The 72,089-nt window shown below is 37.2% G+C and overlaps 1 protein-coding gene across 1 annotated transcript; it reads right to left on the reverse strand.

Moving 5' to 3' along the window:
• Nucleotides 1-17,667: 17,667 nt before the first annotated feature.
• LOC149912683 (uncharacterized) lies at nucleotides 17,668-21,318 on the reverse strand. Its single transcript, XM_090131567.1, has one exon. It carries the CDS (start codon nucleotides 20,930-20,932, stop codon nucleotides 17,903-17,905), a length of 3,030 nt encoding a protein of 1,009 aa, XP_089987693.1. The 5' UTR covers nucleotides 20,933-21,318; the 3' UTR covers nucleotides 17,668-17,902.
• Between the last annotated feature and the right edge of the window lie 50,771 nt (nucleotides 21,319-72,089).

Raw genomic sequence — 72,089 nt, forward strand, 5'->3', positions numbered from 1 at the left:
CACCTGTGAAAGAGATAAACCTTCCCAATGAAGCTCTCCGAGAGCAGAGAGAGAGATTTGTTCAAAGAAGCTAAAAAGCAGCTTTTGTCCGCATTCTCCACCAAGAATGTCAACAGTTTATGAGGAAGAGAAAGGAAGGGAGGGGAGGGCAGGGGAAGGTAGGGGAGGGGAGGGGAAAGCAGGACAAGGCAGAGGGGAAAAAATAGAGAGAAAAAGCCAGAGAAAGAGAGAGAAAGGGGGAGAAAGAGAAAAGAAAGAAAAATGCCTGAAGTTTAGTATTTGCCTCAGATCAACAAACTGAGCCTGATAATACAATGTCATCAGTAAAGACACTGTTCCTTTTCAGTCAAAGAGTACATAAAGCTGAAGTCAGAGGGCTAGATACTCTTCTGAAAGAGGCAGTCATGAAATTTGTCTTATGTCAATATATTTACAGAAAACAAACATATTATAACCTGTTTATAATCATTTAAAAAATGTGAAAGCCTTTTTCACAAGTATTCAAATTGGAAATATTTATATTCAGGTTTTTCCAACTACTGACCTGACGAATACTTGAATTTACCAAGAAAAAAAAAAAAAAAAAAAAAGCACCAATTAATTCAATTCATTTAAATGCAACAGGAAAACTTCCAGTTCTTTGCAATTCTTTATTTCCAAACACAGACAAAAATCAAAGCGGAAAAATATTGTTTATCAGCACTTCAGAAAATGTTCTGTTTCCAAATTAAAAAAAAAAAAAAAAAAAATCAGCTTTGAAATTTTTTTCAGAGCTTTCTTTTCAGTGAACACTCATTTTCACCAGAAAGTTCCCATTTAGAACCTCTGGTGAATATGGAATATTCATGCTTACTCTTAGTGAGAACTGGCCTACACCACAAAACCATTGGTTTGCCAAAGCTTATTTCCCCCCCAATCTCTGGCTTACAGCACCAACTGAACTGAACACTGCAAAACTGTACAAGGAGTAGGTTTTATGTCCAGACACTGCTGCTTCATTTTAACTGTGGCTCACTGAAAGTTCTGGATTCATATCTAATAGTTTGAAACAGAAAACCTTGTGTTGCATAACAATAAGTATGTTTTTTGTAGGTATCTAGGGATGACTAACTACTTCTGAAATAGGGCCATTAAAACAGCCTCTTTACATTCTCTGTATGAGCAGAAATAGTCCTTGCATTCTATACTACTGCAAAAGTAGTTGTAATATCCGGGCATATTTCACACTTGTTAATAGGATAGGATCAGTCTCCTTAAGAAGTTTAATAGGTTTTAGCCATCTGTGACACAATGTTCTTGAGCAAAAGGAAATGGAGAGAAGAGTACCACTGAAATTGAGTTACTACTGCATGCATTAAGCAGAAGCGATCAATAAATACACTGATACACAATAATTACTCCAGAAATTGATCATCATCCTTTATTACGTAGGTCATATACGGACAACATAAGGAAATAGAATACAGCATGTTATGAATTGAGAAGAAATGAGTAATTGCACAAGAGTTCACTTTCATACTTCAGTTACACTGCTAGTGTAATACATTATGAGACTTTTAAACCAATGTGGGGATGGACATCAGGAATATCAACTATGGAGGCAAAATATTGGTCCTTTTACTTCTTCTGTTGCCCCATTTTCTCTTGCAGTATTCAAATCTAATCTTGTATCCAAAAAGGACTCCATCTCTTCACAGCTTCGAAATCCGTCTCCATGTGCAACTCATCTAAATGAAATGATACATTGATTTATTTAATTCTGTTTTTCTTCAAGTTAAATTTCAACTGGCCACTAACTTTTATGCAGTTTTACACACATAGGTTAATTTTAGTGAATATAAAATTACACATAAAAAAATACATTTAGATTGTGGCCTTGAGGAAGGTAACCTGGCTCATGTTTCTTTACAAGTTTTTCATCCAAACATTCATTGACATCTTTCATGAAAAGCACTGCAGGAAACAGATCTCAGTTATAAGATCTAAGTCTTTCAAATCCTTATAAATGTCTCAGACCACTTCTCCTCCTACAGATTCTCTGATCTACTTCTCTAAAGTAAGATGCAATGAAAGCTAGGCACTGTGATTGGTATCAGGATATATTAGTATGCCTTGTAGTGAGTACAAGCATACTAGAATTGTGTAAATAACAACAGTAGATAAGTGTTTCATAACACTATAATGGTGTATCCAAATACAATTTTACACAAGAACATGAACAGTATGATCATTGAAAAGGCAAAAATATGGGTGAAGTTTCACACAAGAGGCAAAATTGCCCTCAGCTGCAAGAAAGAGGAAGCACAGTGAATTGCCAATAGACAGGGCACTCTCCCAAACACATAAGATACATGACTGGCCAACACAAAACAAAGTACAAAGCATCAGAAGCAGAGAATTACCTCCGTTTTGGTAGCAGGGTAGCAGCATAAAAATCTCAGGCATAAGAAACATACAAGGACAGTGAAAGTGCCAGTCCCACATCTTTCACAAAAAAAATTGCCAAGCTTGATGAACTTTACATATGCAACTCAGACCTAGTATGGACTGAAGCCATCAGTGCTAACTGTATCACAACAGTTCTGCAGTAGTGTATACTCATAGCTACCTTAGAATATGTTTTTATGCGTATGGAGACAGTGTATTTGTGTAAGAATTGAACAGTAGCACAAATTACATGCTTAATGAATTTATCTAGTAAAATTAATTTTAAAGTGTAACAGTGTCCTGATTTGTCTATCTTCTAAACTACCGTCAAAGTGATATATGCAGATATATTATTCATTTGCAGCACAGTGGGACCATTTTACTGTTAGTATAAACAGTAAAATATAAATAATATAAACACATTCACATGTAAACGATTATACTAAAGTGAGTAACCATGCAAGAAATTTATCTCCTTCTTCACTCTGCCTCTCAGTTCCACATTAATCATCACAATTCAATGTGCTGATACACAGGTTAGAAGATCATTTTGCAGGACTTCTTCTAATGTAGTTGTACCTTTTGTCCCTTGCATCTTTCCTTCTCCTCTCATTATCTACACACTGTATACAAAATATCAGCTGCATTTCAATTCACATTTACTGAATGTTATTGAGCTTCCTCTTTACTGAATTTGATTGAGTTCTTATTCCAGTTATTTTATCCTGCTAAACATTAATTCTCCCATCTCACTGAAAACAAATGTCAAAAAGTACTAATAAATGCAAGTAACATGAGCAAATTATTTGATTCTTCTCTTACTCAGGGTACACCTGACTGTTTAATTTTCACTTGATGGGGAAAGTATTTACTACTAAGAGGAAAACAGCCCTATGCTATTCTTCAGAGCTTATGCTAACAACATGGACTTTTTAGAATGTCACCCATCTGACGAGCAGCAGTGACCAAAAAAAAGCATACCTGTGGAGATCTAACAGCAAGCATGATTATGGGCTCAGAAGATGACAACACTCAGCAGGTTAATAATAGGCCAAAGTGTCCACCTTTTTACTTTGTCTTCCCATTTTTCTATTTATAATTTTCACTGCATTAATGTAGTGGAGAGAAACAGTAGTGGAAAGACAAAGATAAAACAACAAACCATGAAAGAGAAAAATTCTTCTTCATGTTGACATCTTCAAACCTTTATGAATTATTGTGTCATACATTTCTGCACATTCATTTGTTTATCAGCCTTCAAGTCTATTATTTTTAAATTAAGCAATTATAATATTTTAAGCAATTGTTCAAATAAACCCAAAGGACATTTAGAAATATAATTGCAACACCAACCTTCAGAAAACTAGGTGGTATTTGAACAAGACCATTAATAAAGATACTTAAAATGCTAGTAACAAATTTTCTTATAACATTTCCAAATGAAATGACCTCTGTAGACAGAATGTCCTTGTTAGAATAAAGACAATAAAAAATAAATACTTTAATACCGTTTCTTTGCCTTCCAGAGATGTTAGTGATGCTTCAGTGCCCAGCATTACTGGCTGCTGGACAATGGCTATATGTGCCTTTTTTCTTGAGAACTCTGAAAGACTTGGCAAAATTGCCTCAAACACTTTTAGTAATTACTGACACTTATTAAGTTAAACTGGAATAGCCACTGCATTGTTTTAACTCTTAATTTCCTTTCTGCATTTGTCTCAGAACTGTCTAAGCGTAAGCCTCTAAATGAATACTCTAGAGAGTTCTTTATCCCCTATTATTCATACGAGGTCTCTCTGAATTACTTTATTTTCACCTTCACAGATTTCTATACTGGTCTGCAAACACTTCTAATTAATTGCTCCTTTGTTTCAGTTATAGTTCCCAAGTGTGTAATAAGAATTTCACAGTGCAAGGAAGAAAATATGGTCTCTGTCTAGTGTCCAAAACAAGACAAGGAGAATAGGAAGATATAAATGGAAAAATGCTGAAAAGTCTGAGCAATGAGATTGTATTGGTTCAATCTATGCACAGAGTGAGAAAGACATTACTTTCTTGACTTGCATGAGGTCTCACACACCTAGTTGTAATTTGGAAAACAGAGTATAAAAAAAAGTATAATTCTGTTGCTTTACTTCTCTTTCAGAATAAGTACTGAAACGACTTTACAAGACAGAGTCCTTGGCATTTCCAGTCTTTGATGATTGCAAAGCAGTAGTTAGAAGTATCAGCTTTTCTGCTTCAGACAAGAGTCAGAAATCTTACAGACAGTTTTTACATGTAGGTATGACAAATCTGGATTAGGGAGACAAAAAAAGAGAGGCTATTTTGTCTCCTCTGTGTTTTCATATCAGTTAGCTATTTTAGTTTTGTGAAATAACAAAATAGGAAATCCAGAAAAGTTCTTCTGCCACTTAAATAGTGAAAATAGACATAAAATTAATTAAATAAATAAATAATAAAAATGTAAGGCATATTCTGCTACACACACACATAAAAAAGTGCAATTGTATTTCTCTGGTTCTGAATATTACTACTGTGTCATAAGTCTTTGCAAGCTGGCTGGTGAATTATCAAAGTTTGGAGCAAATATAAATGATGCTGCATAAATCTTCTTATCTGTTTAGTGGGCAGTTCTGTCAAGTACCCAAAGCTCTGCAGTTCTGTTCAGAAGGATACAAACTCGCAGCAGCCACATCCATAATTCCAAATTTCCTATTTCTTAATATGAAATATATTTATTAAAAGTTTTGTCTCAAGTAAACACCTTAGATAAAAACTAATCTTAAAAGATTTTTAAATGCATACTGGTAGCTTCTTTACTTTCTTAAGATTTGTATGACAATACCAGAAATTTAGTCCAATATTTGTGTATAATTCTTGTGGATGCATAAGGTATAAAACTATCATGTGTGCAAATAACATAAAACTATGTGTTTATACAACTCTTATGCTTTAACCATTCCCTCTCTCTCACCTAATACAGCTAAGGATAAAACAATAAACTGGAAACCAAAAGTTCAGACATACTATTCCCCTTATCACTTTATATCTTCAGCATCTTTTTGTTTCCAGTGCACCATTTTAAGGCTTAGTGAATGTTCTTTTCTATATATTTGCACAATGAATGGTACTTCCAGCACTATGTCAATAAAATAACACAGAGTAAATTAGCTTTGTGTCATTACAAAACTCACTATCTTATAAAGGGTTAACCTTTTCTACTGCTTCTGTATCAAGTGTTTTTCCATTTAGCATTTACTGATATGCTATGCAGTGACAATTCAAAGGGGTGGAAAATCAGGGTTCTTTCTGCAGACAACGTGCTTTAGTCCATTCATAGCTGATACTCCATCTGTTGTTATAGAAACCAGTTTCATTATTATGACTTCCTGGCTCTTCCAATCTCTCTCATCGAGCTAGCTATTTTAACTACAATCACTACCATGATGTCAAAAGGCTTAACAGTGAAAAGAAAAAAGAGGGGGAAAAAAAAAAAAACAAAAAAAAAAAAACCTTGATCAATCAAATCAGCACTAGTCTGAATACATTCATGTTTTGTCTCTTTCAGTGCATCCTTTCCTTTGCAAGTAGATTTCTTCCTCTTTGTGCCTGTTACATATTGAATTCAATGCTTTTTTTTTTTTCTTTTTTTCCTTTTTTATTGCAGAAAAGCTACAGTGGACAGATGGGGCTGGCATTTAGTCTGGAAGGTGGTAAGAATTGTGGCCATTTTAATCTGCTATGGACAGATCTCACTCTTGCTGATGGTGAAATCTATTAAATTGGGGATTTGTCTCCTAGGCAAAGTGGTAGAACCCTCATTGCCTAGGACTTGTGAAAGTAATTTGAACAAAATAGAGAAAAAATGTGCTGTAAGGAGAATGCTACAGTGGAAGAATGATAGACTAGACTGGCTAACTTGTTAGCTATCTCTAACTTTTATGGGTGTTATAAACAACAGAAAATTTCCCATATAGACAAGAAGTTGAAGTTTACTGTGAGGAAAGAGGGAAGAAGGAAAAGAGTTAGGGTTAGGGTCTCTGAAAAACTAATGAAATACACTTAGTAAGCTGTGCAATATCGAAGATAGAAAGAACACATCTCCCTAATTTCGTTATGTGATTGCCTTACATAATCTCACTAGAAATTTTACATGTTTCTAATAGTGCTCCTAAAATCACTTAGAGAAAACAGGCGCAAATTGTTAGGCGTTAAGCTGGACAAGTACAATGGAATCCTGCCAATTATTTATCAGTCTGCAGCTTGTCAAAAATAGATGGCTAAATGTCAGGGAGACTGGCATACTCAACAGTTGAGAAGGAATTGCCCTCGGTACTTCATCTTGGCTACTTCTGTGCAGCATAACTAATCACTTTAAAGTTCCTCAAAAATACAGTCTAATACTACAGGTGATTTCTGTTTAAATAGCTAAAATATGCCAAGTTTATTCACACAGCAAGCATAAATTCCCCTTCCAGGCATGGAATATGTGAATTAATAGTAACCAAAATAAGCAAATTTTGTATAAAAATTTCTTTGAATAATTTTTTTTTCTTCATTTTACTGGTTCCGAGAATATTTCTCTGCAGTTTCATTGGATTTCTTAAAGAACACTGAATGGATTTCTGCTTTTATTGTTCAACAAAGCAAAATGGCATTGGCCAATGTCCTCACCTCTGAATATATCAGTTATTGGATTCCTCCTAATATTTTTCTTTTTATCTTACACATTTCATCATACACATTTTGTATTTCACATTCTGTATGTTGCATTTCAAACCCACTTTGTGCCTTCTAATATATTTTTATAATACCCTGCAGTTAATATTACAAAAATTAAGCACAGTGCAGTCTAAAATCATCATTCAATTCATTAACTCAATTTATTTAACAAAACAGAAGAATTAAAAAGATATTTGGAGAATTTTAGTCATAAAAACAAAATGTGACATTTCTCACAATATGCCATGATTTACACTTAAAAAGCAGTTCTGCATTACAAAATAAACACTGATTTGCTATTCACTTCTCTAAATCACACATAAATAACTAACCTAAGTAACAACCAGCAAGAAATTTTGCTGCTTCTACTTTACAGAGTAGCCTATTCTTTTTCTTTTCTCCAGCATTTTTAAGTCAGGTTTCAGAGCCTTGTTCTTTAACACTTCACTTTTATAGTTCAGAGAAAAGGTATTGAAAGTATTCTTGAAAACTCTGCTAAATCACTGATTCTGCCTCACTTTTATTTATCAGCTTTTTCAAAGAGCAGCAAAAAAGGACAAGGATAAATTTCCTTGTTCTAGTTTTATGTACTGTGGGCATGTAATTTTAATGGTTCTCACTTTCATGTAGTATTTATTTGTTAACACTCATCATTTTGAAAAACTAATTTGTATTAAAAAATTATTTGCCAGAGTTGCCTTCTTCTAGAAAATTTGTTTGGCATGTATTGATAATCTTCTATTTTTTTTTTACCTTTTGGAAACATTGGAAGTTTTTCAGTGTGATTTGTCATGGAATACTATTTTAGTGATAAAGATGTTGTTCAAGTTTTGAATATGGCTTTATAGAACTTACCAATCTCTAGTAAGTACTAATATTCAAAGCCTGAATTTTTCTAGTTAATTATAAAACACAATTATATTGTTTCCCTGAAAGAGCATAATTCACTACACTGTCATGCATCTCAGATGCTGGTCAGCTACAGAAATTACCATCAGTGGCTCAAACTTGTCAGCTGCTTATGACTGAAATCTGGTTATTCCCTAATGAGCTTACTCTAAACATCTGCCTGCTCTCACCCAGAAATATCTGTGCAGCAGAAAAGAAAGAAATTTGACATTTCTCTAGGTTTCCAGTAGCAAAGGTGCAACAGCACTAGTAGCTATGGTAAGGCTGTTTAACATTTGAAATAATGCCCTTCTTTCACAGATGGCAAAAGCAGCCTAAAGCCAAATCATCTGTTAGCAATTGCTTTGCTTTTCCGAGGGAACAAACAGCATATTGTAGGATGGCAAGGAGGAAGAATCAGCATAGGGCAGATCAAATCCATCTGACTGCCACTGAAGCAAATCCAATAAAGGACTGCATTCAAATGGACAATCTTTGAAATCCTTAAAATTCCAGGGTTAAGGAAGCTGCGAGGTCCAGAATGACTAAACAGTTCTCTAGAATTCATCTTTCTCTATTTTAGCAAGCATAAGTTGGAAACACAACTCTAAAAACTCCTTTTTCTATACTGTAAATGCTCTTTCTAAGGCTTTTGATAACAGTTTAATACAATAGATATAAACTGCCCTTACACATGAACAGAAAGAAAACAGAGGTATGCACTTCCATAGAGAACTGAACTCTGATTTTGGAGAGATGTTCGTGCAAGTAAAAGGAAATTCATGTTTTTTAGTTTTGTTTGTTATGTTTTGAAAAGGAAATAAAAAGATCACATAAGCACTACGAGAGGACATTCTTGAAAGAAGAGTGAAACTTATGTGAAATACTTTTTCACATATCTACCTCTGAACACCTACAAATTACAATCTGCTTCTTTTTTATTTTTGCTTATATCTTGTTTAAGATGCACTAACCATCTGGACTCCAATGTGATGTTCTGAAATAATCTCTAAGCTGATATTTCTTGTTAGGAAGAATCACTAGATGTCTGTTTCCCCGCCTGACTTTACTGAGTCATTCTAACTTCTCTTGAATGTGGAAACAGCTGTTGCTTATGACATCAGTAATATTATGGTTTCCAAACAGCCTGTCATAAACTGCTTACAAAATCACAGAGTTTTTTTTAAACATCATTGAAGATTTTATAATGGCAACAGCCAGTGATGCAACTAGACTACTAGGCAAATGATCATACTCACTAACATACCAAAGCCTATATTTTGAAGTCTCATATGTGCCTCATAAAATATTTTTATGGACAGTGGCTTTAAGATCAGCCAAATTTAAGCAAAAATGGAGGTGCCAAAGAGTAGAATTTTCAGTATCTTGATTAACATTTGTTAGGATTTATAGCAAAGTAATCCTTTTATCTACTAAATTTAGTTAGTTTTTTGTTTTGTTTTGTTTTGTTTTTTAATATATCAGCTATGGCTTTCCAATATATAGTAATGCTGCTTTCCTAATGTAAGCTTGTACTTCTTTCCAAAGAAAGATCAAAATTGGTTCTGTCTCAGTCATGTGCAACGCTACATCATCTGGAAAAACAGTTACTTCAACTATTTTCCCACATTCCATCTCACCATTTTAATTTTCATGTTATAACATAAAATCATAGAATGGCCAGATGGAAAAGGACCTCAAGGATCATCTAGTTTCAACCCCCCCCCCCTTCCATGGGCAGGGTCACCAACTACTACATCAGGCTGCCCAGAGCCACATCCAGCAATAATACATGAGCTTTATTTTTTTTTTGCTTTTATGTATGGCATGATGCATGATTCACACGACACAGAAACTAACAAGTAGAATATCATAGGTCATTTAGAAAGTAATGCCTCCTATTTATTTCCATGGAAACTAGAACACATACAGAAAACACAGTAACACTACTGGATAGAGCAAATTCTCAGCTAGAAAACTATTTTTCAACACAGTCACCACCAATTAGCTCTGCATTTTCATCTGTGATGAATAAGAACCTGCATGCCATGCTTGTAAAAATCTGCACCAGTGAAGGTGACCCACTGTTTCACAGAGGCTATGACAGCATTGTTGCTAGGAAAATATTTCCCACATAGTCCATTTTCATCGTCCTGAACAGATGGAAGTCAGAAGGACTATATGGTGGTTGTGGTAGGATAGTCCTGTCAAGACTGGCAACATGCTCCACAGTCTTCAAATGGGGCTTGGCACTATATTGTTGCAAGAAAAGGTTGTCTTCTTATCTGATCACACTTTGGAAGTCCAAGTGTTCAACTTAATCAATTTCAAGATCTACAGGTGAGAGCTGATGTTTTCTCCAGGTTCCAGGAAATTCAGAAAGATTACCCCTTTCCTATCCCAAAAGACAGTGCATATCACTTTACCTGCTAAAGTTGCATCATAAACTTCTTCCTTGATGGGGAATTCACACATCATCTCTCCATGGATTGCTGTTCTGATTCTGACTCATAGTCGTGACACCACTCTGCATCACTGGCATTGATATGATCCAGGAAAATGTCATCTTCAGTCTCATATTGGCTCAATAGGTCCTGACAAACTTCCAGAAACTTTCTGTTTCTGTGAAGAGAGAATCATAGAATCACAAAATCTCCAAGATTGTAAAAGATCTCTGACATCATCCAGCCCAACCATCCACCTACGACTGATATTTCTCCACTAATCCATGTCCCTTAGTATGACATCTAAACATTTCATGAACACCTACAGGGACAGTGACTCAGCCACCAACCCAGGCAGCCCACTCCAGCACCTGACCACTCTTTCAGAGAGTAAGTCTTTCCTAATATCCAACCTGAATCTCCCCTGGTGCAGCTTGAGGCCATCCCCTCTAGTCCTATCTCTACTTACGTGCAAGGAGAGGCCAAACCCTACGTTGCCACAACCTCCAATCAGGCAGTTGCAGATAGCTATAAGGTCTCCCCCAAGCCTCCTCTTCTCCAGACTCAACAATCCCATCTCCCTCAGCTGCTCCTCATAAGACTCATGTTCCAGACCCTTCAGCAGTTTTGCTGCCTTTCCTTGGACCATGCTCTGGGGCCTCAGTGTCTTTCTTGTAGTGAGACACCCAAAAGTGAACATAATACTTGAAATGTGGCTGCAGTAGTGCTGTGTAGAGAGAGACGATCACCTCCCTACTCCTGCTTGCAATGCTATTTCTGATACAAGCCATAGGCCTTCTTGGCTACCTAGGCATACTGCTGGCTCATGTTCAGCCAAGCACTGACCAACAGATCAGATCTATTTCTTTCACAGAGTCTTCCAGTCACTCTGTTCCAAACCTCTAGTGTTGCATGGAGTTCTTGTGGCCAAAGTGCAGGACCTGGCACTTGGTCTTGTTGAATTTCATCCCACTGTCTCGGCCTAGCAATCAAGCCTGTCCAGATCTCTCTGTAGGGCCTTCTTACCTCCGGGCAGATTGCCATGTTCTCCACGCTTGGTGTCATCTGTGAACTTACTGAGAGTGCCCTCAATTCACTTGTCCAGATCATCAATAAAGATATTAAACAGGACAGGCTCCTGAGGAATACAACCCATGAATGATCAACAGTTGAACCCCTCACCCTTCAGCCAGTTCTATACCAAGCAAAGAATACACCCATCAATGCCATAGGCTGCCAGCTTCTCCAGGAGAATAATGTGGGAGACACCATCAAAGGCTTTGCCTAAGTCTAGGTAGATTATGTCAACAGCCTTTCCTTTATCCACCAGGTGGGTCATTCAATCATAGATGGATGTCAGGATGATTAAGCAGGACCTGCCTTTCATGAATCCGTGCTAGATGAGACTGATCCCCAGCTGTCCCACACATACTGTGTGATCTCACTCAAGATGACCTGTTCCTAGCACTAAAATCAGGCTGACAGGCCAGTAGTTCCCTGGATCCTCCTTCTGACCCTTCTTGTAGATGGGAGTTACTTTGGCAAGCCTCCAACCATAGAATCATAGAATCATAGAATCATAGAATCACAAGGCTGGAAAGGACCTACAAGATTATCTAGTCCAACTGTTCTCCTATCACCATTACTACCCACTAAGCTACTAAACCATATCTCGTAGCACCTCATCCAGATGCCTCTTGAACACTGCCAGGGACAGTGACTCCACCACCTCTCTGGGCAGGTCATTCCAGTGCCTGACCACCCTCTGAGAGAAAAAGTTTTTCCTTGTATCTAATCCAAATCTCCCCTGAAGCAACTTGTGGTCATTTCCTCAGGTTCTATTTGTTGCCTGCGAGAAGAGGCCAACCCCCTCCTCATCAAAACATCCCTTCAGGAAGTTGTAGAATGCAATGAGGTCTCCCCTGAGCCTCCTCTTCTCCAGCCTAAACAATTTCAGCTTCCTCAGCCATTCCTCATAAGGCTGGTGCTCTAGACCCATCTAGACCAGTTTTGATGACCTTCTTTGGACACGTTCCAGGGTCTCAGTGTCTTTCTTGTAGTGAGGGGTCCAAAACTGAACACAGTACTCAAGGTGCAGCCTCACCATTGCTGAGTACAGGGGGAGGATTAGCTGGCTATAATATTTTTAATGCAGGCCAGGATGCCGTTCAGTAACTGTCTAAGTGCCCTGAAGTCTCTTATGATACCCCTCAAACTTCTCTCAGCAATTTCACTGGTACCAACCTGAACTATTAGCAACAGATGGTAAATAGAGAGGTGAACCAGACCAGGAAGTCTTTCAGCAATGTCCCTGACCCAGGTTGCAAGTAGGCACCACATTCCCCACTTCCCTATGGTAGGATATCATTGACATAGGGGGCTCTACATTCCTCTCAGAAGGGAGTTGCCTATGACAATCACCCTTCTTTCTTTCTTGCCTTCTTGCCTTCAAGAGGCAGTCTTGAGAACCTAAGTACTGACATGAAAAGGAAAACAAAATGTACTGTTTTCCTGTTCTTTATTCCCACAAGACCTGGCCTCAACACTGTCTCCTGTTTCCCACTGAAATTCTTCCAGTTTATATTCTATACTATATGTATTCAGTTAAATCATGTAAATTACAAGAATAGATGTTCAGTAGTATTTTATTGTTAAGACACCTCCTATAGAGGCCAATAAAATACAACCTTTCCTTGACTGTGAATTTAAAACAGGGTGTATTTGCAGAAAATAAGCTTAGCTATCAACACATTCTGCTATCTCTGCCTTACATACAATTATAGCTTTTCAATAGCTAATCTGTTTCCCAAGTTATTTTAAATATGTGTCAAAAATGAGAAGACCCATTAAAAAGGAACAATGCAGGCAGAATCAAGATATTTCAGACTGAGATAGACCCCAAACACTCAAGCCTTCTGTATTTGAATTTAAAACAACATTATCCAATTTATCATGATCTTGTAATTTATCAAAATCACATGGGAGGTTACACAAAAGGCCATGTAAATATTTATTTGACCTATAAATAATTGTGTCACCCTCAAAGAGATGAAACTTTGCATTTCAGAAGGGTGGATCAATATCATAAATACGCAATGACAAAAGTAAGAAGCCAAGAGCTGAGGCTTCAAGGACTCTGATAGGGCAAAAAATGTTATTTGAACACAGTACTCTACACACATTAAGACCAAAATCTAGAAAAATATATATATTTTTAATTTTCTTCCCATCTTCTTTACACTCATCACAAAATAAGTTATTTGTAAACTGTATGATTTCTGTCCCTTTTTAATTAGACATGAAGGATGCTCACACTAGCCTATCCTGAGTCATAATACACAAATGCTTCTGATCTCTCTTGGCTTCCAATCGTGTAGAGGTCAAATTTAAGATCTCTATATTTATCTTAAAAGTTTTGAAGCAATAATGTCTTAAATAATTCCTAACTTTGCTGAGTGCTCTCGGTCCCACTGTCCATGTCTCCTACAAAGATGTTAACAGCACAGATCCCTGAGGAACACCCACTCATCACTGGTCTCCACTTGGATATTGAGTCAATGACTTTGACTCTCTGAGTGTGACAATCCAGCCTCTAGACTGAAGTCTATGTGTTGCTTTTGAATATCAGTAACAGAGCACTCTCAACAGGAAAACATAAGTTCAAGATGTCTCTCCTACAAGTGAGCAGAAGCATACTCATGTAAATAATCAATGGAAAGATCAGGCCCTTGCTATGACTGTTGTATTGTCTTTATGATTATATTTGGAATATTGAAACAATTCCACAAAAAAGTACCTAATATACAATATATAATGTAATACTTACGTGACTTTCAGAGGGGAAGCAGGGTAGAAGATTTCATCACAATAAAAGCAATACTAACAAGTCCTTAAGTAATTTTAATTTCTATTACTTAAACATTAAAAAATAATGAAAAAAAAAGAACCAGAAGACTCATACTTTTTCACAAGATAAGTAGTTGTCAGAAGGTATTTTGATCCTTTTGGTTCTTCCCTCTTCTAGATAGATGGCTGCCAAAGCTATAAAAATGTTGTCAGTCTCAGTGTGAAATATAATCTCCTTCTCCTGAAGTTGTTCCTTAGAAAGCATTTCATTATTAAAACTTTTCCCATCAAAACTCCCTTTCTAGAAGCCAGGGAACAGCATATAAGATATGAGCCTCCATTGTGGCTTGTTAGTCACTTCATATTTAATCTTTCATCCCAGAGTACTGAGACTACTTATCACTATTTTACAAAACTCCAATTGCAAAATGAAGTCATGAAAGTAAGACTGTGACCAGCGCCTCGGTTTGTTTTTTATTTTTACATCTCCATTACTATTTCTATTCATCTAATCTTAACTGGTATCTCTAGTTGTAAAATTATTAACAGTTACTGCAGGAAACAGATTATGACTCTAAATGTTATTAAAGTCCTTTTTCTGGGATCCCTACTAGTGGTATTGTCATTTACAGAGAAATGGGTACTAGCCTGCAAGTTATTATAAATTGCCAGATAAAATGTTCAGCATGAGATTATGGGATAGCAAGAGGAACTATTCTAGAATAAAAAAGCCCCAGAAAGCTGCAAGATGTCTGAAAAGCAGTGAAACATTCTGAAATGCCTATGGAAATACCAGTTCTCCAGGAACCTGGGAATTATGCATAGCCCCAGAATCAGTTGAAGTCTTAAAATTATTATGCTTATACCAGTAAATCATTTTAGGTGTCAGCTAGCTGAGTACTGTTGCAGATAAAACCACGAGAGCTAAAACTTGCTGAAGCATTAAAATGACAGAAGTGCCAGACTACTTAATTCTCCAAATACCTTGTAAAACTTTACTTAGCCTAAGAGGATTCATAATGCAATACGAAACTTTAAGTTTCAGGAAATCTCTTTGACTGCTTTTCTGAGGCAGCTATTCCTCAGCCACGCACATGAAAGAATCAGAAAATCATCCTTAGAATATGATCAAAAAGACAATTTTAGGTCTCAAGAATTTTGCAGTGTCAAGAAAACATCAGATGAAAAACACAAGAAAGTATGATGGGCATAGTCTTCTAGCCACAAACTAAAGTATCCACTAGTAATAACAAAAATGCAAACCCATTTACACATTCTTTACTCAATTCCTACATAAAGCCCATGATCTCTTGAGGTCCTGTCCAACCCCTGCAGTTCTGTGATTTCCATGCAACTTCATAAAAAATCCATGAAATTCCAAAATAAACCTTACATTTCTCTTAGGACAATGTATGCAGTAGAACAGAATATATTTTGTAACATTTAAAAGTACCATATGAGGAAAAGACTGTTTCTCTACATTCTACAGTGGAATGCACTGTTGAAAACCCGTACGTTAACAATGGCATTTAGCTCCACACATTAAAATATTGTAGAAGTGCTGGACACAAGCTATAAAGTCTCCTAAAAACACTCAGTTTGAGATCTAAAATCATGTTCTCCCTGCAGTTATGCTGCACCATGCACTGACACTCCTTTTGTCAGTGATACCTTGGATGTTCTCTGCATCAAACTGAACCATCATCTTCTACAGAAGCAAACACCAGAGTTAGTTACTGCATAAACTTATTGACTCAAATATTTTTTCTGTTCTAGTGTATCACAATGAACATGTTTATTTTATCATGTCCTGGGTTCTGCACAGGCTTGAAAAAAAAAAGAAGCAGGTAAAAACACTTGGGCATATGCATTCAAGGAACACTCAAGCATTACAAGGAAAATAATTGTATTACATTAACCCAGCACTGCACTATTCCTGATTGTTAAAACAGATTCCATGGAGAAACTATTTTCTTCAAAAAATAAAATAAAATAAAATAAAATAAAATAAAATAAAATAAAATAAAATAAAATAAATTAGGAAAGAACATTTTTATTTGTATGTAGGTAAAAGGGAGTGGCCTACTCTTCAGACATTATTCTTCCACATTTGTGAAATGACTGTTCAATTGCAGCTTCTATTCTGCACTCAGTGCCACACTCAAAACCAAAATTAGTATCTCATCTCTTTGCCATAATCATGCCCACAAAAACCTTCTGCCATTTTCAGAATGTCAGTCTAAAGAAGTTAGAAAAAGATGTTCCATAAATTAACAGGATTTTAAGAGAATCTCCATATTTGATCTTGTATTTCCTGCAAATCCTTCAAACTCTGTGTCTTTAACTTAAGTCCCTGGGAAAAACTATATATATATGTTTGCCAAATCTATTCAGTAACAGGACCATTTCCTTCATATTCAGTTAAATAGAAAGAACATTATTTTAATAAATATTTTAAAATTAAGGATTATTAATTGTTATTTACCCCTATTAGAAAATATCAGGATCTCAAATAAAAAACTGTAGACAAAATAATCACAAGCATTTCCATTTACATCACTTCTTGATACTGAAGGTAGAATGATATATTTTTAAACAAATGCTCAAAGTAAATACAGTTTGGGAACATAATTGCAATATGTAGTTCACTGATTTTGAAGAATGACAGCACCACTGTCATTAAAATAAAGGCCCTATATTGATTCTGTTAGCTCTTTCCCACTCTTTAAAGTTTTCATGACTCACAGCTTCATAATGTACTCAGGAGAGCAATTTGTCATCAACATCAGACCGCAAGCCATCTCAGAAAAGATTGTTCCTTCTATTAGCTATTTGCAGTTAATCCAGAATTTCAGTGCAAATTTCAGTTTTTAAAAGCAATAACAAAGAAGTTGTTACTACTCAGCACAGAAGTTGTCCATGTATGAAATGTAAATGTATTGGTTGGCATTCAAAACTGGCTGGAAAATTTTCAGTCACTCCCACATTATGACAAGACACTTTGGGAATGGGTCAACTGTTGAGCTGAAGGGGATAAACAGGGTTGTATTCAAGCCACATCATTCATCAAATTTCTAATTTGATTACATCTTTCTTACTTCTACTGAGGTTAGTAGCATTAATCAGCCTGGTAAAGTTAAGTATTTCCTTATCAAGGCAGAATCTAATCTTAAAGCATGTTCTGCTTCCTAGCTAGGTCTCAGCTACTCCATCACTGTGCTGTACATATATGTAGTAGTAGTCTCTCATTGCTCGTCCTCTGCCGACCGAGGGCGCCACTTGCCAGCGAAACCGACCCCAACCGGGCCGGGGCCAAATGCTCACACAGACCCCAGAGTGCGTGAGGCAAAATGGCGTTTATTAAAATGTGGTAGGCACTTAAATATTCTTGTCCCGCTTTGTCCACACCCCTTGCTTACCTGCTGTCCTATTGTGGGGCAGCGTTTGGCAAGCCCTGAGCATAGGAAACCTGACCCCATCACATACCGTTTCCTCGCCACGCCTACTACATTTCCCCCTCCCTATGCTCAGGAATATCCCGTAACAGCGCGATCGCAACGCGAGTACATCTCTCACAACTGTTCCTTCGTTTTGTGATACAGAATCCGTTGGTCCATAACTTGCCACATGATCCTTGTGAGGCAATTCTGGAAACACATGATTATGCACGGCAAAATGGCCGCAATACAAATTATTGCGAGCAATACTAGCGCAACTACCTTAATAATTTTCGCAACCCATCCTCCAAAGCTGCCAAACACACTTCTCAGCCAGTCCCCGATGGGGTCGTCCTCCACTTGGATCTTCTCCGTATGGTCTCGCAGGGCTTTCAGCGCTTTATGGATGGATACACTGTGGTCGCTAAGATTGAAGCAACACATTCCTTCTAGGTCTTCACATCCATGCCCCTGTGCCAGGAGCAAGAAGTCGATGGCTGCTCTGTTTTGCAGCACCGCATGCCGAATGCTGTTTGTGTCTTCTAGCATCGCATTCAATATTAATGTTGTTAAATTCGCCTGCTTAGCTGACCAACATGCTAGGCGTTCTATCTGAGCCAAGCTCTGTGCTGCAGCAACCCCAGGGGCGAAAAATGATGCGAATATCCGTGCTGTGGCACTCCATAACTCTACCTCATCGTTACAATTCTCCGGGAGAGGGCTCGAACGCTTTCGGCGACGATGGTGACCCGTGATGCTCGGGCCATACTGCATCCATGTCGTGAAATTCGGAGACAGTAATGTCAGTTCCCCTAGGTAACAGGGTCCCCCTAAGGCATTGTGCGGGATGCCCTGCCAGGCTCTATCCCCACAGATCAAGAAGATTCCAGGGGGCAACGCCTTAGCCGTTTTGTTATTCCATAGCACCTCGTTGACCCCTCGTTTGAAAGTGAACCCATACCCATAAAAGTCCCAAACTGCCGTACAATTAAATGAGGATCTACCGCTAGATTTAGAAAGGACCCCACCCTTTGACAAGCAGGTTGTATTGCGCCCTGTGAAGACCCGTGTTTCATTTTTGGTATACCCGCAATAACCCGAAGTAATGGAGAAAGCCTCCGTGTTCACAGGACTGACCACAGTCCAAGAGGTCTCGTTGTATGGCTTCAGCCGCGGATCTGTGCCTGCCCACTGGGCAATTAAGGCCTGCAGTTGAATCCGAGCAGACACACCCCGCAGGTAATCTCGCCCCAACAGGGTTCCCGGTACCTGCGCTACCAGCGGGGTCAGCAGGACGGGCTTCTCCAGGGAACCGTCTCTGTTGACCACGATTATCTCGATCTGCTTGGCTGACCTCCGTGTTGGAGCAGTTCCCCCCACTCCCGCTATAGTTTGAGTGGCCCCCGTTGGCCACATGGGCGGCCAGTCGGACTCCGCAAAAACCGTCACATCCGCTCCTGAGTCCACCAGGGCGGTAAGGAAAATAGATCGCGGCCCTGGGGAGCCAGCGGGAAGCTCCGTAATTGCGGCTGTAATCTTCACCAAGGGGCGCTCCCCGCAGCTCAACGATAGCGCAGCTAGTGGCAGGCCTAGATCCAAAGCCCGCCTTTCCTGAGAATCCCGTGAATCGTAACAGGGACCCTTATTCCCCCTACCTCGAGATCGCAGCCCACGAGCTCTACATTGCGGTGCAGTGTGACCTCTCCTCCCGCACATTTGGCACACTATACCCCCGTTGCTTTTACACTGTGCCTTGAAATGACCTAATTGACCGCACCTGAAGCATGGCCCAGGCGGGCGATCTGGACTCTGCCGCCCGGCAACCCCATGCACTAGCATCACCTCAGCTACCGCTGCAGCAACCTCGCTTGCCACTGATGATTGAGACTTTTGCTTGTCCATCACATACTTAAGGACCTCACCGGGGGTGTGGAACCTGTCTGGCGCCGCCCGTAATAGAGCCCGTACGTCCGAGCTCGACTTTTGATAGAGGCAATCCAGGATCACGGGGCCGTGCACTGCCCTAGGCAGCTCCGATCCCTCCACTGCCTTGATCAACCTATCCGCAAAATCCTGGAAGGATTCAGTGGGACCTTGTGCAATCTCCGTCCACGGAGTAGACGGCTCAGCATTTCTTGCGAGCCTTCTGAACGCCTCAAGGGCAGCGTCTGTAGTGGCTATTAGTTCCCCGGGCCTCAGCTCCGCAAGCTGGGCATGTGCGGTGATCATACCCGGCGTACTACCCGTCAGTCTCTGCAGGTTAGACGCGTGAAGCGGATTCCCCTGATCGTTCTGGGCTGTAACCAGCATTTGTCTAAGTCTAGCCTGCCATTCCTCCTTCCAAAGCGTATACTGCACCGGTTTCAAAATCATGCGCATCAGATTCTCAATATCGTATGGTAACAGGGGTCCCGGCAATATTAATGTCTCCAAGGCGTTCATTGTCAGGGGGGACTTCAATCCTTTCTTTTCAACTGCCTCAAGCACCCTCGCTATCGCTTTCGGGTCCAGCGGGACCCAGATCGGGTTATCATCATCGGAAATCACTACCGGAAATGCCTCCGGGTTCGCAAGGCCCCGGTCTTGTGCCTCCTCCTTTACTTTAGCCCAATCAGTCAGCAGACGCCCGTCCCTCCCCCCTTTGGGACGAAGCCCCGCCCTTGCCTTTTCTTCCTCCAAAGAAGGATATAGCGACCGCGGAGGGTAGGGCGGGGGCGGAGCGGGCGGAGTGGGCGGAGTGGGCGGAGCGGTTGGTAGACATGCGGTCGGGAGTTCCTCTTCCCCGCCCTTCGCCGCGGCGACCGTCGCCATCTTGTCCGCCACGCTTTGGTCGTCAGTACTGCAAGGTAGCAAAGACCCGCCCCCCGGAGCCCTTTCCACCCCTTTTTCCACCTTAAGCTTACCCTCCTCTTTAGCCGCCTTAAGGGCTCCAAGTATCAAGCCCCAGGTTTTAAGTTCAGCAGCCTTTTGGTTATTCATGGCGCGTTGGCATAAAGCCGAGGTGAGCGAATCCCACCTACCCGAATCCAGCACTTGCTGAGGGGAGTCCAGCTCCCCTCCCTTTTTTAAAACCGAAAGCACCGCGGCTACCTCCTTCTTTGAAGGGGTATTTTTGCCGCAGTAGTCCTTACAAAACTGCAAAAGTACCTTAATAATCTGTTCCATGGTTACACACGCGACCTGCCGCCACTTCACAGGCTCTTCTCCGCGATGTGTCTTCCGTGAGCGACCTGCCGCCACTCCGCAGGCTCTTCTCCGCTTCACGGGCACGCCGGGTGGTTAACCCTCGATAGGCAGATCACGTCGGGGTCACCACTTGTAGTAGTAGTCTCTCATTGCTCGTCCTCTGCCGACCGAGGGCGCCACTTGCCAGCGAAACCGACCCCAACCGGGCCGGGGCCAAATGCTCACACAGACCCCAGAGTGCGTGAGGCAAAATGGCGTTTATTAAAATGTGGTAGGCACTTAAATATTCTTGTCCCGCTTTGTCCACACCCCTTGCTTACCTGCTGTCCTATTGTGGGGCAGCGTTTGGCAAGCCCTGAGCATAGGAAACCTGACCCCATCACATACCGTTTCCTCGCCACGCCTACTACACATATATTTACATCATCTTACTGCATGAAGTCCACAGTACAGCAGACATCAAACTATGAGAGAGCATCCAAAGGAAGGCTACAAAAATGCGTGGAGGGTCTAGATGGCAAGATGCGTGAGGGGCAGCCAAGATCCCTTTGTTCAGTGCAGAGCAAAGCGGTTGACTGGAGGCCTGATGGCGGCTGCAGCTCCTCACAGGGAGCAGAGGGCAGCGCTGAGCTCTGCTCTGTGTGACAGCAACAGGGACTGAGGGAACGGCATGGAGCTGTGTCAGGGGAGGGGAGCTGGGAGTCAGGGAAAGGGTCTGCACCAGAGGGCGGTGAGTGTGGAATGGGCCATGGGCATGGCACCAAGCTGACAGAGCTCAAGGAGCATTTGGACAGTGTTCTCAGACATACAGTTTGTACTGTGTGTGGTTTCATATGGAGCCAGGAGTTGGATTCGATGATCTCTGTGGGTACCTTCCAACTCGAGATATCATCTGATTCTATTTGCATTGTCTTTATACACACTAAAGTACGTAGCTTTACCATGTTTTTCAGTGTTATAAATCAGGAATCCATAGGGGAACACTGAACTCTCACCCGTCCTTCACAAGGAACTTTTTAAAAGATTCAGCAAGCCACAGATATACAGTAAGGAATGCAATCTTAACACAGTGCAAAGAACCATGAGACTGCTCTTGTACGTTTATTGCACTCCCACAGTGCTAGACAGAAAACAACATTCTAAGGAAATAAGACAGAAATAATAAGAAGAATATTCTCCAACTGCAAGAAAGCTAATATCGACACATTATTAAATAGATAATTACACCAATTACATAATGAAATGATGTACTGATAGAAGTCTTGAACTGGCACACTGGAGAATTTACAGGTGTCTATCTAACAGAACTGTTCTATGCAACAACTTCATCTTTAATCTTTATTCATCTTTAAATTGGATTTGTTTCTCTTTCTCAAAGTATCAGATAAATCTACTAAATATAAACATAAACGGAAAATATTATAAAAAATGGAAATTTTTTGAAGTTCACAATTTTTAAATAAATACAATAATTTTGGTCATACAACTCAAAATTTTTTGTAATATTTGAAATGAGCATTTGTACATAACATTTCTGAAGGCATTGAACACAAAAAAAAAATTTTTGAAAATTCAATCTACACAAATTCTTATACAATCAGACATGTCTGAACTTGCTTTGATTCAGAGATTGACTGCCAGTTACTGCCAGTGCTTAAGTTAACAAGAAAACATATTCTGTAGTTTTATCTAAACTGTACTGTCCATGTTTAGCAAAATGCTAACTCTTTGCTACTTTATTTCTGTTTTCTTTATCATATGCCTCAATCATATCAGGGTGCCTCAATCATATCAGGGTGAAAAAAAAAAAACAAAAAAAAACCACAGTTGACTCATACCTTGAAATATCCTCAAAACATAATGTTCAAGAGCATCAGTAATGCTTTATGGAATCATACAAATGGTCAGAAGCCTAAGACTCTGCTTCCAACATCAGCAGGATAAAATACCATTTTAAAAGAGCACAACCACCTGGCTACTCCTATTACTCCCACAGCATCTCCGTTCACTATTTTATGGGTGTTAGAGAACCTCAACTAGACTCTTCTTTCAGAATCCATTTATGGACCTATTGTCCATGAAGTTATCTTTTTACATTACTTGCTCCTTTTTGACCTAACTGACATTGCCTGCCTCCTCAACTCAATGTGCCAATTTTTCAGACTTAACTATACTCCGTAAAAAAATGCCCCTCTTGTCTCTCTAGACCTTCTCCTCTGAGTTTCAATGCGTGTCCTTACTTACAAGGGTCTGTAATCTGGTGAACTGCAGTATATTCAAGTGCTTCATGCAACACCTTGATGGCTTTGTAATCATACACTTTCTCAGCATTCTCCTGAAGTCTTAGTATTTGTAGCCACTGTGCATAAAGCAGCTTCTCTATCACTTTGATAAATTCATGTGCCTTTGTCTGCACTTCGTCTCTAGCTCCACTATGATCTTCTTGAGGTGAAGAAATCAGAATTGCTAAAAATACTCCAACAGCAGCAGGTACAACATCCCTTCAAACCAGATTTTTCAAATTTAAAAAAAAAAAAAAAAAAAGAAAGAAAGAAACCACTTAAATGCAGCCTGAAGTTTATAGTGTGTCCTGTATATTCCTTCCATGAAATTAGTTTCCCCCAGAGCACACTGTAGTCAGGTTTCAAAACCACTTAAGAATGATTAAGACTTATGTCAATAGAAGAGAGAAAAAAACTTTGCCTTGAAAAAAATGAAGAATGACTTCTAATTATGATTTCTCTCATTGACTATAATATGCTAATGATAATTTAGCAGTACGTGTCAAACAGCTATATGAGTTCATGAATTATGGAAAAAAAAAAAAAAGTATTTGTTTCTCCTTGGCTAAATTAGGCCCTTTCCTTCATATCTGCAATTAAAAATAAAATCCTAAGGAAACAATTTGCACTGACTGCTTTCAGCACTGTGAAAGGTGTTTTTGTTTATGTCTCCTCCCAGTCTGCAGGATAACACCTTATGTAATGATTATAAACAGTGTGAATGAGAAATTGTTTCAGGATACTTGTTTTGCATTTAATTCCCTGTCACTTCAGGAAACTGACAACTACTCAAAAAATTATATTTTCTAAGAGAGTACCATATGAAATGGATTTTTTCTTTGTATTTTAATTTTATGAATCATCTTTCAGCTTCATGCTCTCTCTAGCTCATTGTTTAAATCTAGAACTGCAGAAATGTGAGAATAGTTATTGTCTCTAAATTCTTCTAACATTTTTATGTCTGCTCCATTCAGCTGGTTTATTTTTTAATATTTTCAGAAATGTTTAAGACATTTATTTTTGCATCAAGATAATAGAAAAAGATTATATATATATATATATATATATATATATATATGCTTTCATCCTCTGGTTCTCCATGTTTTAGGAATAATAAAATTCAATATTATTTTTTTCTGAATTTTATCATTTGCAGATTCATGTTATTATCTTATTATCTTCTTGGGGGGGCTTGCTGCAAAAGGAATGCCTGTTTCACAAACAAATCTGTTTTCCTACAGATTATTCACATGTGCAGGTTTCACTAAATATTGGACTATGATATATTTAAGTGGATTTAAATTGTGCTTTTACTTCTATCAGGTAGTCATTTCCTAACAGGTTGTCTTTCAGGTTATGACTTAATAATAAACAAATTTACACAAGTGTCAACCTTTCATTTTTATAGGAGTGAGTGTAAAGGAGTACACTTAATAGATGCTCTCATCTTTTTCAAGTAGTAATTATTTAACACAACTGCGATTACATTCTTTTTTCTTTCAATTTTGCAATCAAAATGTTGTGGAAGAGAGCACTTTGTTTATATGTTTCACAGGCAAAACTCCATTATTAAGAGCTAAATTCACAAGTTCACCAAAATTCATTTCCTGGTATGCATCAGTCCAGTAGCACTGAATAGCTGGGTTCTTGAACTAATTTTTTCATATCAGCTTTGTGGGCTACAGCATTGAAAATCAGTGAAAGATGGTCTGGCTTCCCACTAATTGCTGGGTCTCTTACTTTCCTGATACAAAACATCCTCAATTTTTTTCACCAACAAAAATCTTCTGCTGGTTATTTCCAGACACAAGCTGACAAAATGTACCCATATAGCAGTAATACCTGTCAGAGAAGCCTGCTCCTGTTAAAATATATGAATTCTTATCCCATATTCTTCATAGGATCCACTTAGAAAGTTTCCTGCTATATATGTTTTTGAAGTGAAAAACATAAATTTTGTCTTCAAAAACTTCCTAGTGCAATTTTTTCCTGGTAAAATAGTGCTGAGATCTTCCAATGCTGTGTGGGGAAACAGAAAAGATAAAATTTCTTAAAATAGTAAAAAAAAAAAAAAAAAAAAAAAAAGTTTAAAATTCTTCTTAAAATCACCAGTTAAAACATGATATATAAGAAATATAACTATATAGTTATATAACTATATAGTTCTTATCTGCCTGTACATTGACTCATTGTAACTTAAAAACAATCTTTAAATGCGTTGCATTGGAAGTTATACTCACCTAATCATGCTTTGTATGTGTTGGTTTTTTTTGTAGGTAGGCTGCTGCTTACCCATTATAGCCCTCATTTTCATGATGAATCACAATTGGCCAAACCAGTAATATAAATGCAATGTATGTTCTCCCTCCCTCTTTATGATTAATTCTTCTAGTGGTACAAATTTGCATGAATGAATGTCAGTGTGTTTTCTGCCCTGAACATTTCCTGCTGGCTTCAATTCAGCCCTGCTGACATTTATTACAAATAATAGCTAAATATTCTTGATTTAATGGCTGTGGTGGCCCCACGTCTGAAGGTGATGTCTGTAATAAAAGCAGACAAGACTAGCTTATAAAAAATACTAATCAGATTGTGTTTGCACACATAATGGAGAAGCCTCACATACATACCAGCAAAATGGAACAGTAGTTTTAAAATGCAGCTGCTGAAAGTCAAGAGTTCAAGAACAAATCATCAGCACTCTTTTTTGCCCTTCTTCCTTATTTTAACATATCCATACAGCACCCGCTGAGACAGTGGTGAGAAGATCATAGCCAGCAGTCAAAATCCCTATTTTGATCGTCTGTAGACAAATAACAGTAAATACTATGTATCATAAACAGTGTCACAGGATGAGGGAAATGGCTTTATACAAGATGAGGGTAGATTTAGACTAGATATTAGGAAGAAATTCTTCACTATAAGTGTGGTGAGACACTAGAACAGGTTGTACGGTGAGGCTGAGAATGCCCCTCCCTGGAAGAATTCAAGGCGAGGATAGATGGGCTTTGAGCAATCTGGTCTAGAGGGAGGTGTCCCTGCCTATAGCAGAGGAGTTGGAACTAGATCATCTTAAAGGTCCCTTCCACCTCAAACCATTCTATGATTTAATGATTCACCTCACCTACTGTCATTCTTACTTCTACCAGAAAAGTAAGAGGCCTTTAGAGGTACTTGTCACCACAGATTTAAAACCATTCCTCAAGTTTTGCATTGCTTAGTTTAATTTGATTCTTGCTAATAAAGTGTGTTTCCCTCCCAAGAAAAATGTAAATATATTCTAGTCTTTAGATGGGAACAAAAATATGTTGGCTGCAAAATACACAGAGGAAACAGAAAGGAGACAAGAGGAAAAGAGTAGTTCAAGAATAGCTTTTCAAGATGAACATACGTATATAATGGAAAAGAGTGAAGAAAACATAAAAATAAGGACATACATAATCATGAAGAATACTTTACATTTAGTACTGAGGGTACTGGCAAACAATTTTACCCTTGACCTATGGACAAATGGCTGGAGGTGGCAAAAGTGATAAACAGGGTCACTTCAGGCTATAATCAGCAGCATTATTATCTCCTCCAGAATATTCTGCAAAGGATTCCATAGTGTAAAATGAAAAATGGGTTAGACCATTGCCTTCATGACTAACAAAAATAAATAAATAAATAAATAAATAAATAAATTTTTTTTTTTTTTTTTTTTTTTTTTACATTGAAATCCACTTCAATTTGATATTTACTGTGGATAGAAATTTTGCAATTGCAAAATAAACAACAACTGCTACCAAAAAAACTGGCCAGGCCAATGTCCAGCTTTCAACAGTGCTCCATTATGAAAGCTTACAAATATATTACAAACAGCAAGACAAGAATGAAATTATCCTTTCTGCAGAATATCTTTCTCATTTGAGCAAGTGGATGGGCTGAATATAAATTCATGCATTTAATAGCCACTGATGAAACAAACTTCCTGTGGTCTGTTTATGCCCTTTTTGGACCATTTATATTTCTAAATTCCACAGTATTATGTTGCAAATTAGTGCCCTAAGTTAATTAAGAACTCTCAGGAAAATAATATTTGATAATAATATTATATAAATAATATTGTTTTTCTACCTAGTGCCTGAGTTTTATGTTATGAAAAGTAATGAACAATTATTTTTCTTTTTCTTTTCTTTTCTTTTCTTTTCTTTTCTTTTCTTTTCTTTTCTTTTCTTTTCTTTTCTTTTCTTTTCTTTTCTTTTCTTTTCTTTTCTTTTCTTTTCTTTTCTTTTCTTTTCTTTTCTTTTCTTTTCTTTTCTTTTCTTTTCTTTTCTTTTCTTTTCTTTTCCTTTCTTTTCCTTTCTTTTCCTTTCCTTTCCTTTCTCTAATTTTATGGTATATTTATTATATTTTATTATTTGTATGTATTATATATATTATAGATATATAATTTATATATATATAATTAATATACTTATTATTATATACAATTGTATATTCCTATAATTTTATATTTTCTATAATTCAAATTATAGTTTTTTTTAACAATGATCAGAGCAGTGGTTCCAGTCGCCAATAGAAGCTGCAGTACAAATGGCTAGTTTGGAAGGGACCTCTTAATATCATCCATCCAACCATAGCTCAAGCAGGTTCACCTACAGCAGACTACCCAGGACCATCTACATTCAAGATCTGAATACCTTCATGGATGAAGACCCTACAGCACCTCTGGGAAACCACTGCCAGTACTCAATCACTCTCACAGTTAAAAAAAAAAAAAAAAAAAGGAAAATAAGGAAAACGCTTTCTTATGTTCAAATGGAGTTTCATGTGTTTCAGTTAATGCCTACTGACTCTTAACCTGTCACTATTCACTGCACAGAAGAGATTGGTTTCCTCATCTTCATTCTCTCCTATCAAGTGTTTATACACATTTAAAAGATAATTTCCAACTTCTCTCTTCTTCTGTCTGATATACATCATTCAGGCTGTATCTTACTTTACTGAGAAACCCAGAACTGGTCACACTGCTCCAGCTGTGACCTCATCAGTACTAAGTAGAAGTATTGTCTCCACCTACCTGTTGGTGATACTGTTCTCCAATCAACCTAGAATGACCTCAGCTGCCTTTTCCACAGGGATGTGTTTTCAGATTATTTCAATTTTTGATCTGGATCTGCCAAAACAACAAGGTACTTCCCTGCAAAACTGCTTTCCAGCTAGTCAGCTTCCAGTATATTCTGGTGCATTGGGTTTATTTCTTCACAGGTGCAGGAATTTTCACTTCCACTTGCTGAACTTCATGAGAGTCTCCTCAGTCCAGTTCTCTTCTCTGTCAGGGTTCCCCTGGATAGCAGCACAACATTCTGGATTGTCAACAATGTACACTAAAAATTCTTCAGGACTGCTTGAGCTCTGCTATCCCTCCAACAGATCATTAGGGTGCATAAAGTCTTTCCTAAATGTTCATGTGAGTGTGATGCTTCTTCCAGCAGTTTGAAGAAGCCCTCATCTACATCTTCCCAATTAGAAGGTCAATAAACAGACACCCACTATGGCAACAACCATGTTTTTTTTTCTCTTAGTCTTCATACTTAGTCTTGACAGACTCTTGATCTGTTCCTGAGCAGAGTTCAATACAATCTATCTGTTTTGTCACATAAAGGGTAATTCTTTCTCCTTGTCTTCCTGGTCTGTTCATCCTAAGGAGGCTGTATCCACCCATCACAGAAATCCAGGCATATAAGCTGTCCTACAACACGTCCTGGATCCTCAAGAGGATGCAGCCCTGCCACTACCCACAGACTTCTAATTCCTCCTTTGTTCCCATGCAGTGTGCATTAGTTTAGAGATATTTCAGATAGAAACTCAAGAGAGCTCATTCCCCAGAACAGACTGTTCTTCAGGCACTTTGTTCTTTACATGCCTGTGGTCAAAGAAGCTCCACTTCAGTATGGTTGACCTGCTGTTTTCCTTCTGTTTTCATCACTCTGGGCCTTTTCATCTCTATCCTACCCATAACTTCCTTAGTGATTTCTGAGGAATCACTCACTTCTCTCTGCTTTCTAGTGTAAAAATCTCCCTACCATGTAAACTATGCTGATAATCGTCACAGACTGTAACGTTTGTACAAAAATATCAAGTCAGGTATTTTTGGTCTGGTACACAAAAAACCTGTTGGTACACAAAAAGCAATTAAAATAGACATGGTTCTAGCTATATTCTTTTCAGCTAGAGTATGCAAGAAAAGAAAAATGTATCATTGCTTAGAGTTAATAAATTAGATAAAAAATATTTTACATCTGTCTTTAGTCTAACATGCTAAGTAGCCTTATTTTTCAATAAGCAATGTCTTAAGCAGGAAAGAACTGAATCAAATACTTTGGGAAACTTCAAGATTTACAGCTTGCCAACATTCCCATTCCCAGCACATAACTCCATGAATTACTTCACTTTTGACTCTGAAAGAATCTGAATGAGTTCTCTCCTCTGCTTTTTCATATTTGTAAATGTCTAATCAGGAAACAAAAGCAACACAAAAATTACAAAAATGATCAAGCACAGAATCTTGAGTCAACCACTTTCCTTGCCCTTAAAGCTTCATCAATGATACCATTCAATCTCCTTAAACGGGTTCTCCCTCCCACTATTCCTATTAAATATTTTTTTCAGAGAATGATCTGAAGCCTGTTTACCAACCTATTATTGTTATGAATAGTAAAACATTTACTACCATTTATCAGCATCAACAGTGTCTATAGAGATTAATCATTTGGCTGAACATTCATGAAAAAACTAGGGGCTGTGTTCAAATACACTTTTTTTCTTCCATTTTAGAATTAATCTTCAAATTTAAGAAGAAAGTGAGATTTCATCTAGCTTTATGAGCATACATAAGAAGAAACAATGCAAATTTAAAATCTTTTTTCAAACAACTACATCTATAAACCTGTCCATATGCACAACAACTAGTATCACTTATTTTTCATATACTGTTCACATGGAAATTGCATTGTGCCTTGTTTTATTCTCCTCCTGTACCAACACACATATTCACAGCAATGCTTCCTATGTTCTTAATTCATTTACAGTCTGATCCAAGATAGAGTTGTACACCAGTAATTCCTATTGTAGATAATAAAACCTTTTTTAATCTATATTTTCTCCTTTCTATGGCTACTTCATTTTGTTCTTCCTGGCAGGCACCAAACAAAAATGTCTACAATTGAGAGTTTAATTACTTAAAATCTCTCTCTCTTTTTTTTTTTTTTTTTTTTTTTTTTTCCAATTACAGACAGCAAAGAAGTTCTTTCTGCTAACCTTTCAGAATGTCAATTTAATTTATGAATACAGTGATTCTTTTTTTTTTTTTCCTGTGGATGATACATTCTGTGTTCTACTTCTGTTATTAAAAGTATGTTTGAATCATATATGAAAAATGTGTTCAGAATTAAGAATTGTTATATTTCATGAGAACTGTTCAACTGCTATTGTGCAAGCTCAGCAGATCACAACATAGAACTGTGGATTTGTGTAATTGTTCAAATTATGATGTCAACCTGATTCTGCATGGACCTTAAGCTTCTGTATAGAACAGTCCTGAAGCAAAGACAGTGGTAACATCTGAAAACATTTCTACTGACCTGAATATCCTCAGAAAGAACCAAAGTTCTTCCCATGGCTAACACAAAGATTAACAAGAAAAACATAAATTCTTTTATCCTTGCTCTTTTTTGGTAAGGAAACAATACGTGAGAGAAGGTGAAGTAGGGAAGCAATTTGGCCCAGTCACACTCAGGCAAAGAAGCAGGACTGGCCTTGAGGAAGAAGTATGACTGCTTCTACAAACCCTGGCATAGCAGCAAGCTCTCCACATCCAGATCAGACAGACACTGGCACTCTCCTCCTACTTCTGTATATCATTTCATATCATATCCACCTCAGCAGCAAAGAGTGAACTGTGCCTCAATGGGCATGTGCTAATGTGCCATTATATAATCAGTTTAGCTAACCATAGAAATGTCAGAGGCTGCAAATTGGCATGTATCAGGCTGTTTATTATAGCTCACATACAACGACTACTTGCAAGAATCTTCAGAACGAATACTCCCCTGACAAAATGTGAACACAAGTTTTCTCTGAGGAGCTACAGAAAGGGCATGGTAGCAGGTTTCTGATAACATTTTGAAACATTCCTCCTGAAAGGAGTGCTGCTAATATTGCTCATTTAAGACAATACAACATTGCAATCGAGGGGAAAAAGAGTAGCTACTTGAACTGTTATTTTACATTACTGTTTAAGCAACACACCTTTTCCCATATACTAAAACAAGTGAGAAACCAAATTATGAAAAGTTATTCTTCTGCTTAGTGTGCCAGGAACCTGTCAAGAACACCATTATTCCACTTTTGAGCTTCATCAGCAAAAGCAGAATAGATGTGCTTTATTCCCCATGGCATTTCCAATGGCAAACAAACCTGCAGTACTTTGGATCACTCACTAGTGATGTTCTTTATGTTCTTAAGACTATGTGGGATAAGGCTTAATTCCACAGCACTTCAAGGTTACACGAGATCCTTTACTAATTTCATTTGTGCTTTAATGACAAATTTTTTTAATTATTCTTTTTTTCATTTTTTCTTCTTCTGTGCAAAACATTTCTTCAATAGCTGCACAGCTGAGATACAAAGGAAATGCTTCAATTAAAGTCTTCAGAAAATAATAAAAAAGTTAAAAGTCAAATCAAGAACAAACACTGAATTCAGTGAAATTCAGCAAAAGAAAAAAAAAAAAAGAAAGAAAAAACCACACACAACCACACTTTCTGTAATTAAAATTATTGACACGGCTATTTAAAATAAACACAAGTGTACATGAGAAATGTTTTCTACTCATTTTTGGACTGGAAATTAAATGTCTGCATTCTTCCCTGTAACATTGCCAAAGGCAAATCGGTTAATAACAAAACACTGTGACATGTTTTTAAGTAGCTTGTCATCATGTCTATTGTTATGTTTTGTATAGCATTATGCCTGTGTGTTTATTAAGCCCACATCTGACTGTAAGGTACATATGTTATTCCTCTCTAAATGTCTGCAAGTCAGGTAGGGAAAGTCAATAACTCTGGCAACACTGAGCATTTCTGTCACAATATAGAATCCCAGATTTGTGTTTTTCATTGTCTGCCCATTATATTGAAAACTAAATTGCTAGGATGTCCTTTTGTTTAAGCCGGTGAAAACAAAGATCATAGTGAACACTAGCTGCATCACCACTGCTGAACATGCAGCAAATGTCCAGTTATCTTCAATGATATTTTGAAAGTCTCTTCAAATTAAAATAAAATAAAATAAAATAAAACAAAACAAAATAAAACAAACAAACAAACAAAACTGATGTACATAAATTGTCATCATTGCTTTCCAAAGGCTGCAAGTGTTTGTGACTCCTGAGGGAATAAGATCATTCCTAATTGTGCTGCGTCTAGGAGCTTGGCTCAGATACATTTCAGAACATTTTCCTAAAAAATTACGGCTACAGTGGGTAGGAGGAGAAATCCACTTCTTCCAGCTCATTTACTCAATTTATGTAGCAGAGTATGTAGGAGTTACGATGCATGTTATAGTCCAAGATTTCTGCTGGTCTCTCTCCCAGACTAGGTCCAAAGGCCTGGACCTGGGTTGGTACAATCAAATGTAAATCAAACATTCATGAGGAATACATTTGAAGGCAGCAAACTTCAGCATAAAGAAGAGTCTTCAAAACTTGTTGATGTAACTAGACAATACCAGATGTCAAACTTGATTACAAATAAATATGTTTTATTGTAACCCTAAAAGCCTAAAGACGTGATGAATTCTATAAATCCCACATATTAAACTCAATCAGTCTATATATTTGAAATCGATATCAAAGAAAGACATTTTGTTGACTGATAAATTGAAAAAAACAATAATGTCACAGCAATAACTATCTCCATAGCTGGCTCTTAGAGCCTGGTAATCAACTATGGATGTCACCAAAAGTTATTCTAAAACTAGTGAATGGAGAATGGATCAAAGAGATGAATTAGTAGCAGCTGTCATTTAAATATACGCTACAAAAGCTAAGGTTGTATTTTGACTGCAGTAAGGTGATTTCAAGATACTGTGTTTAGATTTTAAACAACTTTCTTAGAGAGCCAAAATGTATGAGCAGAGAAAAAAAGTATCATTCATTTTAGAACATGTATTTCCTTTCAAATGCCTTTAACAGAGAAACTACAGATAAAGCACTACATATGCATACCCAAGTTACATGTTAGCCTGTACTCTCTGGTCTCTACTTAATAAAAGGAGTGCAGCAACAATGACCATGAAGGAGTAGCGCAAGCCTTAATCTGCACTGTTAACACCATTAGCAACAAATTCAAATATGCAGAATTTTGGCTTTTTGCAGGAGAATGATCTAAATCTCCTCAAGCCAGTATTTTAAGCTTTCTTATTCAGCACTCAGTAAGCACCAATGAAAGTCCACATAAACACATGTCCACAGTCCACACATTGTACGTATGTTCACGTGATAGAGCATAATGAATCCCATGCCATTTTTAAAAGCTAGACATTCATTGCAGTGTCGTAGTTTCCAGATACTCCTTATACCTATTTAAATCAATATGCAGGTAGTTGGGCTATAAAAGAGACTCTGAGGAAGGGTAAAAAATCCTGATAGTATTCCTGCATATGTCTTCAATAAAATCATATTTGCTGTAAATGACACTGATAATATATTCTCATCACTACATCTGTAAAGAAACATTCATAAATGGATATGTTTGCTATTTGGGTCACATCTTCATTTTGTTCTTGTCAAGCAGTAAAATACTGCATGTATTTATTAGCTGCCAACTTTGGTGTTGCCTCATACCTGAAAATGTACTTTATATTTTCAACATTAAAAGAATCACACATACTCAGCACTGCAGCTACCATTTATAAAAAACTTTCAGGTTATAAATATTTGGGAAATTTTGAAATCTATGAAAATGGTCTTTTTTCTTTTTACATAATTTACTGTGGAAATATCTTCCTTAATAAGTCACTTCTTCGAATTGTTTTGCAAAGAACTCAAGCACAGCATATCCCATTAAAATTGCCTTGCTAGAAACAGTTAACAGCCAGTAGAATTGCATTCCATAAGCACTTCCATATTTTGTCAAACAGGAATTTTCCAAATTTGTATATTAAAAAAAAACCTTGTTTTCAAAATTTTTTTCACTTAAATAGTGCTTCTGCATGTATCTCCTCCTATATGAGATGAGATTTGCAATGTGGAAATTACATTTTGTAGTAGTAGAGGAAAAGGAAAAAATTCACCATAACAACACACACACACAAAAAAAAAACACTGCTCTTTTGCAAACTGCAGCATCTGTCTAACACTTAACTACAAACTACTTTTTTAGAATCCAGCTCAGCTGTCAAATATCATTTGTTACTTTTACATTGTCAGTTTCATGGATTAAAAAACAAGAGTATGAAATCATTCATGCATTCATGAAGTTGTAAAGAACTGAAAATCCTGAAAGTTTTGTTAATCTGAAAGTCCTGGTAGCATCCACATTACCATATGTAAGATGTATTTTTTTAAACAAAGGGACTTAAGGCTTAGAACAATAGTAAAATCATTAACTTCATTCTGTAATTTCTAATATTCATGATCTTTGCCATATCACTAAATCCTACCTACTGTTACTCATTTAACACATAAACACTAGTCTGCTCTTTCTTTTTCAAAGGATTTTCAAATAAATCCTTCCACCTTCAGTCACTACTGTTTTCTGATTTTAGTACCATTTTCTGTAAGCCATCAACAAAGGTACCTTATTATCAGAATTAAGCTCTATGCTATCATAAGGTTGATCTTATGTTTCATGTGCATAAAAGTGCCAGGAATACTACTTCTCAACTGATCTATAAGGTTTCATAATCACCTTCTGTCCCAGTGTCTCTATGCATTGTATTTAGAGATACATCTATTTTTTTCTGCCTTTTTCTTACATTTTAAACTTCTGGGGACAAAGGCTATTATTTCTAGCTTAAGTGGAATTAAGGAAACATAAGTCACAGAGCTTCTGTAGCTTTCTATTAATAAATGGCTACAATTCCACAATCAAACACGCTGAAAAACATACTAATGTTTTTAGACAAATCCTTCAGATACTTGCAGTGACTGTTGAGAACCTCTTGGCATATCCATAAAGAAAAGAAACAAGATTTCCCAAAATTCTTAATACATTACACTCTAATACTTCTTAGGTAGGGTCACTCTTGTGTTTTTAGTACTTTAAAACACTTTGCTGTAACGCTCTATCAAAAAAATACTTACTGACTTCTACATAAAATGCTTGGTTTCACGTGTTTTGCAAAACAACTAAAGAAAGCACATGTAAACATGTAACAGATAAGTTTATCTACTCTAACAGTGAGGAATTTGTTATGTATTTAATGACTTGTTCCAATGGCTTATCAGTTTACGGTATATGATTCCCATTGTACTTAAGAACCTGGTGAAGCTTTGGTAGAGGTCCAATGATTTTTAAGCATTTTTCCTAGCATAGGATATACAGTACCTGGCTAAGTCACATGTAGATGTTTTTTGGAGGGGGTGTGTAGGTTTTTTTTTGTTTTGTTTTGAATTGTTTTGGGGGGTTTTTGTTTGTTTGTTTGTTTGTTTGTTTGTTTTTGTTTTCTTTTTCCCGTCACTATTTTAATCTAACCATTCTGGATATTTTCATGAATGAGTATGCAACCAAGAAACAGCATTTTGGAAAATCTGAGTAGTAGAATAACTATAAGTGGTTTCATTTCTGCAGCACAGTAAGTTAATGTTTTAGCAGTGAATCCTGAATATATTTGATCGCATCAGAAGCTCAGTAAAGATACAGTAAAACCACTGTAAAGATTCTGTAATGGCTAAAAAATCATTGTCATTAACTATGGGGGTTACAGTAGGATTAGTTGTCATATAAGAGCTGGAGAAGTCTCCTCATCATCTCTGGAGGAAGAAGGCTGACCTTCTACACATCAAACTGAGCTAGGACAGACTGGATGCGTCTGTTGATGTTCCATACTTTTCACGTTACAGCTATTTATTCATACAGGGGTTTTAGAAGGTAACTTCTATTGCTTTCTTATAGTGATTTATCAGAAAACAATCAGAATCTCTTTATTGTTTACTTTACAATGTTCCTAACGTACTAGGGATTAGTCTCTTGTTTTTGTGCCCAGTTTTGTGCCCATACTCTACAATAGTACTGTAGTGTTTAGTCAACATTTTAGGAAGCAAGATTTTTCAAAGACTACAAATTGTGCTTCAGTGATCACTCCATCTTCCATATTCAGTCCTTTTTGCAATTGCTCTAGTTTTCATTGATTAGCTCAATTAAAAAAACATTCAGCAATAATAACAACATAAAAATGTTGTCATTAGTTCGCTTAGGGACTCTTCAATGTACATCAATAATTTCTTGTCCTTATCAGCAGCACTCAGGTAACATTTGGTTATTTGGAATAGCATAAAACTTTAGCAGGGAGGTTCAGACTGCACATTAGGAAAAAAACTGTTTACTGTCAGGATGGTCAAACACTGGAACAAAGGTCATTGATTCCCCACGCCTGCTCCCATGCTTTAACTTCTGGTTAGTTCTAATGTAGTGAGTCAAATGGACTTGATTATCTCTGCAGGTCCCTTATAACTTCTTCCCTCCCTTCCCTCTCCTTTCTTTTTCCATTCATATTATGATCAGTTTGGAAAATGGTGGTTAAATATAACTGCTGCAGTATTGTTTTCCATTAAATGTGTATTGTTTACAGAGTATGGGCATCCCAACACAAACATCATGTGGACGTTTTGTAATGTTGCATATTATTAAGAATCGCTCTTCTCCACAAGAAAGTGTAGCCTCACCACAGGTGACAAAATTAAATTCCAAATTAGGTGTCTGAGCTCCCGCCTTAGCATGGCTAGCACTGCAGAATTTAACAGCTGAATCCAGAGATAATAATGACATAAAGCCAGCCATGATCCAGGTAATGGCAATCTAACAGCAAGATGGAGAAGCTTTAGTCCTTAGGTTAAGAATGAAGTAATTCTTATTTCCCTGTTCTTGCTCTTACTGTCTCACTCCTTCCCATCCACCACATCCATATGAAAAAATGCAGCTGCATCACTTGTACACATGATTATTATTGCATTGCTTTCACATATGGAAACAACAGTACAGAGTGTGAGAATCCTTCTTTGTTTGTTGATTTTTTTGGCTCAAAGCTTGCTTCCTGAGGTATTTCTTGTGAAAGACTGACTTGTCTGGGAGATGAGTGATGGATCTTGTCGTGTGGCAATCAACATCACTGTGTGGACAATTTTAGCTGTTTACGTTCGGAAGAGATTGCTCAGGAGTGTTTACTGGCGGAAGATCTAGCCTGTGACCAAATAACTCCTGTTTGCTATGGGAGATTGGGGGATGATGCCCTAGTATCCTGTGAAGGCAAGATATAAGCTGGTGCCTCCCTGCTCCCTCTTATCTGCTGGCAAGGCCAGGAAGATAGGAACAAAGGAGTTTCTGCTGAGATCCCAGAGCCAGAAGCTGCCACTCCAAGGAGAGCTGACTCAAACACTTTGGATTTGGGTTGTCACTTCAAAGATAGCTGATTCAACAACTTTCGACTTATAAATAAGTTGATACTACTATTGAAAAGTGGCCATCATCACCGTGGTCACCATCATCCCTCAATGGAACAACAATGCCCGATGACCCACCACTATGGAAGATCAGTGACTGAACTACAAACCATGCTGGATCCATGGTGGTGACTATTTCCCTCTTGCTTCTTATAAAGACTCCTTGGTTCTTCTTTCCTATCCTTTCTATTGCCCTTCTTCCCTTCCCCAATCCCATAATTCATAATAGTGTCTGTCCTCCCCTTCCCCATCTCCCTGATTAAGATCTGTAATAAACTGTTTGGACCAACATTTGAACCGTTGTTTCTTAATCTCACACCAGGTATACAGATATTAAAAGAACCTCCTCTCCCTCCTATAAATTGGAGCGAGACACAGAGCTTTGCCGCCCTCTTGGAAAAGACTGTTAATCCTATTCTGGAAAGAAGAGTGAACAGACTGTTGTAACGGGTGGAAAAAAAAAAAAAAAAAGACCGAATCCAGATTTCTTCTTCCAACTACACAACTTCTTTGAAACTAAGGTTTTACTGGTGATTATCATATCAGATGTTCTTTTTAATTTTAATTTTCATTACTGTCTTAGCATTCATTCCTGACAGCAAAACAATACATTATGTATGCTGTCCACAGTGTATGACAGCACATCTACATCAGTTTAGGTAAAAACCTGCACAGCTTCCACACAATTCACATCTATGTGCTTTACTGTAATGCCTCTGACTACAAGGGGCAAAGGAAAAAAAAAAAAAAAAAAGACAACAAATAACAATTTCTAAAAGGGATGTAATCTAGAAACTTGTTGGCTTATGGCACTCCAGGCACAAGGTCTTCAATAACAGAAGTATTTCATACCCCTTCTTTGACAGTATATTTCCAGGGTGCCATTAGAGGAATGTAATTTACAGGACTACTTGCAACCTACTAGTAGAAATAGAGCTTTCTGTTTTCTTTCACAAAGATAAAAAAGAATGTGGGATAAGACTCAGTAGATCATATGGCTCCTGGATACTGTAACCATTTTTCAGCAAGAATGGAATACATAAAAAAAAAACAACACATCTGAGTCTTTGACAGCTTTCATCAACTGACCAGAGAATGACCTGACGTAGATTGATGCAGTATGCTGTTTACAGTATGTTGAGGTTCAGTTGTGTCACACCACTCAAGGGCAACAACATTCAGTTAACATATGGACATGCAGAGCTCCACTAACCTGGACTACTGGCACATTTGCTGCAGCCGTATGCCACTGAGAAAGGCTCTTGTCACAGAGAGAATCTGAGACATAATGCAGCAGCAGTACCTGTCAGCACTTCAATACAGATAAGCATCCTGCTGCTCAACCAGGTACAGATAGAAAAAGTTGATGATGCAGCTCCAAGATCAGAACAATTTTATCATCAGTGACATCAGAAGGACTAATGTCCACAAAACAGCTTCAGTATAGCAGAAGGACAAATTCTGCAATGAATTTATTCTCTTATTACCTTCTACTTATATATTTTCTCTTAGCAAATAGGATGTTGGTGCACAGAAGATGTTTGGATACCCATTTGTATGGCCTTAGCTAGTCTGCATACCAAAATAAAATGAAGTCTGGAGAGTTAAGTTATAGACACCTCCTTTTTTCATGCTGACACAGAGGTCTGTGTAATCTGCTTAGATGTGATAGTTCAAAAGAGGTAATGTGCTGGTAGGTGCTACTCAAAAGTAATTTTTTTAAAAACTTTTATAGTAGTCATAGAGACTTGTAAGACTCTTTACTTGGGAGAGCTGAAAAACTGAAAGAAGCATTTAGAATGCACTGCCAGTGGGTGAGTAAGCAATATGCTGTTACCATCAATAGCTTTGATACTTTCAGCACATGCAAGGATGCACCGTCTCACACTGCCTGAGAAACCCTCAGGTATTGCTGTGAGGGTAGTTTCTGATTGGTAGACCAGACAACGCTTGGAGAACTCACATGAACAAAATTCTTGCATCTGTACAGCTATGCAGATGCACAAGAAAAGCAGCTCATTAGCAGCAATTATACCTGCAGTTCTTGTTTGCCTGACAGGTCCATGTCTGCAACACTTGGTGAGGTCACTTCCAGAAGAAAAACAGCAAATCACATGAGCTCTCTAAATGGTCAGCACTGGGTTTCAGCAGAAAGATGCTAGCAGCACAAAGGGCTGTCAGGCTCCACTGTGATGAGGCTGGGGCTGCCCCATAATAGGCACAGATAGCTCCAAGGCTCTGCCATGGGGCGCTCCCAGACCCAGCACTGAAGATGGCAGCACCTCAGGGAACAGGATTTAAGGAAGAATAAAAAAACACTGCATGCCAAAGAGAGTATTTAGAGCAAGTAATCTTGCACAACTTCTGGCAATGAGCAGTAGTATCCAGAGCATAGGATTCAAGTTCAGATTGGGAAAGAGGGTAAAATGAATTAACATTTCCTTGGTCCCCATTGCTTAAATCCATTTGAATTGTCAATAAATTAATTTCATCCAAGTGGAGTCTATTTTGACAGAAATATTAAGAGATTTCTCAGTTCACATCACAACCCACAATCCTTTTCAGCCCAGTTTCTCTCCCAGTCCCAGGCTGTGGCCAGGTAGGGCTTGCCAGCCTTGCACTCCGAGGCTGAAGCATGGAGCAGAGCCCTCCTCATCTGGCTGGTACTCAGAGTCAGGGCAAACTGGGACTTAGCTGTAAGACTTCAGGCTTCACAGCTCATATTTTAGGCTAACCTTGAGAAAGAAACATCTTCTTTTCTCATTGCTGGTAATCCTGATAATTGCTAGGTATATCTTTTATTATGGATTGTGACAACATTAGCACCTAGCCTCTTTTTGTTCAATTACAGTGTATGTCTATATAATGGCTTTTCCTTTTTTTTCTTTATGTGTCTTTCTTCCCTAAATTCATTAGCAGTGCACTAGAGTAGACTCGCTTTATTAGAACACACATTGAAAAGACTTTTCTGCCAGGCACGCTCTTGCATTTTACCTTATGCACACTATTAAAATTCAAGGTTATAATAATGTGAACCTGTTGACAATGTTAAAGGAAGAAGGGAGCAATCCTACAGTGGTGGTGAAGTACTGAGAGATCATTTCATTCTAATATTGAAAGTGAACATACTATGAAGAAAATTCTTCTGACTCACCCAAGAGAAGCGTTATTTGAATTAATTTCTTGCTGAAGTGGTTTCTCTCTACTAAGGGTAGCTGGTATCTTTTACATGTTTTTCAAAATACCCCAAACCTAGAGGACTGTATTACCTTGTTAGAAATTATTTACATCTCTCTCACTCCAAATACACTGATAACTCAGATTTGTTACAGACAAGGAACAGGAGCAGGATGTGCTAAGATGGCTAGAATTCACTAAGAATGAATGATTTTTTGAATTGCAAATTAATGTAAGGAAGCTGTTAATTGTTCACTGCTGTTCCAGACTTTTCTTTCGATGATTCTCAGGGATCATCTCTAACATTGGATGGTCCCCATGAAGTCTGAGATGTTCAGAGGGAATAGTCTGGTGAATATGCAAGAGAATGCCATCCCTTCCCCATGATATATGCTAGGGATGTTGAAGAGCCTGAAGGTGGGAAAAATCTCGCTTGTGACAGGTAACAAAATGACTGCAGTAAAAAAGCAGACATGTCAAGTTGAGGTGACAACATGCACACACCGAACAAAAGTGTATCCATTTTCATGATGGCAACTTGCAAGTAACAGAAATTCAGCACATCTGGTGTTTTACCCTAGGGCAAACCTCCCACAGCACTGTCAATAAACAAAAGTCGACAGGAAATCTAAATACATAGGTGCATTACAGCAGACATTTCCAAGACAATCAAACCAGCCAACTATCTGAAAGACTGTGTTAACTTCCTACTTTAACAAGAGTAAGTTCTACAATGGTGAGCTCTACTATGTTCTGTACAATTGTTTTAGGAGTAAACACAATTTTGTATGAGGTTGGTAACAACATGTGCAAAAAATCCAATTGACTTACAACATTCATACGATATAAGTAACATAGCATATGCTTCTGTATTCTTGTCTTCTTTGGATAAGTAAAAACTATGCTAACAAAAACAAGGAGGTGACAAATAATTCTGAAGATGATACAGAAATTCATTTCTGTGTACAGAATGAGACCATTATGTTTCTGGGCATGCTTTCAACTATACAAAAGTAATTGATGATATCAGCTAAAGCAATACTTCTTACTGCAGTGCACATAAGAACGCTAAGAAAAACAGGAATATGGCTGACAGATAAGCCACCATAAGAGGTATGGAAAATGAAAGTAGGACAGGATTTCACAACTGACTGTTTGCTCTTCTCATATAATGGAAGATAAATCATCTCCATTTTCATGAGAGAATATTCTACACACAACACAGACAATCAAAATGCTCCAACTCAGAATATCTTATCAGTTCAACATTACAATATCATGTATCTAAACTCTACTCAAATATTTATTTTTTTTTTATTGTCAGAGAAAAAAAAAAAAAAGTTCACTAATCAATTATTCTAGTGAAGTCTTCAGTCCAATAGAAATGAAAAACACATAATTAACTTTTTGCTGGGAGCCTCTGAAGTATTTAAAGACTGCCATAACATATCCCCCAGTCTATATGTCACTAAGTTAAACACTACTGCACTCTTCAACCTTTCCTAACATGCCAGGCCCAGGCTTCTACACCTCTTGAGGGAAGATCCATTTCTAAAATTTTTCACAATGGTTTTGAATTCCACCCTATTTTCCTGCTTGGAGGAGGAGAACTATTGCAACCTCACTCATCACTCAGCAGGCTTTCCTACTCCTTCCAGGTCCTGAAAGGGGCTTGCAGGAAAGCTGGGAAGGTACTTTTTAGAAGGACATGTAGCAGTAGATTTAGTAGGACATGGAAGAGGGTAGATTTAGTCTAGATATTAGGAAGAAATCCTTCACTGTTAGTCTGGTGGGACACTGGAACATGTTGCCTAGTGAGGTTACAGCTACCACCTTCCTGGAAGTATTGAAGGCCAGGCTGGATGGGGCTTTGAGCAACCTGGTCTAAAGGAAGGTGTTCCTCTATAGTAGGGGCTTGGAACTAAATGATCTTAGAGGTCACTTCCAAACCAAACCATTCTGTGATTCTAAATTAATGAATCTTGAAATTCTTTAGGCACCTGTTCTTCATCTCATTATCTTCTAGGAGATTTAGCTTCTTCCTTCCAAATTGGAATTCATTTGAATAAACCCATTTTGTTGAATGTTCTTTCAGAACAAAATTTGGGATACAGTGATGAGGGGAAAAAAAAAAAAAAAAGAATAAATTTGTGTGAGGGACAGCTATGTGGGAACAGCTAGTCCTTTAGAAAGTGTAATTTTACTTAGAATGAGTTTGGATGTAGGCTAAGCAAAAAACAGTAGTTAACAGAAAATAATTTGCTAGATTTATAAACACATATGCATATGTAAGAGTCATTGAATTACTTTCTCAGGAAAAATACAAATTAACATATATGCAATATTAAAATAACTCTTTCCATTCCCTGACTTATAATATATCAGAAGTGTCAAAACTTAAACACCCTAACCTTCTTACTGTTTTTTTTCATGTTAAACATTACCTTGTCTTTATTCTTTAAACTAATTATTTACCTACTTACTACTATGAGCAGTAGTACTAGAAGACAAGTAATACTCCAATCCTATTCACATATCCCTTAGTCTAAATGTGGTCACAGGATAAAAAAAAAATCACTGACTTATCTTTAAAATTTGCATTTTTTATGGCAAAGTTCACTGTTTTTTTAATCACCAGGGTTACTTCCAATAAGCACTACAGTCATTAAAAATGTTTTATAAGTTAATAAACTTTACCAAGTAAAAAAAATAATTTCACAGATAAATGTATAACACTATCTACCCTCTGTGTGCATATCTTTTAAAAGTTAATAGTTAATTTTCAACCTCTTACTTAGAGATAAAAGATCTTTGAAATTAAGTCCTTAAAGAAAAATGAAGACAAATCTTTAAATGCATTCAAATTAAAAAACAATAGGCAACCTGTCTAGGGATGAATTATAAATTGGTGGAGGGCTTATGTGTAAAAAATTAAGGGGCGAGCTAATAGAGGTGAAAAGCTTCTTTACTGTGAAGGTGCAGAGCACTGGAACAAGCTGCCCAGGGAGGCTGTGAAGTATCCTTCTGTAGATGTATTCAAAACTCACCTAGATGTTCTCCTGTGCAATCTACTCTAAGGGAGCCTGATTTAGCAGCAGGTTAGGATGATCTCCAGAGGTGCTTTCCAACCACTGTGATTTTATGAAAATACAAAAATATGTTAACTTTTAATCATCAAATATTATATTTTGACATTACTTTAGGCAATTTCTGTAGAGAACTAATGATTACAATTTCTGAAAAACATTTATATTCTTTATACCCAAGCATCATTACAATTAGGACTAAGCAAGAAAAATACTGTATTATTGATTCCATCTCATAAAAACTTCTTTGTTTTTTAAGAAGTTAAAGGGGTAGAGTGTGTACTTAAAAAAAAACAACAAGAAGATCTTGGTTATTTGCTCTATTTTGCTAAAGAATTTAAAAATTCTGAGGGTATGATTCTCCCATGTTCCAAACCCACACCACAAATAACACATACATGATGGAAATACTATTGATTTTCATGGAAGCAATGTCTCTGAGTGCTTTTGTATAAAATCCACACTTTCAGCAAGTTTGCAAGTGGTGCAGTGATACATTTGAAGGAAGGGAAGCCATCCAGAGTGACCCGGACAGGCTGGAGAAGTGGGTCCACGTGAACCTGATGAGGTTCAATAAGGTCAAGTGCAAGGTACTGCACTTGAGCCGGAGCAATCCCAAGTATTTATACAAACTGGGGGAAGGTTTCCTTGAGAGCAGCCTTATGGAGAAGGACTGGAGGGTTCTGGTAGATGAGAAGCTGGACATGAGCCAGCAGTGTGTGCTTACAGCACAGAAGGCCAACTGTGTTCCAGGCTGCATTAAAAAAGGGGTGTCCAGCAGGGAGAAGGAGGTGATTGTCCCCCTCTACTCAGCTTTTGTGAGCCATCTGGAGTACTGTGTCCAGGCCTGGGGCCTGCAGGAGAAGAAGGACATGGAGCTCTTGTAGCAGGTCTAGAGGAGAGCCACTAAGATGATCAGAGGGCTGGAGCACCTCTCTTGTGAGGAAAGGTTGAGGGAACTGGGCTTGTTTAGCTTGGAGAAGAGAAGGCTCCGGGGAGACCTCACTGTGGCCTCCAAGTATTTGAAGGGAGCTTATAAACAGGAAGAGGAACAGCTGTTTATGAGAGTGGATAGTGATAGGACAAAGGGGAATGGTTTTCAACTGAGACAGTGGAGGTTTAAGTTAGATATTAGTAAGTTTTTCACTCATAGGGTGGTGATGCACTGGAACAGGTTGCCTAAGGAGGTTGTGGATGCCCCACACCTGGAGGCATCAAGGCCAGGCTGGATGTGGCTCTGGGCAGCCTGGTCTGGTGGTTGGTGATTCTGCATATAGCAGGAGGTTGAAACTAGATGATCATTGTGGTCCTTTTCAACCCTGGCCTGGCTTCTATAACAGAAGACCCCCTAATTTACAACTAAAGGTATCAAAGAATGGCCACTGATCCCAAGAACAACTAATGTGGAAAGGACTATATATACTCCAGGGAACTTTGTTTCTATCAAAATAAATAACCTAGTTGGAACATGACTTAGAATAGACACACCACAGTCTTTGTACTCAGCCACACATCTCTTCTTCACCATACCTGTCGATCTCCCCTCACTTTCTCACAAAAAGCCACACAACATTATACCCCTCACCCATTTTTTAATGTGTTTATTGCTAAGGCCTATCAAGCCCAAATGCTGCCTGCCAGCTGATGTTGCTACACAACAGAAATTTAATTTTGTCAAGACATTGTTGGCAATTTTGCTTTTTAGGTAGATTCCTTGTATTCTCAAGCCTCCTTAGCTGCTCTCTTTAACAGGAAAAAAATTTGCTACATAGTCTGGAGATGACAACTTGCTGTGCGATATGCATGATTTCTAGCAGAAATTCTCCCTAGCTGATTCTGGCAGCTATGCAAAATTGACAAGGGAGACTAATTTGATGACCTCTTAACAGCCTTTCCTTCCAATCAGTGACACTCAATAGCACTGGCTATCCAAGACACTATCATAGTGTCTCCTTTACTCAAATTTTCAAAACACAACTCCTTATATCGTCAATAACTAACTTAATTTTCACTCATCAGTTGAGGCTTCCAGGCCAAATTATGCCACTGGGGTAATATTAATGACAAAAGCAGAAATTAGGAGAAGCCAGCACTCATGCCTATCTCAGACTCTATAGCCAGGACTGGCATGGTCTCTTGAATGATAAGATCTTCAGAGGGGAGGTGCATCTTAAAGTCATGCCATACAGGGTCAGGGAAGGTCTCCCACCTGAAGATACCAAGCACTTCAGGAAAGTACAAGCACATGTTAGCTGCACAAAAATAACAATCGTGGCCAAGATTTTTACTTTTCAATCATATGTCAGCACTGTGTATCCTGTGCCTGTTTACTGCAAGACAGGGTCTGATCATCTGTCTTGGCAGAGATAGCAGTCAATCTTGGCATGGGTGGTAAGGGATGAAGAAGAGTTTTCTGGCCATATCTGAACCGCCTTCATTTTGCAACCAGTTTGTTACAGATTGCAAAGGGGATGGTTATGACCTGGCCTCCATAGTACCAAGAGTGTTTTTTCCTGTCCAACTGTGAAAAATCAGCAGATTATTTCACAGCACTTCCAATGCTAGGTTAGCAAGATGCCAAAGGTACATCTGGTACAGTCTGGGGCATGGCACAAAGCCTCCTGGGATGATACTAAAGATCTGTGCCAGAAGCAGTATGCCAAAGCAGAACAGCCTTAGCTGTTCTAATGACTGAGAGACTTTTAACTGCCAAATCATACCAAGGGAGGGCACTGGGGAGATTTTTGGTTGGCACCAAGCAAATTTATATCAGGAAGCATTCTGATTGTTTAATATCACAGATTAATGTGTGCCAGTTCCAGAAAACACCGTTGGCATGCTCAGTAATTTGTATATATGCATAAGTAATATATAAATAATTTAGGCCCGCACCCATGTGTCTTTTCCCATTTTCTTATGTAATCTCAAAACCCTCATGTACCAGATTTCCTCTTCACACTCATATTTTTTTGGTTATTTCTTATAAAAATTCCAGAGATCTTACAATTAGCATTTATCTAATTACACTACTTGTATGGTCATGGCTTTTGTACTTGATTTCTGCCAGTAGAAGCTGTTAGTTTGTAAGCCTCTTCCTCACTAATGATACATTCCAATTTAGGAGTTAACACTGATATTTTTCCTCTCAATGTAGGAATGGTTTTCGGAAAATCCAAGATACAAATATGTATTTCTGTACTTTTTTTTTTTTCAAAAGTGAAGATAGAAAGTAGTTGATTATCTTCACAAAGCAATGGCCTGCACTCTGCTGCTGTAATGCAAAATTCTAATTCATCAGACTTAGTGCTTATCAATTACAAAGCACTGCATGATATGTAATTAACAAGCCTCCTCTTCTCCAGACTGAAAAATCTCAGCTCTCTCAGCCTGTTTTCAATGTAGAGATGCTCCTCTGATCATCCTCATGGCTCTCCTCTGGATCTTTTCCAACAGTTCCACATCTTTCTTTTGCTGCAAGACACCGTACTGAATGCAGTACTCCAGGTGGGGTCTCAGGTGAGAGGACTACGCTAGCAGGGAAAAATCACCTCCCTCAAAACTGCTGGCCACACTTCTTCTGATGCGGCTCAGGATATGGTTGACTCTCCAGTCTGCAAGCACATGTTGAGTTTCTCACCCATCAGTGTCTTCAAGTCCTTCCCCTCAGGGCTGCTCTCAAATCACTTATTGTACAGCCTGTATTTGTGCTTGGGATTATCCAAACTCAGGTGCAGGACCTTGGACTTATTGAATTCCATGAAATTCACAGGGGCCCACCTCTACTTTTTGTAGAGGTTGAATGACATCTCTTCCCTCCAGCATGTAGACTGCACCACACAGCTTGGTATTGTTGGGGTACATTCAATTCCACTATCTGTGTCACTGACAGAGACATTAAACAGTGCCAGTCCTAATAAAGATCCTTGAGTAATGTCATTTGTCACTTGGATATTAAGACATTCACCACGACTCTCAGAGTGTGATAATTCAGCTAGTTCCTTATCCACTGAGCTGTCAGATTGTCAAACCCCATCTCTCGAGTTCAGAGATAAGTATGCCATGCAAGATAGTATAAAATAGCACAATCCAAAACTGATGACATCAGTTGTTCTTCCCTTATCCATCAATACTGTACTCATTAGGAGGCCACCAATTTTGTTAGGCACAGTTCCCCCATAGTGACACCGTACTGGTTGTTCCCAGTCACCTCCTGATTTTCCATTGCTTCCACCATTCTTTAGGCAACTTCCTGGTCAATTCTATCTGAAATTGTTAAAAATCATTTTGTAAGGTTAATTCATGGCCACTTTTTACAACGTGTTCTTACGTGAGAAATTCCAAGGACAATTACATAAAATTTGTACCTCTTAATATCTTTTCCTTCTGAGAAAGCTCTAAAGGAGTCTGCATAATCTGTTTGCACGTTGACTTGTACGTCACTCAAGTAAGCAAGGTTACAAAGACTGTTTAGTCAAGGAAAGGATTTCACCCCCATTCCCATTAATGATACCTGAAACCAGAACAACTCTGTTTAGTATCTGCAATTAATTTAACTAAATTATAGCTTAGTGATATTCTTGAACACTGAAAATCTTAGTGCCTCTGTGTTAAAGTAAATTAATATTCTAGATTCATGTAGCAACACAGAGGTTACCAAAAAGTTCAAAGTGAACAGTGGCATAGCTCTAAATTGTAAATAACAGCCAGACTTTTGAGATTAGTGACTGTGAATAAATCAATGGTAGATTAAAATACCAAAGGTCTTATTCCAAGTGGCAGAAAATAATGTTTTACTGCCACTTGAATGCGTTCCAGTCTTTGCTTTTGCATGTACTCATGAGATCTGAGATCTTTTTATTACTCTATAAGAACCATTTCAGTCACTTTTAAAGCACCTAAAATACATATATAGCTGATAAAACATAATGAGTTTTTTTTCTGAACCCATTACAGTGTACAGAGTAAATATGTATTAAAATAAAAAAAAAAAAAAAGCCATCCTAAATCATTATTAATCTGGTTGACAAAAAATCTTCAAGTAAATATATACTCATTTTTCCCTAAAAGCTATGCTCTGCTTTTCCAATCCTCTTCAAATGAAAGAAAACCTAGAATTAAGAAATCATGCCTACAGTAAGCAATGCAAAAACAAAATTGCCCATTATTTACAGGAGGTGCTTTGTTTTGTTTTCAAGTTTTTATACTGAAGTGCAAGGTAAGAATGAAATGTCTGTGTTCTGTTTAATCTTCCTCCCCCCCCAATAATTGTAAGGTAGATTGATCTGCCTGTACTTTATCTTTTTATGTAGAAAAGATGCAAAGAAGCATGGTCTATTCATTTCTTGTTTTCCATTGCCTATGTACCATTCTAACATAAAGAAGGAAGAGGGAAGAGATGCCTGCAAACAGCTGTTAGCCACAAATGCTGACACATGATATAAGCTTCGCTTGCAGTAGAGGTATGTTCTTTCCAACAGCTGAAAACCAGGACTATAGTTTACATCCTATGGATACAGATATGGATAATTGTGTCCTTTAAAATGATTGTCTGTTCTGTGTATAACACAACCTACTTTTGATATTAAGTGTCCCAAGCACTCCGGTAAGAAACTTTGTCAAAAAACATATTTAAGCAAATTCATTCAAATGAATACATTAATTATTCTTATTTCTTTCTAGAAACGTACACAAGTTTGCTGAAGAATGAAAGAATTCTCAGTTATGTGAGATGTCTAAAATACCTGTAAAAATGACTGAGCTTACATTTTTATAATAAAACATATGTAAGCTACAAGAGAATGTTAATCTATATGACTGTTTTTGTCAAAGTTTAGCTTTGCCTTTAGCATCAGCTGCTTCCAAAAATTTTATCATTCTGCATATTATCAGAGTGGATCATAAACTTCCAGCAGAGTTAATAAAGTTATATTACTTTGCTTAAATTGCTTACTATTCTGTTTTGGTAGTTTTTTGGTACTAGCTGTCCATAGTATAGCTCTTGGCAGTCTATTCTATGAAACACAAAGACAAAACAAAGGATTTCAATTTTTAATTGCCTAATCCATATCCTGTATGCCACCTGAAGGTATCTTAGTTATGCATGCTTAATTTTAGAATATATATATAAAATTGTATGTATATATGCGTAAAAAACTTATGCATATATACACACACACAAATAATTCCTCATATCCTCATATTAATTTTTTGCCCTATGAATTTTTTCCACATTTCTATAACACTTTCACACTACACACCAAACCAGGCAAAATTCCAAATGCAGTTTCATGTCTTACCAACTTATAATTCTGTTTGCCTTTAATTGCTATTTCATGAAATTCTACTTTCATTTTCAGACTGTCTTCCAGTTTAACCTGTGTACTACAGAGTCCACAATCTTTCCTCATCCTTATGCACAGTTTTGAATTGTTTCTTTTTTCCTTAAATTGCATAAAATCCTTAACCTGTCTACATTCATAAACATAAGGACCTGTGATGCCATCTTAGACTACACTTAGGGATTCTAAGTGTCTAGCACGAAATAGTTTTAGCAACTAAGACATATATTGTGCTGAAACAAGACTGCAGTTTTTCTCATCTATGATTATAATCTAATTTTTAAACATCTTATTTGAGTACATAGTACTGCATCAAATCCTTTCATGCTACTCATCTTTCAATTAACTTTAAATAAGGACTACTTTTGAAAAAAGAGCCCAAGGTACACACAACATGTTAGGCAAAACATCTCAGTAACCGCTTGCAAATCTTATTCTTGTAAATATCAGTGAAGATGCAAAATCACACTTTTACAACTATACTCCTGATCTCTCCTTTCAAGCATATTGATGACAGAAAAAACTGCAGCTGCACCAGCTATACACAGTGGCCAATGTGACCAATCCATACCCTTTTTTTCCTCCTTTCTACAACCTTCTCTTCTTAACTGAAATCCATATCTTCAACTTTATTGTTGGACTCAAGATTCCCTTATTTTTGGCAGATTGATAGAGATTTTTTTTTTCTGAGGCTTGGGGTGAATTTCTAGAATACTTGTTCAAGTAAGGAATTAATAGGACCAGTTAAGAATGCTATACATAGTACTAGCAGATGCTACATGAGCTTCCCTGCCGAGCTCTGCCACTGCCATTTCAGTCCTGACCTATCACACCCCAGCTATTCTTGATCTGGACCTCTCCTGAGCAGGGACTGACAGAAGTTATCTGGCACTGTGGCTCTGTGATTTGGACAGAGAGCCACTAAGGAATAAACAGCCACTCCAAAACTCATTTTCACTTGTTTGCTAAGCCAGTTTTATGATCAGATAAAAAGTTAATAGGCATTGTCATGAGTCACTAAATATGAAATTGTTTTTCAGCATCTGGACAGAGTATTTAAGTGGCAAAAACAAACAACCTAAAGTTTATTAACATACATACACACACACACGCCACATACACACACACACACACACACACACACACACACACAAAAAAAAAAAAAAAAAAAAAAAAAAAAAAGCCTGCCACCACCAAAAAAACTTACCCCAAAAGCAAAGGCATTTGCAATTTAGGCATATAAAAGTTATATTCTTTTCTGCAGCTGTGTGGGATTTTTAATTTCTTCATATAAAAATCTCAATAGGGACTATCAGCCTGCACCCACAATTGATCCATTCCAGGAAGTCACAGGTGTACCAGTGCTGGTTTACTCAAAATCTGAATTACAAAATCAGTTTAAGAGATTATTTCCCTGTGTCAGTAAAAATAAACGTGCTATGAACTATACATAAAGGATGTTTAATGACAAAGCATTACTAAAAAAGGACAGTGTAAGAAGTGCAATAGTGAAGTGAGCCAAGCATTTCTTCTCCATGGACTATGAGCCTACAGAATTCATCAGAGAGAGCACAGAAAACATGTAGAAACAGACAGAAATGGACAGTATATCTTCACAACTTTAGCATTTATCATGGAGTATGCCTCTTACAAATTATGGTAAATTACATGGACAGAATCATAGAATTGCAGTGCAAAACAATGATAGAAAAGGCACTCTGACCTACATGTTTAAAAATTAATTGGGATCTTTAGTTGTGCTAACTCAAGAACAGGATTCATTTGAAAGGCCTGGGAATATCATACCACCAAGGAGGAAAGGCTTTGGTGACTTTATTCTGCAGCCAAAAGTTTAGGTCCTGTTGAATGATTTTCAACTGCAAGCATTCTAACTTCTTTTCCTAGCATACACTCCCTATCCAGTAAAAATTATAACGTACCGCTTGCTTCCAGTATTGCTTTGTACACATCACCATGCTAATTGGATTAAAATAATTATTTTATATTTTCAATATACCAAATGCTTTCATATATCTAGGCACTGAAAGATTTCCTATCCAGACAGAGGATTGGCAGGATGACTACTGCTGAAGAAATGGCCCATCTCTTTCTGCACCTGGCTTCTGAGGAAGTAAATATGGAACAATAACATTTCCTGTCACAATCCCAATTTATTTTGCTTCTTCTCGGTAGAGAGAACTTGTTCTAGGAGGGCATGTATCCTCTTTGAGCTTGATTATTACAAAACAAAGCAAAGCAAAACAAAACAACAACGACCGCCAAACCTTTACTGAGTAAAACTTTTGATACAAAAATTACCCTGAATATTGACTGTGATTAAGACATATTTGGTACCATAGTCAGGGCTTTTTTTTTTTTTTTTTTTTTTTTTTCATGTAATTCGAGCAAAAATGATCTCAGATCACTTTAAATAAAGAGATTAAATGTGCTTCTGTACTGACAGCATTATCTCAGACTAGCCCCTACCCCTGCATCAATCTGAGGCCCAGACAAGTTCAGACAGTCTTGTAGCAGTCTTACTCCATTTTGATTACAATCTTTGTTACAAAAAAAGCATGAGAACATTTAAATGTTTAATAAGAAGTTCTGAAATTAGAAATACCATCCTTCCTAATTATGGTATCCGTCAGTTTGTAGAAAGACAATAGTTCTCATTACAGCATTTAAAACAAATCATACTGTAAAAGCCCATACAGGAAGTCACGGCAGGTTGACCTTGGCTGTCTGTAACCGACCCATCTGTCCAGTCTCATTCTCCTTCCTCAGTAAGATGTGGGGAGAAAGTAGATCAACGGGCTTGTGGGTTGAGATAAAGACAGGGAGTTCTTTTACCAGTTACCACCACAAAAAAAAAAAAAAAAAAAAAAAAAAGGTATGTGCTGGAGAAAATAAGTTTAATTTATTGCCAATTAAAACAGAGTTGGATTCTGAGAAACAAAAACAATCCAAATCACCTCCCCCAGCACAAACACCTTCTTCCCTATGGCTGTGCTTCTAATTTATTACTTCACTACGAACAATGGCAAACATGAAGTTTTCAGAATTACTAAAACTCTCATTGTGTCCTATCCATAGCATGGCAATATGATAACTCTGACACTCTTTCATTCCCAATTCTTCTAGGAGTAGGAGTGTTGGGGTCAGTCCACAGCGGTCCCTTTCTGCTGTTCCTTCCTGCTCAAACTAATCTCCTTCTCCAGTGTGGGCTGCATTTCCTTGACAACACCTGCTGCAGCATGAGATATTCCCATGCACTACAGCATGCGTAACTTCTCCAGCATGGTCCTCCACAGGCTGCAGAGAAATTCCTACTCCACCACAGAGTGCTTTCTCCTCTGCTTCTCTGATGTTGTTGTCTGTATGGCTCTTTCTCACGCCTTTTTTCCTTTCCTCTCTCAGACACTGCCAGGCAGCATTTTCTTAAAACTCTTTCCCTGTGTCTCCACCGTCTCAGCTGCTGGACCTGGCCATGCCCTGCAGCGTGGCACTGAAGCACACTGGATGAGGCTGTGTCCATCATGAGGCACTCCCAGCCTCAACACAGAGGAACCAGTTAGCTCCAACAATTCCCTCAGAAATTACCAAAATCAAAACCACCTGCACTCAGTGTAGAAGTCAAAAAGCTTAAGAAAATAAAATTTCCTATGACTTCACTCAAAATAACAAAACAAAAGAAAATAATAAGTTATTCCTCCTTCCCTCTGGGCACTCATACAGCAACATGTGCAATTAACTAAAGCCAGTCTGTACAGCATTCTTTATGAGTAGTAACGAAAAAGAGAATTTAAGCCTGCTTAGCCTTTGGGATTACCTCTTAGATTAACCTTGAAAGTTTTCTACATTTTCCCCTGCTTTCTTTGTTTTCAGGTATTTACTCCATTTTAACTTTAATCCTTTTATATCTTCCTCTGTATCTCTGCAATCCATATAGTAGAAGCACCAATTTGTCTCCACAGTTTCACCTTTCAAAATCTCATCTTTTAAAGTGGATAACACGGATGCTAAAAGTTGCAGGGCAAAAGAATTATGTGCATTATTCATTAAATTGTGAAAATGAAAGCCTCTAATATTCAGGAAACACTTGTTGCATAAGTAGTAGCTACTCTACGTATAACACTTACCTGCACTTACTGCATCAGTTACCATAGCCTCAAGGTGACAGTTCCTGTCTTAAGAAGTACATTCATATCGGCTTGAACTCTTAACAAATAGCAAAGTGGATGGCAACTGCAAACTAGCAGTTTCTCTGAATTCTATTTAGGAAGACTGTCAAACGCAGTAAGAACAGTAAAGAGCAACATTTCCATCAAAGCCATGAAAGACTGAAGAATAAGGAACAGTAAAGAGCACTACAGCTGTGAAATCTATAATACAAATACACAACTTAGCACTTACATGTAAAAGAATTTTATTCCTCACATCTGTTAACTCAAGAAAAATAGAAAGTACAAATTTTCCATACAGGAGAATTCACCTTATTTTGTTTCTGTTTGCCACACAAGTTTATGACAAACATTATCCTACTGAATTAATTATAATGCATACATTACCCTTTAGGTGTAGGTGATACAGGTGATAGAGGTGATAGGTGACCTTTATCAACTCTATCATGAATTTCTATTCTGTCTATCTTTCTGTATACCTTTCCTATTCTGTATACCTTCTGTATACCAGTACACTGCAAACATTACTTTAGACAAGTGTCCTGCAAGACACACCTTTTACTATTATTATTAATTTAGGATGCTCTGAATCATAGTCGGACATTCAGAAGGCTGTGAATATCAGAAAGTCATTGGCTAGATGTCTAGCAAAAGAATGTATTTCCCTGTCTAGCAGAAGCTGGTATCATGTATTTAGCTTTAAATACATGACTTACTTCAAAATTGTATCTCTGATTTTTACTTCCCTTCACTAATTTTCATCATTTGTCTAGAATGGAATGTGCTTTATTTATTTATTTATTTATTTTTGTGTGTGTTTGCGTGTATATGTGTACATAACAATTCAATACAATTGAGTAGCAGCCACATCCCAATCACTAAAAATCTAGGTTCATGTAAGCTCTGATTTTAAACTGCTTGACCACAGAAGGTGGAATAGTTGGCTCGCAATCGCAGATCTCTAGTGAAAAAGATTTCTTAACAGCTTTGTGATACAGCAGCCTTGTAACTGGCTTTTTCTCTCCTTTTGTAATTTAGTTTCAAATGTACAGAGGGATCTCTCATACATATTGCTGAAATCCCACTTGTGTTTTGACTGAAAAAGAAAGAAAAACTCATGAGAATAAGAAGTATAGGGCTTATTAAAGTCAAAACATTAAGAGAAGTTAGCTGCTAGCACCTCTGAAAAGTAAGTAAATAAGTGTTTGCTTTGAATTTAGGCTTTGTAAAATATGCTGTAGGAAACCCAGGAGATGAATCATCCAGACAAACAGTGCAGAGTAAGTTCAGCTTAACAAACAGCCATGAAAAATATCCTGCATGACTAAAGTCTGTTCTAGGAAAACAGAGCTTGGCATTTTGAGAGTCTGGATTTTTATGAAATGATGTGAGGAAAACAAAATGTTGAATAATATCACAGAATACATATGATTAGGAGTTCAAGAAGTGGGACGGTTACTAAAGAATACAATTGTAACATAGATGTAAATTTAAACAAACAATGGGTATTGATTTAGAATTGTCTACAACAAGACAAAGACCAAGAAAAAGACCAGTCAAAGCTTAGATGACCGATCAGTAGTTCTCCTGCTTACTAGCTAGCTGTCTGAAAGCTTACTTTAAATGCTCACAGGGCTCAGTCTGCTATGTAATACTCAAATGTTTAAGCAAAAAAGAAAATAAATCACTTTTGGTAAAGCCAATTGAACTCATAGAATTCTGAAGTGAAAGAGCTATGAGGCCAAATGAATATTCAGTTCAGTGATGCTCACAATAAACAGCAAAACAAGAAATCTGTTTCAAGACCTCCATCTTCCAGTGTATAACAGAAAACTCACATGCTGCAGGATCCACATAAGAAAAGTCATTGATAGGAGACTGCAGGCAGTCCCTGAAGCCAAGCAGAATGGTAAATAGACTTTACTCCTATGTAGGTGATTTGCAGAGATTATTTAGCCAGTCTAGCAACAGTGTAAGAAAATATTGATTTAGTAACGCAGCAGGAACAAGATTTGGAGGTATTAGCTGGGAAAATCTGAATGTGACCTTACCCATTTTACCATCTTATGCACTCATTTGAAACACAGATTATTTGATTAGCTTTATTATCTCATAATGAAACATAACTACTTGTGAGTTTACCAGACATTGTCAACTTTGTTATGGATGATCTTTGTCCCAAGAGTTTTTCAAAATTAAAAAACCCCTAGATAGAAATAGCAGTCTTAGCATTAATTTCTAGGAAATAATAGGGAAAAAAAAAAAGAAAAGAAAAAAAAAAAGTGGTTTAAAGATCTGTGGCTGCATTTGCAGTCAAATTTTGTACTGCTGCCGACTTGAACAAACATAAGAGATAACAAAGCAACAGATGAAGGTAATTGGTTAAAGTAATTTATCTCAAAAGACAATAGCAAACAGTGCATTGCTTATTCTATTTCAAAGAGGATTTGTCTTGAAAATCACCTTCTATTTTCCCTTAGTCAGGTTGCTGGTGCAGCTGGAAACTCAGATGAAAAATTAGCTAACAAACAGTCCCTGAGACACATTTGTTCAGACCTGCTTCATCTTCAATGGACACCTGAGGAGAAACTAGTTAAAAGCTTGACAGATCCAACACATGGCAAAGCATCTTTTGTTGGCAGTGCTTTAAATTGCTATGAGGGAAGGTGTATCAGTGAACCAGAGGTCAGCAGAGGGAAAAAGAGAAAAAAAAAGAAAAAAAAAAAAGAAACTATTAGTTCCATGTTTTAAAAAAGTGTCAGATAAAGAATTCTCAGAAGTTCCAAAAATCATTAATTTTTTTAAATTTATTCAATAAAATAAAAAACAAGCAAGTACTAGGTAGAAACATATATATTCTAAAAATAATTCCCTGTGTAATAATAGTTTCACATCACATAATAAAGTCTCTGGTTCACACTCTCTGACCTTCAGAAAAGAACAGCATTCCAGAACAGCTAACCAACAGATATATGAGGATAAATAAGCCTATTTTTAAAATACAGTTTGATAAGCTTATTATATGATGAACACAGATGTAATATCAAAGGTCTGTAGTTGATGACCCAGAGAATTCTTTTCAGTCATATTTCTTATGTCCCATAGACATATATCAATGCAAGAAACAATCAGGGTTACTCAGATATGAATGGATGCAATTTGACAAAGTATGGATTAAAGACTCAGAACAAAAAGGACAGTATGTTTGCAAGTTATCTGCAAGTACAACAGAAAATAAATAAATCTAAAAAAAAAATTTAATCAAATTCAGAATGATTAGCTGTGTGACTGTATTTTGATAGTATTAGCCTCTCCAATATCTGTTGTCTCTTTGTGATTTCAGATTAAGGTATAAGCAAATCTTCTCAAACAGACCAGGTCAGGCCAGGCACTTCTCCTCCTACACTTAAAGCCATAGGTCAAAATCCAGCTTTCCCATGTATCAGAGGTTACTGAGTTTAGGGTGGCTTTGTACCAGCTTTCGAGTAGGTTTGTATTGAAGATATGTTTAAATATTTGACCAATATAAAAGAGTAATACGTTTTAAAAAGTGGAAGCAGTGGTTATTAAAGGCCATGTGAATACAGAACATTTCCTTTACATTAGCAGCCTTTCTTTTACAATTCTCTTCAGAAAGGGAATACACAAAGATTATGATATAAAGTTCTGCCAATCTATTAAATAAGTAAAATACATTATCAGGCCAAATACATTTTATAATGTAAAAGTTCTCATAGAGATGAATCCTGGCTTTCTCCTCATGCTTCTGCTGTATCACCACCCTGCAAGAAGTGTGCATATAGAAGCATGCATACCCTCTTCATTTCTGGACATGAAGAAGGCCTCTAAAATCAGAAATATGCATAGTAAATCTAAAACCAAAAATATTCTGTTCATACCTGAATAAAAAAATTGCAAACCTCCACAAGTATCAGAACTGAGAATGAGCCAGGTGTGTTCGGGCCACAATTCTGCTTTTCTGAAAGGAAATTCAGACTGTTCGGTGCACAGTACCCACTTCCACATTCTGGTTTAATAACATCAGGAAGTAAATTTATCAGTCAATTTCTTTTCCCTATGTGTAGGAAACGTAAAGGAACTATCTATCCTGCTTTGATTCATGAATTTGCCTATACAGCTAGGGAATGGGACAGAAACTTATTTAATTTTCACTAAAATCTAACTAAAATTATTGCTTGTCTTACTCTACTACAGGAAGTCCACAAATTTGCTTGCATCTCTTTGTACTCACAAGTTATACACTTTTATGTCTGCAGACAATTCAGCAAATTTTTGATTCTGAAGAGCAAAAAAAAAAAAAGTCAAACCATGTTTCGAAGCTCTTTTCAAGAGACAGTTTAACTTATTCTCTTTAAGTCCTATTTTATTTCCTCCTTGTTAAGTTCATCCAACTTCCCTTAACACTGACGTACAGAAATCCAAACATTTGGTCAGGTGAAAGAACTTCAAGAAAGGTATGTGGCATTCTGCACAGATGGACAGACAGCAAACATGCTGCCACTACGATTCTTTGGAAATGCACCCTCAGTCAACTTTTTTGGTGCTTGGATATACTTATAAGAATCCAGGCTTGGCTGCAGTGCAATAACATGGCACCCTTCTCTTCAGAAATAGTCTCAAGACAGAGAGAAATTGTGGAGCTGTGGTCGGAATGTGTTACAGTCAATCTCTGTGTCAGAGAATTAGGAGGTGAGGTGTAAAATAGTAAGCCTCACAGTCACAGCATGGGAACTTTACAAGTTTTACTTCTGGAAGGAGAAAAGATGAATGATTATGAGTATGTTTCCTTTCTGGAGGCAAGTCTGAACAATAAAGTCTGTTCTCATATGTCTAACTCTAATCTCACACTAGAGAGGAAACCACAACTAATATTTTCAGTGAGGCTGTGAAGACTATGCCTAGAAAAGGCAGGCTCCCTCTTAAAAAGCATGACTTATTAGGAATGAGGAAAAATTGGTGGTGTTCCAGGTTCCACTTCTAACGCAGAGCTCATTTAACAACATTAAATTGTTCATTAAATTTGCAATAGGTATTTTAATACAAAGGCAGGTTTAGTACAGGAAAGTACAGGTCAAAGATATTCACCTGCCTCTCCTCATTAATCATAACAGCAGTTTAGATGCTCTGACTATATTCATTTCTAATAAAAACAATATTAACAATCAGGGAAAATATTCAATTCTTTTAATAAGTATTATAATATATATATATATTTTTTTTTCAAGTAAGTCGGATAACATGTTTTCACTATAAAAGGTCACTTTTATTTTTCGTGTGCAATCTTTTCAAGGACTTAGAATAATTTCATCTTGATACCAATCTTCATAATCTTACATTATTAATAATATTTTTAAAAATATATTCTTAATTCTTCAACATTAATCATGAGTTTATGGAATTTCTACAATTCACCATATTTTTTTTTTACTCATTTACTATAGCCAAGAATTTTAAAATCATAAACTAAATTCTGCAACATCTTACGTAAGGATCTAAGAAGGCTTAAATCATCAGCTAATTAACTCAAGCAACATTCTCATAATTTGACAAAAGCTTTTTAAGTATCATTTCATCTACCAGCAAAATTCATTATCCTCTGATGTGCAATGCAATAGCTGACTGAAAGCTCTCAGTAGAATAGTATTTGGGGTCTTTTTCTATTAAGCACCCAGCTGTCTCTATCATCCACTTGTAGGCTGTTCCAGACCTTACAAAGTCAGACGTGAAATGTCTTCAGAGAACACATACATTTACGATGATGAGATCAAGAAACACATGTGGATCTCTAAAAAAGGCACAGTTTAAAAAAAAAAAAAAAAAAAGTGAAAATCTGACTTTATACAGACTGTCCACATTCAGCCAAATGTCTTTTTCACATTTGCAAAAGGATTTGCTATACCTAAGGTACTTTTACATTCTAGGACACTATAGTGCAATTATCACGCTAGCAATTTAACTGTTACACCATCAACTTACAAATGCTAGCTTAATTAGCAAGCACACGGCAGTATCTGTAGGTTTTCAAAAGATGGAAGTCACACACTTCTGGCAAGTGCTTGAAAAAAGTGTTCACCATGCCTATAAGATGGCACATCTAATTAATTTGGTACACAAAATACATGAGTGCTACTGACTACTTTTTTGAATCATCCTGATTTGCACTGGGCAAAACCCTAACAAATCTGAAGTTACGTGGCCAATAAGCCATCCTGTTTCTGTAAAAAAATAATCAAGCTGTCTGGAAAACTATTCCTAAGATATAAAAAAAACTCTTTTCTGATATAAGGACAGGTTATAACTCTTAATGATCCTCAGACACTGCAGTATCAATGGAGCCAAAAAGCAGTTACAATTCACACTGAACGGCAAGCTCTCCTGCAAGCCTCTGGTATAGTTTAGTTCATTGCCCACGTGTACTTCACTTATGTCCCATGCCTAAATTTGGCATAAAAAATTGCAAAACCTTTATTCTCTTCTTACAGAAAGAAAAAATAGTGCAAATTCTTCATTTGGAAAAACATCAGTCCTTTGTGCTAAACTATATGCTATGATTTCTGAAGGGCACAGGACATGACAAACAGGTTCTGACATTTTTGTTCAGGCTGCATTTTGAATTGCTCTGGTATAAAAGCCTATCTATGGTGTTGATGGACTGCACAACGTTAAAAAGTCACACAGATCTTCCTTTCATTTTATCTTCAGTCTCTTCCTTTCAACTTTCTGATCTGGAATTGTTCAGAGAAATTGCATATAATAGAGGATATATATATATTCATGTAACCTACTATGTTTAATTTACATATTGTAGTTACTGTGATTTTTCAGATTTGAAGAATTGTATGCTGTCTAGACCTCATACTGTTTAGTAATGCCAGACCATGTCTCCCTAGCAAGAAAGTGGAGAGGTCACTAAAGCTTAATCAGTTCCATAAGCACATGGCAGTTCATTCTCTGAAAGAATTCTCCCCTGCACCCTTTCAGCTCCAACAGCCACGTAACAAAAAGATCAGAAAAGTGACCTCTGTATTTCACAGGTTTGACTTAGCTCCTGGGGCAGTGTCCTAAGGAATTATTTGTGTGTGAGATACTTACTGTCACTAAAATCCTGAAAAACTGTGTATAAGGTGAGCATACATCATCACAGCAGAACTATGGAAAGGACAGTGTGACACAGGTGTGAAAATAATAAAGGCAGAAAAATTAAACAAAAAAAGTGTACAATTATAAGGAGACAGGTGAAAGGCATATTAATGCATTTGCTTATCCATTTCCTTTTTCCTAAATGATATTTTATGACAGCTGTTTTCTCTTTCCTGTTACTTTGTGTCTCCTAGAACACTAATGCAAATCACAACATTTAAAAAATATAGAAAATCTGCAAAAAGGACAACCTCTGACTCTTTTCAGAAGAGACAAAGAAAGATTTTTTTTCTTCTACCCTCCTAACAGGGAGCAAAGCAGAGCAGCAAAGAAATCTCTTGCATCTTCTTCAATCATTTTTCTAACATGCTGAAAATGTGCCTCCTGCTTTCATCTTCCCTGTCTCTACTCCTTCACAGTGTTTGCTTTGTTCTCATGAAAAAATGTTGAATATCATTAACAGACTTTAATGGACTCACTATTGTTTTGATTTTTCTTTTCTTTTTAGCCCTGTAGTTTGTACCCGCAGCTGCTTATAAAGTATTTCAAACAACCCAGAACAAGTGGTCTGAATGATTCAAGATTATTAGTAAGGACACAGAGACCCTTTTAACTCTGTAAGACAAATAAACATGCATCATAACATGATAGTGATGAAAGCCATAAGTAATTATGTTCTAAGGTTTTATGTGAAAAAAAATGTTTGTTGTACTCAGTGATCTACTCCATTTCAAGAAACTCACTGCGTGGCAGTGGTTAACCAGAGTTGGCAGTTTCCAAAGAATGGCTGCAGAACCAATGTCCAGCAAAATGAAATGCTCTTATAGCACTGGAAGATGAGCTTTAGCTCAGAATTTACACACACACACAGACATGGTAGGTAGTGACAGACCTTATGCAGTATGGTAGGGATGCAGACCAATTCCACACCTGTTCAACTAATCTTTGGTGCTTAGAGATCTCTGTTAACTTTAACAGTATGGTTATCTGTAGTACCAGATAATCTAGAATTTATCTAGAGAATGGTGTGGAAGGGAAAAGAATAGCCTTTGTTGGAATAATCAAATTCTATAATAATATAATACATATATATGTATTATATATATATATATATATATATATGTACACATATACATATATACATATATATAATATATAATACATAATATACCACTTAGTCAAAATATCACTAAACAAAAATAAATAAATAAATAAATAAATAAATAAATAAATTCCTGTGTTTGCAAAATACACTGCACTTTCTTCATTACAAAAGCCCTGAAAGCTGGTTATAGCAAAACAAAGATGCCAAGACACAGGGAGCAAGAGACCTACTGCTGGACAGAGCCAGCAAATGGGAAGACACCGATAGAACTTATCCATGCCTGACCCATCTTCCCAGAGGTCCCCAGCAATTATCCTTGCTGACAGTGTCACGGAAGAGAGTGCACATTATTTCAGTATCAGGCTGGATATTGCTACAAGCACTTAAATCTTATGACCTTTACAGCTGATGTCCCCAGACCTAGGATATTAGGCTCTGAGGAATAGCATAAGAAAACAAGCACTGCAGGTAACCATACATTTCACACAGCCTGCAACTCATTCTCCCATGTATCTTGCTTCCACCAGAGACCCTTTAACTAGTTGAAAGACACAGAAAATACAATATTAAACACTGCTTAGTGGACCCACAAAAGCTGCAAACATTTCAGACGACTTAACTCCTAATATCTTCTCATGTGTGTTTATAGAACCCAAAATTTAATTCAAAAAAGTATACAGAGGGCAACACCACCTCCCTTGTTCTTGAACACCAGAGGAAGAATGAGGATCAAAGCAACAGATCGGATTAAAGCAAATCTGATTAAATACTCAGTAAAGAAAATTACTGGGTAATTTTAAAAATGTAAAGTATTTTATTGTCCATAATCCTATGTATCACCTTCTATTACATTTCCATTTTTAATTCTACCAAATGCCCCCTGCTGGTATGCAGCACCTACACTCCAGCGGTCAGGGAAAGCGAAATCCTTATGGAAGCTTTGTAGATAAGCTTTGAACATTCACTGATTTGTCATATTTAATGCAAACAGCCTACAAAGTTCTGAGCACAAAAGGTAATAATACCTAAAATAGCACAATAAATTAAATTCTTATTTGATTCCAGTACTCTATTAAATAGTTTCAGGCATACTTTAGATTTGCAACAGTGAACAGAATGACAACTTTTTTTTCATAGAATTCGGGTAAAGAAAGATATCACTTAAATCCAACCTGAGTATAGTCAGTTGAAGAGTCAGATGCTTAGAGGAATGCTCTGGGAACCTCTGAATGCTCCTTGAACCTATAGGGCTCCTCAGCCTTCTTTATTTCTGCTGTTGCAAAGCATGCATGTAGCAAAGCATTTTTTTTTTCCTTTTTGCTATTCCTGTTCATTGTGTACCCTCTAGTGGCAGTATTTTTAAACATTCAAAAACCTTTTTTGGCTCCCCAGTAAATGGAAAATCCACAAGAAGGCAGCACTTTTATTCAATACATTTTTACCTCTTTCCTTAGTTATTTCTGATGTAATAACAGTTGCTCGCTTCACCTCCACATTAACACAATACTTATTTAACCATAATCAATCCCGTTCTTAATCAGTTGAAATCTCAAAGTCAAAACCACTTGGTGAGGACATGCTGCCATACCTCTTAGTTTAGGACAATTTTAATGTAGTCTAAATTTTCTGATGCAACTAGAATACAAAGTGATCTTAAACATTTAGAAAAATTCACCAAAAAGGAATCTATGCCAACCAGACAATGATTAATTCTAAAGCCATGTACATCTTAAAAACTAATTATAAGTAAATTCAGGGTGCTGGATAAAAAATGGATCAACTAATGAAAGCACAATTTAAATTACTCCTCCAAAGAACATGAATCTACACAGAATAAATGCATCCCTGCCCTATGCCAGAGGCATGGGTGAAGGAGATTTAAGCCATTCCTACACAGGATGTACATAGAAAAGGCTGATCTGTAATGAGCCTGTGTCAGATAGATGCACTGTGAGATGGTAGAATTCCAGAAATTTCTATAATCCTTTACTCCAAAACAAGGAGAAGATTTCATCTGATGAACTTGTACTAAAGATTTTAAGCAGCTGTGCTGTTAATTTATATTAACAGGACATGAAAGCCTCGTTGTAGAATTGATGTACACTGAAAATTGAAAGCTGACAGACATAAGCACAGTTGGCACCTCCCCAGTAAGTAAAAGATTTTGCTGACTGAGAGTGAAATGAGACTGTCTTCTCACGTTATTTTCGGTTTCTCAGGTAATCCATATCATGAACTTCTTGCAGTTGTTTTCGTAAATGTATTTTATCCAGCAACATGCTGCATGTGAACTGTTTCAAAAGAGAATTAATCCCCATTCCTTATTTTTTTTTTTTTTTTGAATGAATGAATCTGTGTTTCCATAACAGTTGATTACAATACTGTCTTTGTTAAAATAAGTTACCAATGAACCCAGAGCACACCAACTGAAGAGTTTATATGGAACTTAAAGAAAGTGGCCTTATCCTAGGATGCTGTAAATAAAAATTTTCTGAGAAGTCCATTTCAACTTGATGATACACTGAAAAATGTTAAAAAAGAATAAAGCAAAATATTGGTAACCAGGAAAGGATTAATTGGTTTTGTAGAACATGGTTGAAAAAAACATTTCAGCAAATGCCATGGGTATTAGTAGTATTAAAGCTATTGTCTTGGTATTACAACTGACTTTAAATACCTGAAAATCATGAGTCTTACTTGTATACATTATAGTCCTTAAAGAGAGCTGGCGTCTCTCCCCTCATACATGTCCTGTGTTTAAATCAAACACAGGCTCATGGGCAAAGTTCTTAAATTTTCATACCAAGCTTTCTAGTTGTATTCATGTATTCGAGGTGACTTCTCTATGATAAATGCTTTTTCTGTGAAAATTTAGTAATTATTGTTGGTTTTTGTTTCGTTTTTTTTTTTTTTGACTTTTGTAAAAATATATTCCAAAGAGTGTAGTAATCAATGCAAATACCTACATTAAATTTCTTTATGCTTTTGAACATACCTAGAGATTATCCAGATATTCTACTTAAGTACTACTGAAGGGTAGTTTAATTTGGTTTTGTCTTGATGCTTTTCCACTCTGCCTTTTGTGAATGTTGCCTCCACAACACTAAGAGCTTGGCAAATTCTGCTTTCTAACAGTTTTCAATTAAACACCTGAACTGACATTTTAAAAGCACATTATTTAGCTTTTACAGTACAAATTAATTTATATGCAAGCTAAAGCAGTATACAGATTCTGTACATGTTTAAGATAACTTTAAATTGCAAATGAAAAATTCAGAACTCGTATCCATATCAAAAGTAAATGCATACCCTATTTTACTTGTTTTGCTGGGACAGAAAAGCAGTATATGCTCTATATTGTGCATACATACCCATGTTCTTCATATTACTACCTTACATAATATAAGGTAAATACATATCCTCTAGCTTCTATGTTATTTTAAAATTGAAATAACGCACACATAATGTTAAAACTCTATTTGTTTACACATCAAATTCTTTTACCCAGGAAGTGATTTTTGTTTAAAATTTTGAAAAACTGGACTGGTTTCTCCACTGGTTTCTATCATCTCTAGTCTCAAGAATGACCTCTCCTGACCAGGGCTCTCAGACTTTGCTGCTAATTTCCTATAAGTAACAGTTTTCCATGCTTGTAACACCTCCCCTAACTTTTCCACACTCAGACAGGACTGAGTGTTGTGGATGCCCCATCTTTGGGTGTGTTCAAGGCCAGGTTGGATAGGGTCTTGGGCAGCCTGGTCTAGTATTAAATGGGGAAGCTGGTGGCTCTGCCTATGGCAGAGGGGTTGGAGATTCATGATCCTTGAGGTCCCTTCCAACCCAGGCCATTCTGCAATTCTGTGTAATTCTGTGAAACTGCACTAATTTTCAATTAAACCATTAATTTTTCCACTGTTTTATGTAGATTACATGTTGCTGTGATTTCTTTACTGCAAATTGGCAGTAATATCCAAATCTTTCATATTTCTGAAGAATCATTCCCTCGCATAATGCAACATGCATAGCATCACAGTAGCATTAGGTTACACTACTAGCTTCGCATCAGCTCATGCAGGTAGTAACTGGAGACATAGTTAGGGCTGGTTAAAGGCAGTTTAACCTTGCTCTTAGGTGGATTTTGCTGTTGCAGTTAAGAATTAAATAGCACAGACATAGATACTTTGAAAGTGGAGGTGTATCTAGAAGTTACCTAGAAGGCAGTACACAATTTGCCTTCTCTGAAATAGCACTAACGAAATATATAAAAACCAAGAGGTGCTGATTGAAATTAACTAATTCTATGAAAACTTTAAAACTCCTTAAAGGCAAAATCATTTTTTTCCAGCTATCTAGTTAAAACAACTGAAACAGCTTAAATCAAAACACAGCATACCCTGCTTTCTCTTTTTTTATATTTCATATGTGACTTGTATCTCAGTATCTTATTTCTTAAAAAGTAATAAATTCGCATTTTTTTTTAATTTTAGCTTACATTGCTGCCTTTTAAACTCAGTTTCAACTCAGTGAAGAAGCCAACAGATATAGATTCAATTATACAGAAAAGATGCCTTAACTGCATTGCAAATTCAATACGAAAAATCCAAAGAAAGCAGTCCTCCTTGAACTGTGTACAAATCAATTCATTATATTGATTTGAAAAGAGTTGTGCTTTAATTTAAAACATAGATTACCAAACACCAGAGTTGATAAAGTCCTGTTTTTCAAGGTACAGTGAGTAAGTTTTACTGAAAGACAAATCATCTGTAAGACACTGACTTACTTAACATTTTTGCTTCTCTAAAAGATGCAACCTCTACAAGCCTCTTAAATTCTACTTATTGTTAACCATGTTAATCTACTATCTGCTAAAAACTGGTAGTGATTTGAATTCAAAGTGGAGTATTAAAGATCTGCTGAAACTTTACAAAAACCTTGATAGATTGCAACCTAGATGCAATATTTTTATATCATGTTTTCTCCATTTCTTTTATCTTCTTCCCATACAAAATAAAGCAGGACCAAGGCAGACCTGATGGTTGTTCACATTGGGAAGTTAGACAATTACACACAACAGAAACAAAATGGTAGCAGGACTTAATCCATTTCTAACCATGAGATTATACTTAAAAAATCCATTAACATGTGTATCTACTTTGCACCTGTGTCGTAGGAGGGCCCATCATTTCTGAACATAATGTTCTAAACTCCATTTATCTTAGCTTTACAATTTTACTAATAATGTACGTCATTACTTTCCTGATTTAAGAAGCAAATGTTAACACTTCACCAACATACAGCAGGATTCTATGAAAAGCTCAAAACAATGCTTGAGGTTGTGCGTAGGTGTTGTGGCTTGACAGTAGGGAACTCAGTCCCAGAAAGTTGCTCTCTTGCATCCCCAGATGAGAAAGGGGACAGAATGAAAAAGAGTGAGAACTCGTGGGTTCAAAGACTCACAGAGTGGATTGAATTGGAAATGACCTTAAAGATCATCTAGTTCCAGCATCCCTGCCATGAGCAGGGATGCCTTCCACTTCCAGGGCAGCCCAGGGCCCCATCCAACCCAGTCATGAACATTTGCAGGATATCCACAACCTGTTCCAGTGCCTCACCATCTAACCTAAATCTTATCTCCTTTAGTTTAAAACTATTCCACTTCGTTCTATCACCAGCCATCCTTGTAAAAAGTTGATCTCCCTCCTGTTTACAAGCTCCCTTTAGGTACTGGAAAGCCACTATGAGGTCTCCCCTAATCCTTCTCTTCTCCAGACTGAGCTCCAGCTCCACCAGCCTTTCTCACAGGAGAGGTGCTCCACCCCTCTGAACATCTTTGTGACCCTCCTGTAATCCACTCCATGCTTTTCTTGTTCTAGAAACTGAAGGTGGGTCTCACAAGGGCAGAGTTGAGGGGAACAATCTCTTCCCTCTGCCTGCTCATCACTCTCATGCAGCCCAGGATACAGCTGGCCTTCTGAGCTGCAAGCACACTCTGATGGCTGATGTCCAGCCTTTTGTCCACCAGAACCCCAAGGAGTCCTTAGCAAGGCTGCTCTAAGTGAGTTCTTCTCCCACTCTGTATCTGGGATTATCCCGGCCCAAGCACAGCATCTTGCAGTTGGCCTGGTAGAACCTCACTAGGTTTGCACGGGTACACTTCCCAAACCTGTCCAGATCCCTTTGAATGGCATTCAGCTACTTCCAGGAAAGCAGAGATCAGCATGCATAACAGTTTCTTGGGAAAACAAACATAATGACTCTGAACATACTCTGATTCATCCTTCTTTTTCCCAGTTTTATTGCTGACTGTGACACTACATAGTGTGGGACATCCTTTTGGTCAGTTTGAGTCAGCTGCCCTTGTTGTGCCACCTTAGCTTCTTTGCACCCGCAGCACCAAACTGGCAAGGTAATATGAGAAGCAAAGAAGTCCCTGGCTCTATCCAGACACTGCTCAGCAACCACTAAAGCATTGGTGTGTTATCAACACTGTTTTCAGCCCAACTATAAAACACAACATTATAGATAGAAAGCTAACTACCCCAGATAAAACTAGGACATCAAGAAGAGAGTCTGATGTCCCCTGTACACAGGATCCTGCCATTCTTTACTCGTGGAATGATTTTTAGGTGAACCACAACAAGAAACTTAACACAGAACCTCAGCAGTATCATCTAAAGCTCTGCAGCTCCTTCAGCGATACTAACAGTTGGTAGAAGTTAAAGCAGCCATAAATAGCTGTAAATTGCAGCAGAGGACAATTAAAGTCAAAAACGAATAAACAAGCTTAGCAATTAGTCCTGTAATTAAATGTATAAATGTAATTTAGCACAACAAAATGAGGGGAAGTCAAAACATTTTCTTTAAGACAAACTGTTTCAGTTATGTTTTTAAATACTTATTAAAATGTCAATTGCTTCTTGGGCTTTGACAATAACCATTGCACTAGCAGAGATATGACAAATCTGGAATAATGGCATCAAAATTACAATGAGCTGCTGTTGTGCCTGAGTTTCTGCCATTTTAAAACCATATTTATTGCACACTTTTTTCTTTTAATTTCATTCACTTTCTCCTATCTGTTCTTCTATAAACCATGTATAATCATTCACAATGCCATCTCAAAGCAAGCAGAAAATAAGCTTGCTATCCTATATAAGAAAATATAACTTTATGTAGGAAAATAAGCTCTTAAAGCCTATTCGACATTTTCAGTAGGAGAAACCACTTGAAACAATGCTGTGACCAAAATCTCTTTATTATTAAAAAGAAAAAAAAAGTCACAAGGCTGCTTATTCTGTGACATTTAACTTTTTGCAGAAGAGCTGACTGTACAAACACTGGATGATCACACACATCAAAAATCCAGATCTTGCTAGCACTGCCACCTGCTGATGAGCCTAATTTTGTTTCCTGCTCCGTAGTTTTAAAACACCAACTTTGTTCAGCTTATTTCACTTAGTCTGTAAGAAAGACACATCATCAACACTGATGTTTTTAGAACATCTTGAACACCACTCCTTGTTACTATTTCTGTTGGCAGCACATGCATAATTTACCTTCTCACAATTTTTTAAGTGTACAGAATAATCACGGAGAAGATTCTGTCTACTTAGTAGGGGATGCCTTACAAACTTTTATGCATTTCGTAATGGATTCTAACAATAAAAATTAAAGTGTAAACCAAATTAAAGAAATAGAGTGTTGAGTAATTATTTTTTAAATCTAGAAACAGCAGAGAAACCCAGAGAGTTTAATGAAATACTACTATTCTGCAGAAGGGATAACTACTAAATGTGCTATGGTATTTGATTTTATTTTTTTTTTTAACCTAGGTCGTCAGCTTTATAGTATCAGTAGACTGCTGAGAATTTCATCTGGGAGGGCCATTATCCAGCAAAAAGAAGACTGTTACAAGTTTCCCTCTCAATAGTCTTTGGAAGTATTCCAATTTCCTGTATCAACAAAAATGCAAGCAATCAAAGAACAATTTTATTTCTGAAATTTAAGCTTGTCACACATACATTGCTCAGTTTTATATAAGCATTGTCTGCTCATAATAACTAATAACATAATAATGTCTATGAATTCTTCAGACTACGCAGCTCTGATTGTGAAATAAAGCAAATGTTAAAAAAGAGTTATTTCTTCCCTAAAAATCTAAAAGCATACTATCCTAAGTACAATTTAAAATGCATAAATTACAACAGATCCATCAGATCCATTTTAAAAAGAAATTTTCCTATGTACAGTCTAGGAGCTTTTGAGGTAACTTTTACTATACAAGATCTGCATTTTTTGACAATTCTGTAATAAAATTGAACAGCAACACCCTCAACTCAATTTGCTGTGCTAAACCTAAAGCTTCTTACTGATGAGCCCAGAGAAAAAAATTACTGAGCAGGATCTTCAATTCTTTCATCAGCCGTGTTATCCAGGGGTAGAAGCTGCTCCCTTACACAAGTCACCTCTTAGAGTTCTCACAGGAAATATCTTTGCAATGGGGTTAGAATCAAACCAGCTAAGACACTAGAATGCAATAACAGCAGTCATGCTCTTCCCAAAGGTCAAGACATCCTAAGAACATTACTCATGGAGCAATTTCAGGAACTTGTGGAGAATGGTAGCATTTGAATACCAGTAGCAAAGGAACACTTCAGACAATCATGCCACAGCATGAAATCAAATAAGCTAACGATCAGGAACAAAAGGCCAGCAAATAGCTTTCTTTTCAAAGTAAGTACAGAAAGGAACAAGAAATCAATTTTTTTTTTTTTTTTTTTTTTTCCCCAGGAAAGGCATACTAAAAAACACTAAAAGCAGTAATAAGACAACTTCAACTGTTTATGAGGAACAAGCAAGCACTCAGAACATTCATGAAAGAATACTATAATTATTTTCCACATATTATTATTTGCAACCATGTGCTTCTAGCAGTTTTAAGACCACATTTATAAACAGTGCAATTTCTTAACCCTTAATTTGTGCAAGTGAGTTTCACCTCACAGTTCACTCACATACGCTGATGATTTTTGTTTTGAAGTTTGCATTGCATATACCCTGGCAAAAACAACAGAGGAGTTTACTTTTACAATATTTTCT

Source organism: Phasianus colchicus, chromosome Z (genome assembly GCF_987193195.1).
Source record: "Phasianus colchicus chromosome Z, bPhaCol1.hap1.1, whole genome shotgun sequence".
Classification (NCBI taxonomy): domain Eukaryota; kingdom Metazoa; phylum Chordata; class Aves; order Galliformes; family Phasianidae; genus Phasianus; species Phasianus colchicus.

Excerpts from the sequence above, each read along its gene's own strand:
- LOC149912683 (XM_090131567.1), bottom strand. The coding sequence starts at position 20,932 with ATGGAACAGATTATTAAGGTACTTTTGCAGTTTTGTAAGGACTACTGC.